This window comes from Vigna unguiculata, chromosome 3 (genome assembly GCF_004118075.2).
Source record: "Vigna unguiculata cultivar IT97K-499-35 chromosome 3, ASM411807v1, whole genome shotgun sequence".
NCBI lineage: Eukaryota > Viridiplantae > Streptophyta > Magnoliopsida > Fabales > Fabaceae > Vigna > Vigna unguiculata.
The window spans coordinates 49,175,785-49,238,022 of record NC_040281.1 but is presented as its reverse complement, the minus strand read 5'-3'; the positions used below and the strand labels follow the sequence as shown (position 1 = coordinate 49,238,022).

The window sequence follows — 62,238 nt, the reverse complement described above, 5'->3', positions numbered from 1 at the left end:
TTTATGAGAAAAATAGCATGTTTAATAGCATATGACCAAAATTTATTTGGAATTTCAGATTGAAACAAAAGAGCTCGGGCAACATTGAGAATATATTGGTGTTTGCGTTCTACTCTAGCATTTTGTTGAGGGGGTGTAAGGACAACTGGTTTGGTGAATAATCCCTTTAGAGGCATAAAAGTCCTTTAGGGAAAACTCGGGGCCATTATCAGAACGAATGAGTTTTATCTTAGAATCAAATTGTCTTTCAATTAAGGCAATAAAATTTTGAATATTACTTTGGACCTCTGATTTTGCTTTTAGTAAGACAACCCAAGTAAAACGATTGAAATCATCAACAATGGTAAGAAAATATTTGTGACCATGGATAGAAACTTGAGAGAATGGGCCCCATATATCCATATGAATAAGATCAAAAATTTTTGAGGCTCTATGAGTACTAACAGAGTATGATAATTGTTTTTGTTTAGCTAAGTGGCAAATATCACAAGGTCCATGAACATGCTTTGAGATAAAAGGATATTGATCATGTAAAACATTGAGTTTTTTGTTTGACAAATGTCCTAAACGAAAATGCCATATGTTGTTTGTGTTGATGGGAGAGACGGAAAGGTGGTTGACAGAAGGGACATAAGGTGGGAGACTTGAATTTGCTTGAGTGACTAGATGATAAAGACCTTGTTGAAGCTTAGCCAAATCAACCATCTTCATTGTGCTCAGTTCCTGTATCTGGCATAAAAGACCCGAAAAGGTTAATTTGTAATTGAGACCGGAAAGAAATTTTGAAATGGAAAAAAGATTAAAGTTAAAATCTGGAACATAAAGCACATTGTAAATTATGAAATTTGGAGCAAAACGAACCGTTCCAGCATAATGTGAAGTGATTGTGGACCCATTGGGGAGATGGATATGAATGGGTTTTATTTTGGAAAAAACTTGAAAATTTTTGAGAGAACAACTAATGTGATCAGTTGCTCCAGAGTCCACAATCCAAGATGAAGAATGATATAATGAGTTAGAAGAGAGGATATGAGATGTTTGTGATGTAACACTGCAAAAAGTAAAAGACGTGTTACCACTGGGACCAGAAAAGGTAGTTGGGCTTTTCTGAATGAGATTAGCACGAGTGGAAGAATGAGGCTCATCACTATTGACACCAATAGTGGCTTGTTGGAGTAGAGACATCAAATGCTGGTATTGGGCCTGAGTAAATTGAAGACTTGATCCATGTTGTTGCTCAAGAAGGTGGTGCGGCACAAAAGGGCGGTCATCAGTGACAGTGTTGTTAACAGAAGAAGAACCACTGTTGGGACTATAGAAACGTGGTCGACCCGGATATCGTGGATGACCGGAAGGGTATCCGTGTTTGCTATAACAAACGTCAACGGTGTGTCCTGTTCTCTTACAGTAAACACACACTTTTGAAGATTTGGCTTGCGGGGTTTGGCCACCACCGCCTCCTCTGCTTGGTCCACCACCTCCATTATTGCGAGGTGTACCATGAAAAGAACATGCATCAGTGGCATTTGCAGAAGAGGAAACAACATTATTAGCAAAATCATTGGGCGCATCGAGAGGATAAACAACAATAGCATGTTGGCGTTCATTTTGAATGACCATGGAAAATACTCTGTTAACGGAAGGTAGAGGATCCATTAATAAAATTTGGGAACGAATGACACTGAATCTGTCATCAAGGCCCTTGAGAAACCGAATGATAAAGTCCTCTTGATGGTAAACACGGGTTTGACAAGCACATGGTGGAAGAGGTCGAAAATTATCAAGCTCTTCCCAAGATGCCTTAAGAGAAGTAAAAAAATCTGTGACAGTGAGGGAGCCTTGCTTCAAGGCATAAATTTCCTCCTGGAGCTCTGCAATACGCAAAAGGTCACTTTGAGAAAACCGTTCTCGTAAGTCATTCCAGACATCAACAACATAATCTAAATAAATGATGCTTTGTGCAATCGAAGGAGAGACAGAATGGATGAGCCATGATATGAGCGGCATGTTGCAATGCTCCCATGGAGGATAGGTAGGATCATTAAGACTTGGAAGAGGAATAGACCCAATAAGGAACCCCATTTTGTTTTTGAAAGTGAGAGCCAAGCGAAAGAAACGAGACCAAGAGTGGTAGTTTCCACCGGAGAGGACAGGAGAAACTAAGACAGAGGAGAGATTCTCACTCGGGTGTATGTAGAAAGGACTTGATGGATTTTGGCTAGGGTCACTAAAATGTGGTGGATTTGAAACGTTATCACTGTGAGGGGACCCAGGTGCAGAAACAGAAGCGGCCATGGTAGCAGAAAAATGATATCAACAGAGCTCCAGGAGGGAGCTCTGATACCATAAAAGGGAAAAAGACAAAGATGTAAAGACAATATAGAAGGATGAAAAAGTCTGTATTCATTATCCCAATGTGGGCATAATATATACAACGTGGAAGCAAAGATAAAGCAAATAACAGAATATTGTTACAATCCGTAGACCATCTAGAAGCTACTGATATTTACAGTAAATATAATAGAAAAAGATGCTAAGGATATACTGAGGTGATTCAAGAAATGGATTGGGCTAAGAAAGCATTGGACTTCTTCTCTTTTATTATTGTAACAAAAACTAAGCATATATAGTTCTTAAATTAATGACACAATCCGTGTTGTTCAAAAGTTCCAAACTAAAGACTATACATTGTAACGCCCCATTTAATTTAATACAAAAAAAATTAAAGGAAACGTCACACAGAGATAAATCAACAATGCAGTCCTGGGGTTCATAACGTCACCCCTACAAAACCGGGCACACCACGATGCCAACTAAAAGTAGGATAACCGTTTACTTAAGAGTTTACAATCTAACAACTACGAATACAGGGGGCCATAGCCCTAAAGAAAACATGGAAAGAAGAAGCGTGAGATCTAGCCCAGAAGGCTAAGCTGCTGGATCACCGTTTCCCTGCTGACCACGAGAACTTCGCCCATCTGCTCCCATCAACCAAGTCGATGATCATCGCGAGAAAGAACAGCCACATACATCACAACCATGCAACAAAACGGGTAAGCTAGAGCCAATCAACATTTTCAACATGCAATCAAATATATTCTCATCATCTCATCCACATAGCAACCAAACATGTTATGACTCTTCATTCAATACACTACGACTCGACTCGACTCATCCGGATACGTATAACTCGGTCGGATTCAGCGGATGCTTGCACTTGTAGTGGATACCCCTGCTCGACCCTGAGCTGCTCGATCCTGAGCTATGTGTTACCAGTGTTACGATGAATCAAAATCTCTCCCACCACAAGGTTAGCCCTTGATGAGTTTCAGGCCTCCTGCTACTCCCACCACAAGAGTCAGTCCACTCTAAGTGAGACTAACTGGCTCCTCGGAGCGTCAGGATGCAACCTTACCTTGAATCCTTACCTAGTTATACAGATGGGGCACCACCATGAACACCCACTAGCAGGGGCCATGGAATTACGTCCCGACCACTGAAGCACGACCCCGGAGGTCTCACCTAGAGACCCCAAGGAATTACACGCTGACACAGACCAACGTTCATAAATCAGCAATAAGAGAATATTGAATTATATTTTTCAATTCCATATCAACCCTTGAAGTTTAATCCTCATATCAATCACATCTCAAATCCATACCTCCGATCATCACCACCCCCAATGAGTCTGGGGCCTAGTCTCATGTCAATATCATGTTCCTTTAATTTCAAACCACACATTCATTTCTCACGCTAAGCCTCATACCACCCATTCATCCCCAATTCATGAATTATGCCAAAAATATACTTCATGCTCCATTACATACATGTTCATCATCATACAATCATACTCAACCAACATGGATCACTCGGGAAGCATTAAACATCCAAATCACAGCACTGTCTCGCCCAGCATCTCGCTCAGGCTGAGGGGTGTCGCTCAGGCGAGACGTGCTCGCTCAGGCGAGCCTCCCCCCTCGCCTAGGCGAGAGCGCCAAAAACAAGGGCATGGGCAACACGGGATCTCGCTTAAGCGAGATCCCTCTCGCTTGGGCGAGTTGCCTGCTCGCTCAAAAATTGAGCGAGCCGCCTGGGCGACTTTTCGCGCAAAAAACTTAGGTGAGCTCCCTGTTTCATCCCGCCTAGGCGAGATGGACTCGCTTGGGCGAGATTAACAGGTCTCGCCACTGTTCTTCGCTGTACCGCCATGTTTTCCGGCCAAACAACACATACAAAGCGTTTCACACATCAAAACGACAGATTCCAACCATACAATGTAACAACCAACACAAAAACAGTTCTAAAGGAGTCGAAACTAGAACCCTAACTTCCCGTACCTGGAATAAGCTAGTAAACGACCCAACACGCCCCCAACACCGAACGCACGAGCACAGCAGCTCAAGGAGCGAATGACAGAACTGAAAAGGTAGCGAAACAGAAGCACGATATGGGTTACTTGGGACCCTAGCTGTGAAATGAACGAAAGGAACAATGGAGACGGAAAAAGGCTAGCACAGTACTTACATGGAGTAGAGCACCACTTCGAGCTAGTTTGAAGGTGGCGAAAGACCTAACCCTAGCAGAGCTCTTTGTGTAAGGGAGGAAGGGTTGACGGCTGCTGCGTTTCTGGGAGAATGAAAGTGAGAGTGGGATTAGGGCAGACCTTAGGACCTTATACGTTGGGCCGGCCTTAGGCCCACTAACTTTAGGGCAGAAAAGTTAACATATTTTAAATGGGCCTTACATACATCATGTGATACATTAATTAAAGACAAAACTACCCCTCTAAGTAACTATTTTAGGGATTTCTATTCGTATCTTGGGCCATTTGTATAACTTAGCATTCAATGTTATTGGAGAAATTACAATGGCATCCCTTATCTCCTTGGTTTATAAGTGGTCACTGTAGATTTGAGTCATAGATGAGAATCCTTTTATTTTAAGGAACATTGACCAAGTGTGCTCCTACAAGTGACTCTTAATGATCCACATGTCTTTTTCACATAACCCTCTTTGCAGTAAATGACATTTTTATGCTTTAGTTAGTGGAAAAGAGATTTTACTAATCCACTCTCTTCCAACCCGTGGGAGTTTGGCACACCAAACATTTATTCTTTTTCTCTGTTGTGTTTTTAAAATATGATCATTAATTTTAAAATTTTAAAATATAATAAAATTATGTTTAAAATATCAAAACAGTGTGTGTTTAACGTTCATCAGACCGACAATTCATAAAAGAAATCGGTAGATTTATCTCACTTATAATCCTTTCACCATTTTCACTCTCGATATCCAATATTCCTTAATTACTTGTGAGGGCCCTCTTGAAGATTCTCACCACTCAAATACGGTTGTGAATTATTCTATTATTATGTTGAGAACATGATTTGAAACTTCTAACATCAAACTAAGCACACGCATTGGCTTAACTAGGTGGGGACCTGTACCAGAAAGAGAAAAAAAGTAAAATAGGAATCCTGTGCCAAAATGCAAAATGAATCGTAAAACGTATGGATTAGGAAACAGATATGTTACCTTTGAGAACAGAAATGACAATTAGCATCACATTGGAGCAGAAAGGTTGGGAATAGACGACAATTATTTTGTAACGTAAATCTTGTCGTTTTATTCATCTTATCTAATGGCCAGATTTCAACCTCCAATCCCAATTCCTCTGCAGCATCGTGCAAAGCAAGCCACTTACTTAGGACCATGCCAGGCTTCTCATTTGTCCTATTTTTCCCACTTTCTTTGCTTTTCTTCATTCAATCTCTATCTTAAAGGATCCAAATCAATGATCCATAACTCAGATTCATGTTACCTTCACCTCCCTATACTGCTTTGGGACCAAACCCAACAAAAAAAAAAAGATCACTCTCACTCTCACTGTTCAAGCAAACTCTCGTGCCTCCTTGTTTGCATTTAGTTTATTAATAATTTTATCTGACTGATTCTTCCACAGCAATAGTACGAGCCTCTTCCTTTTACCCATCATCATACTTCCGACTTTTCAAAGAAGATTAAGTTTCCCATAATAAAACAAAAATATACTTATCCCTATTCCTCAGAAATTCAAGGGAGTTTAAAAATCTTCCCTGTTATCTCTGAAACCCCAAAAGCACCACAACACACAGAAATAAATAAACAAATGCACTCTACAGTTCTATTATATTCTAACTCCCTCTTTGGAATCATTGCTTTCACGTTTCACGCCAAGTCCTCAATACAAGCACAAAAGAATGCAAAATTGAAGCCCGTATTTAAAAAGAAAGAAAAAGAACCGATTTATTTATTTATTCCAACCAAAAGTGCAAGCTGGAAGGACAGAACAGAACCACAGCATTAAAACAGAACTGCTGCGGCGCTTTAGTACTTGAAAGGCCAGAGTTATTGGTCCACAACCACATCACAAATTTGCATTGAAACTATGTTTAAGATTAGTAGTACCATGAACCAAGTTGTGTACAATCCAATAAAATACACCTGTTAACTAGTAATTCACCATGTGTAAGTTATAACTAACTCTGTTCATACAAACAAAAGTGAAAAAAAAAAGGAAGAAGAACAAACACATAACTTATACTCAGGCCACCATTGTAGAATCAAAAGCATTTGATCTATGAATAAACATAAGGAAATATTCTCAGCCACTTTTATATAAAAAACAAAAAAAATCACTCTAGCAGCAGGAACTAAACATTAAACAATTAAAGATATGAAAATCAGGCATCAGAGACAACACTAAGGTCATCCTCTTCCGGCTGCGCCGGCATGTTGAGATCTATGAAAGTCTGTTTGAATTTAAGGGAATCGTTAACGGTTGAAGATGATGAAGGGATTAGGTGAGATCTCTTGTGTCCACCCAGAGCTTGACCAGAGCCGAAAACCTTGTAACAAAAGGGACATTCGAAAACCTTAATACTATTGTTGTTGTTGTTTTGATTCTGAGTTTGAGTTTGAGGTTGAGCTTCCTCTTGACGGCAACAAATGGTTCTGTGACTCCCCAGGGCTCGAGAGGATCGAAAGGCTTTGCCGCAAGTGTGACAGAGACACTTGCCGCGGAGTTTCTTGAGCTTGGACTCTGATCCCGTGCAGCGCCTCTTTGATCTCTGCGGTGGACCTGCATTGGTGACTACGTTCCACGTGTCGCGGGAGAGCATCATGAGGCTCATGGCGACGTCTTCCTCTGGGGAGGTGTCGGAGACTGAACTGACAGGTTCGGGTTCGGTGATGAGAGGCGTGGAGACGACGAAGCTGAGCTTGAGCATGGCGGATTTCCGGTTCCTCTTGGATCGCTGGCGAGTTGGGTTCTTTGACTCGGTCTCGCTCTCTCTGTCTTCAGGATCCGTTACTCTGAAGGTCTTCTTAGGATTCTCCCTGAGCGCGTAACTAAGAGAATCTTGTTCTTTGAGGTGTTCTTGTTCAGAGTCCGAGGAAGAGGAATAAGTGAAGGAGGAGTGAGTTAAAGTTTGAGGCTTTGGGGGAAGAGGGAGAGAAGCGAGATGAGCCTTCATGTGACCACCGAGGGCTCTGCCATTGCTGAAAGACCTTGAACAAAGCTTGCATTTGTGTCTATTGTCCATGAGGAGCAACCACCACTGCTACTTCTACTACTACTTCTACTTCTTCTTCTAACGTTGTTGTTATTGTTATCGGTTGTTGTTCTTGTTGTGGTGTCTCACACAAGAGTGTTTTTGGAGGAATTGGGAACTTAAAAGGAGTAGGTGACAAGCATTCCTCCACCAAAAGACACACCCCAAAACTATGATTTTTTTTTCTTTGGCCTACCATAAAATATGACTTGTGTGTGCGAGCTAAAATGTCAAAACACATTATAACAGTGGCATTAATTATCCAGCGCCCAAAATTAAGAAAGTGTGATCCTCAACAGAGAAAGAGCCATAAGTAACATGCAAACCTTGCTGCCCAATTCCATTAACCTTTTTCCATTTATTGCTTCCAGGGCTCTCCAAACCACAACTTTAAAACTGCTTTCGCAAACTCTTAACTCAATAAACCCACAGATTACCATTATTAATCATTTTCATTAATTTCATCCTACTGCTATGTAGTAAAACTGTGTATTTCAGACTTTATTTCCAAATTATTAAATAAGATAAATTTATCTTACATGGGAAAAAAAAAAAAACCTATGGGACCCTGAAATATATTCATTATTCATTGGAATGGAAGGTGTGATAATGGATCATTATTTGGTTGTGATGTGCAACTCACTAATGTGAATGATTGGTGGTTCTATTAAATTCTGATTGCAAGATGTAACCAAAATGTAACATTGAATACAATATGACGCTACTGAAACAAATTCCCAAATTTTCCTATCATGTGATATAACTTCTCTACATGTAAAAAATAAGATTGGATTCTCCCTTATATAATAACAATAATAAAATAAAAAAACTCCTTCAACTCCAATTTTTTCTAATTTAGTTTATTTAGAACCGAACTAATATGTATTTTAAAGGATAAAATGCGCTTACTATGATTACAATTAATTTTAATTTTTGAATATAAATATATAAACATTGGTTAAGAGAAATTTGATGAATGTGCTTAGGTTAAGTGAAGTTAACTTGTGTCTGAGACTTAAATCCAACAACCGGTAATTGGAAAGAAGAAGAAATGTGAGGACACTGATGATGATGATGCTCCTCAACAAACCCAGACTAATTGCGAGAGCAACAAACTCTTACTAATTCTTATTTTACAAAATCTTTCACATTACGAAAATAAACAAATAAAGTATCTACTTGGTCCAAATTTTCTCCTCCACTATATATACCACTAACTTCTTTCAGCCACCACTCGTACCAAGAATCACCATCAAAGCACAAATGCTTCATGCCACTCCAAACCTCGCCAAACTAAAGCAACAATGCACTGTTCTATTAATATTTTTATTTTTTTCATCTCTTTTATAAAGCCATGATTTTGAAAGGTTAATATACCAATTACTAGCATGTTGAAAATAAATTGACAGGTGCGCCTTGGCAATTTGTTGTTACCTAACATGTGGCAATCATATTTGGAAAATGTCATGCTGCTCAATAGTTACAACTTGGAGGCTAAATAGACTATGCACTAACTCCATTTTCATTTTAAACGAATAACTGAGAACTCATAAAACAAGTTATAATGGCTGCTCGATTTATCATATAAAATATAAAAAGAACTAAATATCTTTTATTTTTTTTAATTTTTCTTATCCATAGTGTTGATCGCTAGTAGTTAATAATGGAGAAAGTTGAATCAACAATCTTCTTCCACTTTCTTTCTTCAACTTTACCGTTAAATCATTCTTATATTTCTTATTAACGGTCTCGGGTGTAGGGGTTAAGCACCTACTATCAACACTCAAATTATCCCCAAGTCCTTCCGCTCTGTGTTCTCCTTAGCTACCTGATTCAATCCTCTGTTTAGTTCAGTCCTTTTCTCGCTCCGTTCAGTCAGTCGAGCGATCGAGATACCTGTCTAAAGGCTCCGATGCTTAAGTTAGTTCAAGGTCGATCGGCTAGTAGCAATAAATGTTGTAATAAATGCAAGTTAAAGATCCTTCCTTACCAACCTACCTTGAACCTCTATTTATAGTTTCCGGTATGGCCTGTGATTAGGGTTTCTTAATCATGGCCCAATTGCTTTTTAAACTTGATTACTGACTTGTATTATCTTAATTCACCCTGAACTTATTGATCGAGGTTTTGTTGTGGCCACCCGACTGATGGTCCGGCGGTGGGCCATACAGTACATTAACTAAATGATACATGTTTAATTTTTTTTCTTATTTTCAATGTATAAGTGAAATCAAACTAATTTGGGTACATTTTGATGAATATGTACGAGGGAGAAATTTAACCCACTTCAAATGGAAGGGAATAACATGGTTTCTGGTTTGTTCATCTTAGTCCTACATTTTGTAGTAAAAAATCACATTGATTAATACATGTATTGAAAAAAAATTTATATTCTATCTTCCGTTTATATCAAGCTAAGATAGTTTCCCATCTATTACGTTTAACGTGTTTGTTTGTTTTCATTTTATAGGTATCATGTTATCATTATATATGTACAAAAAATTACTCTAATGCTAAGATTATTAATGTGAATTTACTTTTGCAAATCTTCCCATTAATCTATATACATGGAATATTTTCTTCATTCATATCTTATCATTACATTGTAAAATCTTTTTCAGCAAAGAATAGTCTACATAATTAGCTGTGCTTGCATAAACCATCTTTCATGTAACTGTTTGGTTTTTATGTAATTGTAAAATCATTAAGTTCTTCAAACATGAGTAGTTACATTATTATAATAATAAATTATATAAACAAAAATATAATAAAATTATGTATTTAAGTGTTTAGTTGGTGAGTTTAATTGTTATAGATCGTCTGCTACAATCCATATACATTGATTTAAAATTTTAGTCTAAAAATATCACCAGTTAATTTTCTACTTCAATGTTAACAATATTTTTAAACATCAATTAAATAGATTTTTTTAGCAGTGACATTATCAATCAATTCTTTTTGTCAAATAATAAATAAAAAGTTAATAAGAAAAAGGGGAAAAACATTTAATATCGTCAAATTTCAATCATTTTCAACCATTTTAACTACCGCAGAAGTTTCCTTATTAACCATCATTTGGTGAGGTTTAAGGCATTTACAACCACTTTATGACAGAAGCTTCCAATTCTAAAATCAAGTCCTCATATTTAACTTCAAGTTACACCTACTTTGCAGTTGGATACAGTAAAAGTTGATATTGCAGTTGCTTGTAACATCAACTATTCGAATCTACTTCGTCAAAATAGATTAAAAAACTTCAAGCTACTGGTCACGCACATCATTGATTTTGTTTCAGTGTACCTTGCTTCGGTCAAGGATGCTTCAATTCATTTTTCTATGATGTTCTTTTTCTTGTCCTAGATTCTTCACATTAATACTCAAGTTTATGGTTGTTATGGTAAAAGAAAGTTAAAACAAATTTTAATCGTGGAAAGTTTAGTCATCAAATTTGTTCTACGCATCAAGCTCACTGCTCACGCAATGATGCAAACAAGGTCAATACGACACTACAAACAGTTAGAAGCATTCCAAATCCAGACATGTCACATTTATAGAAACCAAGACTAAATAACGTTCTAAAGACAAATTCTTATACCAAAATTCTTCAAAATCTGTGGCTATAATTGCCTCTTTACACTGTTCACTCGTTTTAACTCTCTTTACTTACTTCAACATTCAACAAAGCATGCAACTGCTACTGGAAAAGATATAATTGGAACTCTGCATACGCCTAAAGTGAAAAGGGAACGTATTTTAAATTTTAAACAGAACATGGCTTTTAACTTAAGCAATCTCACTAACTAAGCAATTTCTTTTTTTTTTTTCAAAGTTTCCATAGAACAAAACTAGTTGAGTTTAATTGTTACAGAAGGTCATGTCACATACCTTGATGAAGATGACGTTTAGACCAAATCTGAGCTTGAATGAGTGAAACTGCTATATAAAGATAGTTACGGAAAATTGTGAATAGATAACTAATTAATCAATGTGGAAAAAAATGTTGTGAAAAATTTAAAGAAGCATCTGACAAATGAGAAAAAAGTTGTAATTATTGTGCGTATTAAATGATTTGCGTAAAATCACTAAAAAGTAAAAGGTATAGGTAAGAGAGAACATCAAAGTCTGCTAGCATCCATGAGTAGTAGTTGGTTTAGCCCAGTATAAATTCTGTGACAGTGATAAATACCAGCCTTGTGTTTACCATATTAATTAACATGCAGGGATTTCAAATTACAAGAAGGTACTGCTTTAAATCACTCATGTCTTGTGACAGAAAATAAATAATTAGATGAAATTGCTACTGCATTCAAACTGAACACCAAATAGTAAATGCTGTCCGAACAACAAACATAAAGTGGTAAATCTTTTTTCTTTTTCTCTTTTTGTTGATTCTGCTTTTTGCAAGCAGAGTGGTGGTAGCAGCAGTGGGTAGAGTCTAGTTAGAAAACTATTTGCTTGCACTTGAGTTCTTGCAAATTTTGATCCTTGAGGAGTTTGACTTCAGTAGGGAATGAAATGAATGTAGGGTCGGGTCACATAAGAGGAAGACATGGTTAGAAAAATGAAAAATGTGGTGCACTTTGAGACTTGGTTTGCTCCAAAAAAGAACCAACCTAGCTTTAAGTCTTACCTATCAAATGTTTGTTTTTAGCTTCCAAGTCAAGCATATTATGACAGGCATGATGACAACGATGAGGCATTGCTTTTGCATTCGAACAAGAGATGAATCACGAGGGACCACACTTCGGTGCAACAGGAATAGACCAAACATGAGAGACATGTGTCAAGATTATGGAATGGCCTACAACACTGGACCTCTTCTTCCCTTTTGTTCCCCTTGTCTGCTGGAACTGCAACCAACCTATACAAACTCCTATGCCTACAAAACACAAAACCCAAAAATAAAACAACAACCACAACATCTTCAAAAATTACATTATTATTTTAATTCTAACTTAATTTTACAAAACTGACTCGTAAAGTGATATTTGTATTATTATAAACTTATCTTTAATCAATGCAGGTTCTCCAACACATTTCTCTCACGCCGAGATTCTAAACTATGATTCTGATACCATAAACTTTAAACCTAATTCAACTTACAAAATCGATTTTAGTAAAATTGAGTTAAACGGAAAGCTCGGTTCAACTTTAATATATACACTTTTGAATTAAACATTTGAACTATGCAATACTTATGTTGATAATCACTTTACCTATATAGTACAAGCATAGAGTGAGAGTGCAAAAAGGAAGAAACAGTGATAAAAATTCCTGGTTATGTACTTTAATCATTTATCATCTGACTAATTACCGTTTCGCACTTTTATCGGTGTTCACAGATGATGCTGAGATAATAAGAGGGTGGATTCTACGGTGGAATAGCCTCTCATATGCTCCACCATTCAACCATTGATCATCACCGTCAGATTCATTGCATTAAAAAAATTGATTATGAGTTAAAAGAGTATCCAAGATGGTGCTTTGGTGGGTGAATGGGAAATTGATGTTGCATGGAATGCACAACTTGCATTAGTATTTATTAATTTGATGCCATGTTACCGAATCCCGAGTAATTGCTTGATCAACGCCGGCAAATGCAATTAATAAATAAATGGTGGAGAAAAGAAATAGCTATGGGGTTTGTTGAATTGCATTAAACACAACAGAGATCCAACCTGTAAAAAATTCTTGGTTTTTCTAAAACGATAAACCAATGGTGGTGGTTTTGAGTTGAAAAGTTAGGCAGAACTCAGCACCTTATCTCTTGCGGCTGTTGTAAAAATTCAAAATTAAAATATGATGAAACTTTTAGAGTGGGGTGATAAGTCAAATCCAAATTTTCTGGATAGGTAAGTGGCATGGACACTTCATCCATGCGAGAGTTCAGAATAGACTTTCAAGAAACTTTTTTGACGAACAGGGAAATGATCATCCAAATTTTAAAAGTGATTTTTCGTTTTTTTTTTTTTTGACTGTATTTGAAAATCAATTAAAAAATGTTATCTCAAGTCGTAAAAGAAAGATGTCAAAATATTGTCTAGAAAAAAAAATAGTAATAATGGTAGAAAATGATGTGAGTTTAGAAAGTTCCTTGTGAGAATTTGATTGTGTGGCCTTCTGAAGAGGAATGAGAATAGATTAATGTTGTGTAACACAGCACATGGAGTGTCCGATTCTGAAAATTGTGTTTTCCGTAGCCTAACTTTTGTGACTTGTGATTGAACATTGAAGACACTACAAAAGAGAAGCACGTCTTAAAGGTATATTACAATGGGCAAAGCAAAATTCATGTTTAAATGCCCAGGTCATATTGGAAATCCAAAAAAAGAAAAATGAGAAATGACATCAATTGGCGAGAAAGTTGACACATTGTGGCCATTAACTCAGATCCGTTTTGGGTACTTTTTAATGGAACCAAAGTGATTCTCATAAGAATTGTTGAACATTTATGATGATATTATTGGGGGGTCTTTTAAAAAGATTTATTAGGAGATCAAAGAGGCGTAAGTTTAATATATAGCATTTTTTAATCTAACATCGTAAACTTGCTTACATTCAAAATAATAAAGAAAATATATCAATCGAATATGTACAAATTTATCCAAAATTATATTCATTTATATTTCAATATTATTTAATACTCTCTACTCTGACCTGAGTCAAAATCAATGCTATAACAAGTTTGGTTTTGAAGAAGTTAATTCAATACTGAGAAATATGTGGGAAAAACAGTTGACATGTCTATTTTTAATGTCAAATAGAATTGAACAATAGAGGGATTAAAAATGGATAACTCTCTTCGATATTTTTGAGAATGTTTACACAAATTTACACAGATTTACATGTAATTTTTACGCGAATCACTTCATATATAAGTTTTGTCATATATAATATAGGATTAAATATGTTTTTTTTCTTTCAACTTTTAATGAAAAAGGGAATTGGTCCATATTGAAAACCTTGAATCTTTATAAATATGTAAGTAAATTTAGTTCTTTTAATAAAATTTTATTAAGTTTGACATTTCAGATACATTTTATGATAGTATATTAGTTTTTTTATACGGTTTGACCCATGTTCAATTTAATGTTAGTTGAGACTTGAGCCTAACCTTGACACCACTCTCAACCCAATGTAGGACTTACCTGGAACTCTCGTCTGAACCGATTTTAACCATCGGCTCTGATACCACTTGTTAGGTTTTACAAGGAGGGGGTTTCACTAGGGAGAACAAACACCAATAAGACTTGAGCCTAACCACATAAGATATTGACACCACTCTCAACCCAAAACATTAAGGCAATGGGTTTATGGGTCTTTATTCTTATATAGTGCTCTACTTTCTCATTTCTAGCCAATGTGGGACTTAGAATCACACTTGGATTCCTAACATAAATTCACGTATTTCTAAAGATAATTGACTAAATTGATTCAATGTTTTTAAAAGAGACTAATTTCAATTTTCACTCAAAGTTAAAGGACAAAAACATATTTAACTCTATAATATATAATCATTTATAAAAATAAAGATAAGCTAAAAATTTAGATATATCCATTTCATGTAAAGAAATGGATACCTTGTATATTATTTTTTAACTATTTTTAACCAGAATTAAGTTTCGAATTTCACGTTTCTTTTAAAGCCAATAAAAATAGAGTATTTTGTTTATCAAATTTGCACATGGTTTATCCTCTAAATTAACAATTGTTTTAAAGGTTAAGGATTTTGCATGTGAAACTCTTATATCAACCAGACAATTACGTTCTAAAAACTTACCAATTATACAATAAAAAAAACCATATAATACCACAACACTAAAATAAACTTGAAAAAAAAACAGAAATAGGTAAAGTAATTTAAGTAAAAAAATCATAAAATATGGAAAAAAAAAATTAGGGATGAGAATAAGAGATTTGATGAAGTGGGTGATAGTTGTGTTTTCTCTTTGAACGAAGGAGAAAGCAATGATACTCTCGAAAAGTAAAAGGAATACACAAGAAGATACTTGTATTTATTGGCTGAGCTTAAAAACGGACTCTAGAATCTCTAATGTCTCGCCGCAAAAATAGTAAACCTTCAACATTTATTGGTGGCAAAAAAGTAGGAAACTTGCACCATTAAAATTTGCTACTTGTTTGATTAATATTCTGTGACTCTTTCATTTCACAAAAAAAGTGGCTTTACCACTTTTGATATCCACCACTTAAGTTATTTTAGTGAACTTTCGAAACCTCCCTTAGTAGTAGCTTCATGTTATTTATGTATATCTCAAAGGCCACAAAAAATATACACCATATATAAACTCGTTAGTATTCATTGATACCATCATGGCGTTTACTGTGTTCTCAATCTTTTTGCATGTCCATTTTCTTTCTTCTACACTTCTTTAACAAAATCATGTTAAATAAAAAGTGTTAATTCTTCAAAATGGTGGTCCCAAAAATGGCATCACAAGATCCTGTGCTGCTACACCGAGTTGCTTTAGTTGCATCCTATGCCATGTCTAGCTAGCTCAACAGTTAAAAGAGGTGAAAAATCTTAGTTGTCAATAGGCTTCTACCTTCTTTCAGAGTACTCGAGAAATTTAAAAAGCTGTTTTTTCACCAACATTGGTTCTGCCAAAAAGTTAAATTCTGGTAGAACACTTTGTTAGAGCTTACTTTGTCATGTGACATAAGATCATTGGTGTGAGTATTGTTTCATAGTACTATTTACCACTTCTGATATTTCAAAATGTATTATTACGCTTTAATCTAATTGCATCGCGTATTTGATTAGAACTTAGAAGTAAGATTTGTGAATAAAGTTCTATTTCATTTACTCTGTTTCTATGGATAAAATAAGTACATACTACATGATACTACTTTTGACATATGAAAAGAATGTTAACTTAAAAGAGGCTTCTCTGCATCATATTCACTCTCAAAGCAACCTTCTTTCCCTTTGGCCCAAAGCACAAAGTAGAGCCCAGTGAACATCAGGAACATACCTGCTAAGCTGCAATACAGTGTACTCAACAATAAGATACTGTACTTGAGAAATCATATGAAACATCGAAAAAAAAAAATGTACATAGGTAGCTAGAATATTATGAAAGTACCTTCCAATGTTGGTGGTGTGTCCTAGAGTAACAACTGAGAAAATGACTGAGCAGACTGTGCCAATAGGGCTGAACATGGACACCAACACTGGACCTTTTTTTTAAGTGCCCAACAATTCACAGTCAGGCATATTCCACTCACTACACCTGCCTGGGCATTACAATATAACAAAATGTTACTTATACAGTACATTTGTATACGAAACTAAAAAATGAACTTTAAACCTAATTCAATTTTATAAAACAGGCTTGTAAAGTGAGGTTTTTACTCACTTGTACATTGTAAATTGACCTGATCTCTATTTGATGTGAGATGTTTAACCCACTCCCCTCATATCGAGACATATACATCTCAAGTGTGAGATTAGATATTAATGTGTAGTTCGATGATAATGAATGAACTAGATCCAGCAAACAACAAATTTCACTAGGATAAACTAACTAGAGATTAGGCCAATTTATATAAGTAGGTGTAAATTTTACCTAGCCGATTTTTTTTGTAAGATTGAATTAGGCTTAATTTCAGTTTTTGAGAGAAACCTTAGTTGAAAGGCTCCAAAAGCTGCATTATACAATCACATGCTACCTCTTTTTCAATGTCTCTTCATGTTGGGGTTTTAAAATTGTCAAAACGAAATATAACAATGTTATCTGTATATTGAAATTACCAGAAGAGAATATCCAATCATGTCTGAGACACTCACACCAGGCCAACCAGTTTTGAATTGGTGATCTTCAATTAATTGAACTGCGATAGTCATGAATGTCCCAAAAAAGCAAGTTATTGAACACAAGGACATCGGTGCAGGAAAATCTTCTAGAGTAAAGGCCTACAAGAATCACAATTTTCGGTAATAGCATGTTTGAAAACATGACAAATAAGAAATGAAAATTGTTTGATGTAAAAGCATCACAATGTATGTTACCTGTAGGACAATGTTGCTTGACAATATGAGGATTGCGACCAAAAGATAGAGACAACCGATTAACTTGTGTCTGTCAAATGTTACATGTGTTGGTGGAGATGGTGATTGAATTGTTCCCACTTTAGTGGACTTAGGAGGTGCAGAGATGCTTTGCATCATGCTCAGTGTGAGAGCTCCTAAGACACAAAGCAATGTGCCAATTATTTTTACTCTACTGTATGTGCAGCTTAACTTCACTTTTTCCAACCTGCCTAACATCAAAATTTTCATTAATTAGCATTGAAATTATATAGATACTAGCGAAATCCTACACCTTTTTAATTAACTAAACATATACATATATAAGAGAAATACTGAAATTATAAAGTTCATGAAAAATAGATCATATTACCGAAAAATCCATGCCATGATGAAGATGAGACCTGGTGCAAGATTTGGCATGGCTGTTCCCATTGCTGGTGAGGTTAGATTGATTCCTTTAAGGAATAGAGACTGGAACAGTGTTACCCTGCATACCATGATACCAACCCTATATGAATAACTACCAAGAGAAAGAAAAAGGAATAAAGGAAAAGGTAAAAATAACATAATAGCCCTTTGGGTAAGGTAATTAGAAAATGGAGTAATGATATTGATTTGTCATTTTTTGTTAAATCCAAAACGCTAATGGTTCATGAGCTACACAACAATTTATGTCCTTTTACAGTCATCAAATTCCTTAAAATAGTACCCACCTTTCATTATAAAGGTAAGCCTTTGCAATCCGTAGGGAAAATTATAAGATAAGGGTTCCTAAAATAAAGGGATTAATTAGCTCAAACCACGGTGTTTTTGCACTTAATAGTTGGAAAATAAAGATTCTGGTGCATGACACAAGCAAGATTGTGTTAGAGAGATTCTAGGGTTCAGATTATCAGATATTCCCAAAAATCCATGATGATGTTTCTATCACCCTTCAACAATCCCCTAAAATAATTATCCTCCAATTAAATCTCTACCCATAACTGGGATTCAAAAGTCAAAACCCAGCATGCTCTATGCAACTTTTTTGTTGGATTAATATTCAAAAACAACTTCGCTCCCCGAATTTAAAAAGAAAATGGAATTAATTAAGAAAAAATGTATAGTTTTACACCAGAAAAGAAAACATGAATTCAAATTGAGATGAAAATTTAATATAGAAATTGAGAAGTTGGTCATAAGATTTGCGTACCCTCCTAGTGCAAGCAAGAAAAGCTGTGCAAGCAACTTGAAACCAACTTTGGTGGGCCATTTACACCTGCAAAAGGTGTTTATGATGAAATTGCATCCCAAAAGAAGAAAAATGCAGAGAGAGAAGGAGATGAACCTTTCGAAATAGAAGGCAAAGGGTAAGAGAATAAGGAACGTAGCAAAGGAAGTAAAAGTGACAATGGTAAGAGATTCGAGGCCCAAAGACATAAGATAACTGAGCAACAAAGCGTTTCCTGCGTAAACAAATTGCACCCCTATCAACCCTCCGATCACTGCAACATCTTCCACCAACCCTCCATTCACCATTCTCGTCGTAACTTTCCTCTCTGCAAATCAAATTCAAACTGACACCAAGAGAGGACATGTACGTTACCACCTATCCTCTCTTCATTCTCGTTTTCCAACTTCCTTTATTGCATGTTGGTTATGGTTGCAGACAACGACAGAAGCAAAAATAGAAATGTTGTTTTTTGTGGAAACTTGTTGCATGTGAAATCTGAGTTAGATTATAGAACTGAGCTGGCTACCCTCCACGTTCTTCTACCAACCTTTCTTTCTCTCTTGTCAACCCTTCTTCCCAGAATTTCTTTTGTCATCCCTCAGATAAGATATTTTCAGTTGATTTTTTTTTTTTTTTCAGACATAAATAGAGGGAGTTGTTTTACGTTCAAATGTTGATTGCTAAATCTAAATCTAGATTTTGTTTTCCTTGGATATAGGGGGGATTGTCCGTTCCTTTCTGTTCTTACAATATGTTATGAGAAAATAACTTTATTACATGACAACTGTTTTGTTTAATCAATGTTTCATTTAGTTGTTAGCAAAAGTATATATTTTTCATACTGAAATTTTATGTCAGCATATTATAATTATAACTAGAAAGTTTAGAATGTCTATTTAAGTTTATTTTTTATCATAAAATCACGATGTTACCTTCACTAAAAAAAAGAGAAAAATAATTAATATATATATATATATATATATATTAAAAATAAAATAAAATGACATTATACATATATAAAAAAATAAAATAATTTAAAAAATAAAAAGAATTGTGATATTTATTCTTTTTTTTACCTCATCTCTTTCGTATTTATGTGAATCTAAAAAATTATATTTTAGAAGTGATATTATTTTAAAATAATGAGACCGAATTATTTTAATAATAAAATATTTAATTATAAATAGAAATTTAATAAAATATTTTTTCTCTCTAAAAATTGCTTTCTAAAAATTCTTATTAATATTAGTCATACAATAATAATAATTATTATTATTATTATCTATAACAATATATAAAGATGATTCCCTCTCTTGTGTTCACATTTCTAAATTTCGCTTTTACCCTTTAAAATATAATTATTTATTAATTTTTTTAAAATTGTCCGTTACTTTTACAAGTTTTTTATAAAATCATTTATTTCTGTTTCTTCACTTTTTTTATATTTATTAACTGTTATTCTTTTATCTTTTCTGATATAGTTTACTTTATTTTTAATAAATATAATTTTATTTTATATATTAATTTAATAATACGTATATTTAAAAAATGCCTACACACGAGCGTGATATCGCGACTGTGTTTCCACTAGTTATTATTATTATTATTAGTAGAAACATATAATTTTTATATCATAAATTTACTAACCATACCAAAAAAAAAAAGACAAGCTAAAATATTTTATTTAATATAATACTTGATTACAAAGTTTAATTCAAAAATTTAATGTTATCATTAAACGTCACTAATCATTCATTATATTAATTTTATAGTTTAGTACAAATAAATTCATATTCAAGTCTTATTTTTTAACATTAATATTTATTATTAAAAATAATAATATATGATTTCATAGGTAAATATATTTTAATATATATTTATTTATTTATATTCGCATGTGATTTTATTGATAACTTTTAACATCGTTTACTATTATATATTTCATAGTGTACATACATTACTTTAACAATGTATATATTTATTTCGTTTTAATATAATATATAACTAACTTAAATTGTAAATTTTAATTATATAACTATATTATTTTATTACTTATCATTAATCAATTATTATTTTATAATTTAATACAAACAAATTTATATTTCAATATTATTTTTTATTTTTATTATTATTATTTGTATATTATTATTATTATACTATTATTAATAATATTTATATTCTTATTATTATTATAATTCATTTGTTGTTATTAGTATTGATATTACTCGTTGTAATTATTCCATTATTATATAAATCTTATGATTTAACACAGACAAAATCATATCCAAATATTAGTTTTTAATCTTATTATTATTATTATTATTTATATTGTTATTATTATTAGTATAATTCATTATTGTAATTAGTATTTATATTATTAATTTCTATAATTCATTTTTTTAGCTATCCATTAATGTCAACATCAATTTTGTGTTATATTTATTTTATGTAGAATTATATTACAAAATATAATAACGACATGTGCATACACTTTTTATTTTAATATATTATATAATTAAAAAAATTTAGTTATAAATTTTAATCATATAACCATCATATAACCATCATATTTGTAAGACCCATTTTATGTCTTAAAAATGTTTTGGACCTGGTGTTATTAAAAGATCTAGGGTCAGTCTACTTATTATCCCCAAGACCTCCTTTCAGCCACTAACTCCCTATTTTGTATTCTTTTTCCAAACAATTCACTTTCATTTTCTCCCTCATAAAATAGAAGTTTTGTTAGGGCTTGAACTATGACCTCCTCCGAGCTTATTGAATGCTCATCTCCCTTGTAAGTCGAACTAAACCTCTGTCCCATTTTCTGTTTTGTTTTTGTTTCGAAGTTTTGGCCTGATTATGTTTGTGCTCATGGCCTCACTGTTCCTTTCTTGATCTTGGTTGTCAGCTCCTTAAGTAGTAGTAGTGTTGTGTTACTCTCTTGTTGAAGCTTGTTTGGCAGAGTTAATCTCTGTTTAAGGTAAGGCAAGCTAGGACTTTAAAACTTTTTTTTTAAGTGTCTTGCATGTTTTTGGTTTTTAATCATGCTTAAAATGTTGGTTTGATGTTCGTGGTTGTGTTTTTAGTTTTGTTGTTTGGTATTTTTGGTTTTTGCATGTTGAAACTAGTGAAATATGTTATTTTAGCTTAAACTAGAATTTTTAGCTTAAGCGAAAACACTCTAGTTTAAGCGAGAATTTCTAGCTTAAGCGAGATCAGTCTAGCTTAAGCGAGAATAGGAGAATTCCACTTTGCTCTCTGTTCAAATTTTAGCTTAAGTAAGAATTTCTAACTTAAGCCAGACCAGTCTAGCTTAAGCGAGAATTGCTGTAGAATTTTAATTCCTTATTTTAACTTATGATTGACTGAGTTAATGTTCAAAATATGATGTATGAAGCTATGCATGAATGATGTGAAATTTTTTTTATACCTGTACTTGATGTGTGTAACATGAGATGACAATTATTATGAGATAACATGTGGAATGTTGATGATGAAAGAGTTTTGAGGGAAATTCTTGGTGATGGTGTGGGTAGTGTATGCCTTGATATAGGAGATGTCTAGATAAAGGAAGGTATTCTGAACTCTGATAATCATTCACACTCATATAGAGTAGAATGAATTGTGTGGTGGTGGAGTGGCAGGAGATCCTAGTCTTGGGAAGTGTTTGAGCCCAATGCATAATGGGATTAACCTTGTGTGTGGTTGGGTGATAATCCTTGTGTCTAGACTCTCCAGAATATAGAAACCAGCACATGTGCACACTTGCTTTAGAATTCTATATCAAGTGCATAATCCAGATAATTGAGTTTGAGGGTCTTGCTTTGTTTGTCTTCACATGCCTTGTGTGCTTACTAAAATGTCTATTTAAAGATATGTCTATATACATATATGATGAAATTTTTTTTTATTTCTAGCTTACACTTTCTCTCTGTGTTTGTGTTCTCTGTTTGACTTTTCTTTTTGATAAAGATATTATATATCTTCTGCTTTTATTTATATTGATAGAGATATCATATATTTGATTCTCTTTTATTATTATAAAATATTCTATTTTATTTTGTTTTTTACTTTTCCCTCTATATGATGGGACATTGTACTCTATATATTGAACAAAGGTTCTAATAAATCAAATAGCAAACTCTCTTGAGTTGGTTTTTACCTAAACTTTTCTTGTGCGTTTTTTGTACGCATCCTTTCTTCTTTCTCTCATGGCTTATATATTTCTAACATGGTATCAGATTTAAATCGCCTTCCGCATTTTTTTTCCTTTGCTGTTGATTTCCTGCCATGGCCAATACTCATAGTAAAAATTTTCGCAGTGGTTTCTCTAGTAATCGTGGACGAGGCCGCTTTCCTCGGTTTGGTGGCTGCAATCCTAGATATTGTGACCATTGTCACCGAACCAATCATACCTCTGATTCTGGTTGGATTAAGCTAGGTGTGCCTCAAGATTCTAACCTCCACACTAAAGTTCAACCTCCTCCTTTGAAGCCATCTACTCATGCTAGTATGGTTGATATTGTCTCCTCTACTGCCAATCTTCGTGTCGGAAAGGATGACAAAGATGAAGCTCAGTTTGATTTCTCTAGAGAGCAGTATGAAGCTCTTCTCGCCTTGATTCAGCAGTCTCCCAATGATTCTTCTTCCACAGCTACTGATGTTCATCAATGTACTACCAAATCCACATGTTTTGTTTTTCCCTTTTCTTCTTGGATTTTAGATAGTGGTGCTACTGACCATATTTGTCCTTTTAAATCTTTATTTCAAAATCTCAAACCTATTTCTCCTATTTCTATACAATTACCCAACCAAAACTCTATCATTGCTAAATTCTCGAGTACCATTGTCTTGGGCAATCTTATCCTTCACAACCTTCTTTTTGTCCCTAAATTTTCTATTCAACTCATCTCTATTCCAAAATTTCTTAATTCTACTAATTGTCTTATGGTTTTCTCCCAAAATACTTGTCTTATTGTGCAAACAGATACCTTCCAAACAATTGGAGCAGCTAGAAAACATCAAGGCCTGTTTTATCTCTTAGATAGTTCTCAAGATAAACGTAACTTGAGTATATCTAACACAAATATTTCTTTACCACATTCTACTCTCATTAATAATGTTACTCCTTGTAACTTGTGGCATATGAAACTTGGTCATCCATTTGATAAAATTTTACAGTTTCTTATTTCCGATCATTCTGATATTTTTTTCTCCTTCTATTATTGCTTGTGATGCTTGTGCTTTTGCGAAACAAAGACGTCTGAAATATTCTTCCAACACGAGTAAATCTCTTCAATTTTTTGAACTTATCCATGTTGATATTTGGGGCCCGATTTCTATCTCTTTCTTTGATGGATACAAGTATTTTTTTTGACTATAGTTGATGATTATAACAGATTTACTTAGATTCTTTTTCTTAAAAATAAAACAGAAGTCAGATCTCTTCTTCAAGACTTTATTATTTTGACAGAAAATCAATTTTCCTGCAAGCTTAAGAAAATATGTTTTGATAATGGCAAAGAGTTTCTTCTTAATGATTTTTATAATAGCAAGGGTATTTTTCATGAAACTTCTCGTGCTGCAACTCCTCAACAAAATGGGATTGTTGAGAGGAAGCATCAACATCTCCTTAATGTGTGTCGTGCTCTTCTTTTTCAAGTAAAAATACTCAACATTTTCTGGTCCTATTCCCTTGAATTGGTTGTTCATCTAATTAATAGGTTACCTACTCCTTTTCTTAGTAATCAATCTCCTTATGAATTGGTCTATTCTACTAAACCCGACTTTTCTAATCTAAAAGTTTTTTGTTGTCTGGCTTACACTAGTTCTACCAATACTGGAAGAACTAAATTGGATTCTCGAAGCTTAAAATGTGTTTTCCTTGGTTATAAATCTGGAACAAAGGGATATGTTTTGTATGATCTTCACTCCAAGTCTATTTTTTTGACTAGAAATGTTATCTTTCATGAAAATATTTTTCCTTACTCATTCTCTTTACCTTCTGATAACTCTATTGCTTCAATTGATGATTCTCATAATTGTGATATTAGCATGTATGATTTTCCAGCTTTACCTGTTTCACATGCCACTGACCTTACTACGGACCCTATTACTATACTAGTATTGTTTCTGATAATGCTGAAGTTACTGATCTTGATCTTATAACATCTCATAGAGTGAAGAACAGGCATCGATACTTAGATCAATATTATTGTGGTGTTGCTTCCACTTCATGCTCTACTTTTTCCACACCTTATCCAATGCATTCTTTTGTTTTTTATGATAATTGTTCTTCTGACTATACTACTTTTTGTCATAATATTTCTGCCCAAGCTGAACCTTTCTCCTTTAAAGAAGTTGTTCAACATGACTGCTAGAAACATGTTATGGATGCTGAGTTATATGCTCTTGACAGAAACCAGACTTGGACTTTAGTTCCTCATCCTTCTGACATCAAGCCAATTGGTTGCCGCTGGGTTTACAAACTCAAACATAAACCAGATGGCACAGTCGATAGGTTTAAAGCACGATTGGTGGCTAAGGGTTTTACTCAAACTGAGGGGATTGATTATTTTGAAATTTTCTCTCCTATTGTTAAACTTACTACTGTCTACATCCTTTTAGCCTTGGCCTCTGCTAGTGATTGGTTTATTCATCAATTGGATATTGACAATGCTTTCCTCCATGGAGACTTACGTGAAGAGATCTATATGAAGTCTCCACTTGGTCTTTCACTTCCCCAGCCAAATCTTGTTTGTAAGCTTAACAAGTCTCTATATGGTTTGAAACAAGCCAGTCGTAATTGGAATCAAAATTAACTTCAAAGCTACTTCTTTTTTGTTACACACAAAGCTCTGCTGATCACTCTCTCTTTGTGAAGAGAAGAAATTTGCCTCTGATTTTACTGCTTTATTGGTTTATGTCGATGATGTGGTTCTCATTGGCAATAGCATTGCTGAAATTATTGTTGTAAAAGCTCATCTTCATTCTAGATTTCATATTAAAGATCTTGGCCCTATCAAGTATTTTTTGGGTCTTGAAGTTTCTCGTTCTCTTGATGGATTAGTTTTGAATCAAAGAAAATATTGTTTGGACCTCATTTCAGAGACAGGGATGCTTGGATGTAAACCTACACCAACACCATTTGATCCTTCTATCAAACTTCATGTCGACGAGGGAGCTCTTCTACCAAATCCTTCTTCCTTTCGGCGTCTGATTGGACGATTACTTTACTTGACTAACACCAGGCCTGATATTAGTTTTGTTGTCCAACAACTCAGCCAGTTTGTTTCTTCTCTGCGTGAACCACATATGCAACAGGCTTTACGGATCATTCGGTACTTGAAAAATGCTCCTGGATATGGCCTTTTGTATAAATCCAACACGTCTTTTCAAATTCAGGCGTTTTCTGATTCTGATTGGGCAACATGTGCCACTACCCGACGCTTTATTTCTGGATATTGTGTTTTCTTAGGCACCTCTTTAGTTGCTTGGAAGTCTAAGAAACAAACCACTGCTTCACGGTCTTCTTCTGAGGTTGAGTATCGCACCTTGGCATTCCTGGCATGTGAACTACAATGGATTCAATACCTTTTTCAGGATTTGCATTTTTCTATTCCCACTCCCTACACTGCCTTTTGTGACAACAATTCTGCTATTCACATTGCCAAGAATCCCACTTTTCATGAGAGAACCAAGCACATAGAACTTGATTGCCACATTATTCGACGAAAGCTTGTTGATGGTCTTTCCGGGTTGCTACTTCAAAGTTAGGCCTTTACAATCTTCATGCCCACCTTGAGAAGGGTGATAAAGATATTATATATCTCCTGCTTTTATTTATATTGATAGAGATATCATATATTTGATTCTCTTTATTATTATAAAATATTCTATTTTATTTTGTTTTTTACTTTTCCCTCTATATGATGGAACATTGTACTCTATATATTGAACAAATGTTCTAATAAATCAAATAGCAAACTCTCTTGAGTTGGTTTTTGTCCAAACTTTTTTTATGCGTTTTTTGTACGCATCTTTTTTTCTTTTTCTCATGACTTATATATTTCTAACACTTTTTTTGCAATGATCACTAAAGACTTTGTGTGAGCAGACATGAAAATTCCTAAAGATGGTTCATATGTAGTAATGTTGCTGTCTATAATAAAATTCTCCTCATTAGACAACCCATAAAAAATGTGTTACTTATAGAGATGATAATACGAGCCAGTTCGCATAACCCACGGTCTGGGTAGTACTTATGAAACATAAATATAAAGGTTATACTGAAAATGCTTATATCTGATATATTTTACCATTCAGAAGGGTACTGAGATTTCTCTCAACAGTTTCAAACATGAACATCAAATGCTTAGGAACATAAAGGGTATACTGAAATCTCCCGGGAGGAAGCATTTGCAACTTACCTAGAGCAATATAACCTCTGTATTAACCAATTTTATCAGACACACATGTATTTAGCAATTTTATACCTCTATTTCCACTCCAAGTTTGGTTTCTCATCTTTTATGCGTCCATGGAGAGCTTGAAATAGATTATCATTTGGCATGTACTCAAACAGTAAAAGGTTGGATCCTCCTTTAAGTAAAGAAGCATAGAGTTATGCCTAATTTAATTACAAAAATAATTAAATTCAGATGTTATTGATCCTCTCATCTATTACATTAACTAATTTTGACCCTTATTACTTTACTTTTACTTTTGATGTAGTGGTACAAGGGAAACTGAGAAAATGTTGTAATATCAATTGATGTATTTTTTTATGTCACAACTTAATTTCAAATTCATTTTTTATTTTTATAATTATTTTTTTAAAGTTATAAAGAATCAAATTTCAATGATTGGCAACGTAAAATTATTTATACATTCCTAGTAAACTCTAAACTCATAAATATTTGCTTTAATAATTTAATTTTGATTAAATTAAAATATAAAATAATAATTTCAAATACTTATTTACTAGAAAATTAATTGCGACAACATTTATGATAAAATCATGTTGTTAAAGAAAAATAATTAGGAAAATGATATTATGACTTTCAATTTTTAACTCTCATCCTTTGTTCTTTAATGTGATTTTTTGTGTGTCATTGATTAATGTACTACTATTTTTTTCTTCGAAAGAATCATAGATGGTCTTGTTCCTTAATGTAATTTAGTGTGTCATTGACTAATGTACTACTGTTTTTTTTCTTCGAAAGAATAATCGATGGTCCACACTAAGTTACGTGAGATAATAAAGATAAGAGTTAAAAAGTGGGAGATAGTAACATTTTCCAAATAATTAATGTAATATAAATAGTAAGAAATAAATAAAATATAATATATATAGTGAAAAAAGAAAATATTTTAAAAATTAAGAATTATGATATTTATGTTTATCTTTTTAACTTTTATCTCGTTTCTTCTGTATTCATCTCTAATAAAATAATTTTAAGTTTTACTTTATTACTTATTCATTTTAACATTATCAACTTGTTTTTTAATCTTATTTTACTCATTTTTCTTTTATCAAACAGATCACAGAAGTTTATTACCCTTCTTCCCGTACAAAATGGATGCTGAGTCCATTAAGTAGGTGGTAGATTCACCCACACTTGAATGTGACAAGTGCATTAAGAAATTGTCGTTTGTTGATTATTTTACGGACCAGTTTATATATAGACATTGAATTTTAACACGATATATTTAAGTAAGAAAGACTCGTACAAGAGACTTGACATATTTTCAACATTAAATTTTAAATTTTAAAATTTTATTTTTTTATATATTATTCAACTTTTTTTATTTATATAAATGTGAATTGAGTTTTCTTTATGGATAATGGTTTTATCATAATTCATGAATTGATCACATAAGAGATCTTACACTACTTCAGGTATAAAACTTTAAGATATTTGTGGGTATTGTTTTTCTTATATAACACTCAATTTTTTTCATTTCTACTCAGTAAGACTTTTAATTTATATTTAGATTTTTAACAATAATATATTTAAACTAAGAGTACTTTTAATAATTAACATTCATTTGCCACAGGAGGATAAAGTAAGTCAATGTGTCCCGTTTTATTTTGTCCTATATTAGGCTTGCAAAAAATGGATATGATCAACTCTGCAAACTAATTTTGTTAACTTGTCTCGTATAAAGTTTTGACCCACAAGTTTGAAAATCGGTTTGTGACTCGCACAAAAAATTATTTACTTTATAATTTTTTTTTCATTTGTATAATAAAAAGGTGTAGGATTTTAATAATTTTATTTTTATTTAATTAAATTAGTTGAAATAATAAATTCTATAAACTCATTCCTTAAAATAAACAATATTCACAATTTTATAATTTCTAATTTTTAAATACAAGTCTCTTAAAAATAGAACTAACTTTAAATGGACTACTAAAAAAAATTTCCTATTAGCAACCGACTTTAGTGACTAAACATTGTAAATCATTATAAAATAAATAAAAATATTGATTACTAAAATAGTCACTATTGTAATAAAAAATTATAATTAATCTTTAAAATTTAGCTACTAAAATTTTAACTAAAAAATTAATTTATAAATTCATCACTAAATATTAGCTTGTAAAATTTAGACTAAAATAGTTTCAAAATTAAATTCTAATTAATTAGTGACCAATTTAGTGATCAATTATATTTTTTTATTCAAAATATTAATTGTTTTAGTAACTAATATTTTTTATTTTTTAAATTAATTTCTAAATTAATCATAGTGACTAACATTTTTTGTTACTAAAATTGATTATTATTTAAAAGTTTTGTCGAAATAAAAAAAAAAACACGGATAAGTAAATTACTGAACCAAAGAAAAAAGCCGAATGAGAAGTAGATTTGAACAAACACATGACATTATATTGGTACTACTAAATTTTGGGAATTTAAGTCAACACACTAAAATACTCCTCCCTAATTTATCATATGCTACAAGATAATATGAGTACGAGCTTTTATTTCCTTCACATAAGTATTATATCACTTTCATCTTGCACATAAACAAATAATATATTATGTACTTCTATCTTTAATGACAAAGGAAACATTGAAAACAATAAACTCAGCTATGAAAAGATGACGCGAAGGGAGAAAACGAAAATCAATCAATAATTTAAAAATGAAGAAAAAAGTCTTACCTCGAGCAGGTGTTTACACACGGTAGAAAACTTTGTGAGGCAATTCCCGCTACCTTATCTCCATTCCTGGACTCCAGTAATTTCAAAGTCAAAGAATTATTGCATCGTAACTCTGTGTTGGCTCCGGTCCTGGAAAATGATTCCTGAGACAACAGATTTTGGGAGAGCGCAGAGCCGTTGGAAAAAGATAGTTAATGCACTAAAATGTCCGGAAGACATAAGCATGATGGTTGCTGAAGTCTCCAAGCCTAAGATACAGAGGGTTCCAGATTGCATGGGAGGACGTTTAGAGTTCCAAAATCTATACTTGCCCAACCTTATCTCAATTGGTCCAATACATTTTTTAAAACCCTACGTTGAGGAAGGAGAGTTGCACAAGGTTGTGTGGACGGCAACGTATCTCAAAAACACCGGCCAAACCTACCATGATTTACTAGAAAAAACTGGCAATTCATTTCACCAACAGTTAGCGAGCATGTTCGCAGAAGAGTGCTGGAAATACGACGAGAGCCAGGATCTGCGACGGTCCATGCGAGTGGAAGAAATGTTAGTGGTGGATGGGTGTTCGGTGCTTCACGTGTTGGAGAAATCCGTGGATTCGGATTATCCAGAAAAAGACCTGAAGATTAGCATTGGGCAGCTGACGCAGGCGCATCACGATATGGTCCTCTTGGAGAACCAAATCCCTTACCAATTGCTGAAGCTGTTATGCAATGACAAAGCGAGGTTAAAGAGATGCATGCACAATTTCCTATTAGTGAATGGTATCGGGCAGGAATCAGACGGGAGAGTGTCAGAGGAGCACTTCATAACAATAGAAGAAGATGAGCAAGACAAAGAGGAACCGGTTCATCTTCTAGACTATTTGCGAAGGGCGGTATTGGGAAGGGGGCGAGTCCAAAGCTGTAGGGAAATAAAGATGGCGAATAGATGCCTGCACCTCAGAAAGTATAGGATTGGGAGCGTTCGGGAGCTAAAGGTGGCAGGGATTCGAATAACTAAATCTTCAAATTCTTTCTACCCAAGTTTCATGGATGGAGATCTACAACTTCCTCCTGTAGTGGTGGATGGTTCAATGGCTCTTATTTCCATGAACCTTGTAGCGTACGAGATGTGCCTAGGGTTTCGGAACGATTTGGAGATCACCTCACTTCTTGTCCTTCTCTGCTCTCTCATTCAACAACCAGAGGATGTGAAGGAGCTAAGGCGTATGGGAGTGCTTCGTAACCGACTTTCCAGTGATAAAGAGGTGGCGGACGTCTTCAACAAGTTGGATGTGTTGCAGTTGCCGGAGACTGCTGCCTTTGCTCATTTGAGACAGCAGATTCAAGTTCATCTTAAGGCCAAACGTGGTAGGATCAGAGTGTTGCGTTGGATGGGAGAGGCGTACCATACCTACTTCCGATCTCCCTGGACCGTCACCGCCTTGTTAGCTACCATGCTAGGCCTTTCCCTCACCTTAATCCAGACCTTCTATGCTGTCCGCTGTAAAGGTTCCTGACCATCCATATTATTATTATCCACCCAAATCACTCATTTACAAACTATTTCATACGTTTCCAAACTTATGTTCAAATCCTACATAGTTTCTAATTCCGCTATTTCCAACTTAGCTATTTGCTATTTAGTTTCTAATTTCCAAATTTCTAAGATTCAATCTTATCCGTTCAATAAAAATTGTCTTTTTGAAAATTCTGAGTGCTTTGGCCAACTTAAGTTTTTCAAACCCATACGCATTTTGTCTCTTCATTCATTGTGGTATTCATGACTGAGGCTTACCAATGTGGCCTAACAAATCTCTGTCCAGTAACCATTCTTTACAAAATATAATTTACCTTTTCTTTTGGAATATGACTTTTTTAAGACATTTGTTTGGTTTCGTTTCTAAAAGACAACTTAAACTAATGATATTATAGAGGTTATTGTTAATAAAATTGGCCGGAGTATTACGAGTTTTTTTTCTACAGCTTCTTAACTTGGCCCCAATCTTGATCTACTGGAATTCGGATCCACACTGACGGATGCAGGGTGACTGTGGCTGTGGATAAGAGGTTTTACTGGCAGTAGGCAATGATTTTATAAAAAGGGTTTATTTGGACAAGTCAACACCGACTTTCAAAATAGAAAATGAAAAATTGGCATTTATTCTAATTTACAAAAAACTAGTAACTTTTTTTTCCAAATTTTCTTTCTTAAAAATCCTTTATAAAAAATCATACTTAGAATGTGTTTTGGGGTTTATTAATTGCAATAATGGTAAGAACTGAAGAACTCGGGCTTAATAACACGAGTGGAGAAAGCAAGTGAATGAATGTAAAAATCAACGCGAGAATCATTTATTCAGCAAATATCCATTTTCTCTGACTGAAAGAATCACAGTGTATACAGCCGCTTACTGCGTATTAGTGTTAATCATCTAGATATCCTCACAAACACAAGGCTTTCTTCATTCTCGCTTGTAGCAGGTCTCACCTTGGCACTGATAAACCAAGCTCTAAAATAAAATAAAGACACGGTTAGTAACATGCTTGAGTAAAAAACTCTAAATAAATCAAAGGTCCATAAGAGCAGTGGCAATGATGTCAAGGTCAATAAGGGCTAAAATCGTTAATGAAATTAATAAGCGCTGTTCATATGGCATTAACACAATTTGCTTTGGTCTTGACAATGTCTAAACAAACATAAGTTTTAAGCACAAATTGTTAGCCATGCTAATAGAGAAGATGGTTCTCCAAACAATTCGGACAGCAAAGACAAAAGACCACACCTTACAAAAACAGCATGAATGTCTCACGTCCCATCAATTCCATCTGATGAAAGTAGCAGTTATGTTATCGTGTTATATTTATTTACTATAAAGGGAAAAGTCAAAATATCATAAGCTTTTTAAGACAAATATTTGCATTCAAGAGTCTGGTTGGCTATCATAACAGTCCTTTAATTATCCATTGCACCATGCCCAATTCACTGCCTAATTTCAATTTCCCTATCATAAGGCCTTTCATTTGTTTTTCAAATATCTCCCACCACTGCAACCACTGATGAAAACTTAATCCAACAACTCATTGTTAACACAAAAACATGTTAAACAAGTCTACTCATTCTCACCAACTGTTGTATACTTAAATTTTAGGACATGCATTGATTACAACGAGATTAGTTAGGGAGTGGTATTTCCAGCTCAAGTGCTAATGCGCTGGAGTCCTGGCTGTGGGTAACTTTCTTCCAAAATTTCATGAATCTCAATAACACCCAACAGGAAACATTTGAGTACTCATATGTTTAATTGTTGAAATTCGTCGCGCTCATCACCCTAGCAATGAAGGTTACATAGAGTACAACAGATCGAGGTAGTGATTGAAATCATTAACAAAAGCTTTATATGTAAATGTAATGCAGTGAGACATCAAATCAAAATATATCATTAATAGAATGCTCATCCAATTTGCGGCTTTAGCATAGAGGGGGAAATTCTTTAGGATTTTCTAAAAGAAATCACCATAAAACAAAAATGATCGATTGATTATATAGACAAGTGGGCATCATTATTTCCTTTGCTAAGGAAACATTAAGAGAGAGGAGGAGTATGAGAAATGAAAACGGTCAATGAATATAGACTTTATAGTATTATACAAGATCTGTTCACCAATTTCATCCACTAACTTCTTTCTCCCTCCCATTTTCATTTCCCACACAAAAAGGAAAACGAGGGCACTATCAAACTTCAAATATGTGCAGAAGCCGCCAACATATTTTGTTTTAAAAATAGCAGAAATCGAAGCTCTATTCTAATATTGGTTGAAGAGATTACACTATGTTAAACAAACACTAATTTTTTCATACTTGATAATGAAGCAGTACGCCATAATTGGCTTGTCCCGCAAAATCCAAATTACTATGTGCCTGCAGGAACCAAATTTTACAGTTAGTTAACGACAAAACTCCTGGTTAAAGGACTATTACTTCTTACTCAGCCTCCAATTGTTTTCCATAAACCCATCTACTAACCCGTAACACCCCAACTCTATAAACTATAAGTTACTAAGCTACACAACGCCGTCTGACGGACTAAAAAAATTTACATTCTTCATTAGACACGGCATGTTGAAATTATGCTATCGTCAGAACAAATTTTCTAGCTTAGTATCTATAACGGCTGGCTTAATTATCTATAGCTTCCTAATTCTAAAGGTTCCCTGCACCCTCTTTTTTGGCTAAAATATCTATATTGCATTTTTTTTTGGTTCATTCCCTATACATCATTTAGTATCAACTATCCACATTTGATGCAACAGTATCATGAAGAGGCCAAATGTTGCTAAAATTTAACAAGCAGTAGCAAAAAGACTACAGCCTTTTGATTAAGTTTGGAAACTGAAACTCTCCAATTAAACTCCAATGAAATACTTTCAATTACATAAGAGAAATACCAGAGCATGGGTCCTAATTAAACAAAGAAACAGAATAAACGTATTAGGTTTTGTAATGTTTGTTGTAGTTTGCTCAAAACGATTTATTCAGAAACGGAAAGAGAAAGAAAATCCAAAGAATAACACAATCGGAGAAGCAAAGAAGCTACTCACACTTTGCGTATAATTTTGAAAAAGAAAGTATTAGAGGCCGGGAGAGGTGCAGCAGAGAGTACCCTGAGAAAGCGCTCGGCAGCTTCTGGAAGTTACGCTCAAGCAAGAAGTCATTCTAGCCGCCGCCACCGCACTGTGCAGCGGCAACAGCGACTGTGCGCATCTCAGTTCCGGCGAGATCCTGCCACAGACCAACCACAAAAAAGACACGAATTATTTCAGAGGTTTTTGTGATTAGGAACAGAACGAAAGTCGTAGATGGAAGGGAAACCTGGTCAACAAGGACTGTCGAAGAGGAACGGAGGTTAAAGTTGGTTTGGAAGAAGCGCGAACATTGGACTTAATGACGGATTTTGCAGACGAAATTAACGTTCGTTGCGCGATTCTGCTGCAAGCGGAAGCCATTGACGATAGATCAGATCGGAAGAGGACACAGAACAGCGCAAAAAGGGTTTAGGGTTTTGCTTCTTATTTTTTTTTTACGAGATTATTTTAATTTTCTCTATTTTCTTCTAAATTAAAAGTATTGGGCCTTTTGATAGGCTGGGCCTGACCTCTCCCACACTTTATTTCCCTTTTATTTTATTTTCGGTGTGCGAATTATTGATTTTGTAAATGTAGATAATTGATTAGTTGTTAATTCATCGTTTATTTTTAGATTTTTTTTTTATTTTTAACAACAAGACGCATCTTTATTTTATTGTATTCTATACATTTCATTACTTGATTAATTAGTAAAAAATATTTTTACATAAAGTATAAAAAAACGCTAAAAAAAAGTTAAATATTTGTATTAATATAAGGGTTGAGTATAGCTCTCAATTAGTTATGACTAACAGAATATTTTCTAATTTATTAAATGTTGTAGGATAAAATGTTAAAAATGACTTAAAAGTTTACATTTTAAACTTTCTTATATTCTAGAAAAATAGATATGGAAATAGAATAATTAACTTAGATGTTGACAATAGGTTGGATTTTTTTTAAGCAATATGAGTTGCAAAGCTTTGTGTGTAGCCAAAAGAAGTAAATCTGAAGTTAATTTTTTTTTTCAATTACGACTGGCTTGTTTTAAATCATATAGAGACTTGTTAAGCTCACAAACAAGATTTGGCTAGGGAAGAGAAAGACCGGATGGAGGCTTCATATAGATCTCTTTGTGTAAATCTCCATGGAGGAAAGCATTGTCAACATCCAACCATCCAACTGATGAATAAACCAATCACTAGAAGTAGCCAAGGCTAAAAAAATGCATACAATAGTAGGTTTGACAACAAGAGAGAAGGTTTCGAAATAATCAAGCCTCTTTAAGTAAAAATCTTAGACGCCAACTGTGCTTTAAACCTATCAATAGTGCCATTTGAGTTTGTAAACCCAGCGACAACTAATTGGCTTGATGCCAAAAGAAGGAGAAACTAAAGTTCGAGTCTGGTTTTTGTCAAAAGCATTTAATCCAATACCCATAGTGTGTTTCCAAGAGTCATGTTGAGACACTTCTTTGAAGGATAAAGGTTCATTTTGGGCATAAATATTATGACAAAAGGCAGTATAGTTTGGAGAACAATTATCATGAGAAACAAATAAATGCATTGGATAAGGTGTGGAAAAAGTAGAGCATGAAGTGAAAGCAACACTACAATAATATTGATCTAAGTATCAAAGCCTAGTCTTGTTTTCACTGTATGAGAAGTTCTAAGATCAGGATCAATAACTTCATCATTATCAAAAACAAGACTAGGAGCAGGGTCTATAGTAAGGTCAATGACATGTTCAACAGGTAAAGTTAGAAAATCATACATGTTAATATCATAGGAATGAGAATCATCATTTGAATCAATATAGTTATCAGATGGCGAAGAAAATGTTTAAGAAAAAATATTTTCAAGAAAGATAACATTCTTAGTCACAAAAATAAGCTTGGAGTGAAGATCATACAAAATATATCCTTTTGTTCTGGATTTATAACCAAGGAAAAACACATTTTCAGTTTCGGGAATCCAATTTAGTTCTTCCAATACTGGTAGAGCTGGCATAAGCCAAACAACTAAAAACTTTTAGATTAGAAAAATCGGGTTTAATAGAATAGACAAATTCATAACGAGATTGATTATCAAGAAAAGGACTGGGTAACCTATTAAGAAGATGAACAACCAGTTTAAGTGAATAGGACCAGAAAATGTTTGTTGTTTCTTCTTGAAAAAAAAGATCATGACACACATTGAAAAGAGAAGATGTTGATGCTTCCTCTCAACAATTTCGTTTTGTTAAGGGGTTGCGACACATAAAGTTTCATGAAAATACCCTTACTATTATAGAAATCATTAAAAAGAAACTATTTGTCATTATCCGAACATATTTTCTTAAGTTTGCAAGAAAACTGATTTTTTGTTTGAGTAATAAATCTTGAAAAAAAGGGTTTGACTTGAGTTTTATTTCTAAGAAGAAACTTTTTGCCATTATCTAAAAGTATTTTCTTAAGCTTGCAAGAAAACTAATTTTCTATTAAAGTAATAAAATCTTGAAAGAAGAGGTCTAACTTCAATTCTATTTTTAAGAAAAAGAATCCAAGTAAATATGCAGTAGTCATCAACTATAGTTAAGTTAAGAAATACTTGTATCCATTAATGAAAGAGACTAAAATCGGGTCCCAAATATCAACATGGATGAGTTAAAAAAATTTAAGAGATTTACTAGTGCTTGAAGAATATTTCAGATGTTTTTGTTGGGCAAAAACACAAACATCACGAACAATAATAGAAGGACAAAAAATATCATTATGATAAAAAAAAAAGCATGTTATTAGATGGATGACCAATTTCATATGTCACAAGTTACAAGGACTAGCATTATTAATAAGAGCAGAATGTGGTAAGAAAATATTTGTGTCATATATACTCAATTGTCTTGAGAATTATCTAAGAGATAAAATAGGCCTTGATATGTTTCCTCACCGCTGCTCCAATCGTCTGGAAGGTATTGGGCTTCACAATAAGACAAGTATTTTGGGAGAAAACCATAAAACAATTAGTAAAATTAAGCAATTTAGGAATAGAAATGAGTTGAACAGAAAATTCAATAATAAAAAGGGTGTTATGAACAGTGGTAGATCTTTAGGTAATATTTTAGGGGTGCATGTTGGTTGAATTACTGTTTGGTCCATTTTTTCATCTAAAAATATCATGTTGATCCTCTGTAAGGCCCATTAAAAATCTTTTAGCTTTTCTGCCCTAATTTAGTGGGCTGCCCTTGTAAGTGGGCCTAAGGCCGACCCAACGTATAAAATCCTTAGGTCTGCCCTAATTTCCACTCTCACTCTCACTCTCACAGAAACGCAGCAGCTGTCACCTTTCCCTTCCACGCTAGAGCTCTGCTAGGGTTTGGGGACCACCGTGAGCACGCCAGTTCGAACTCGTTTCCCCTTCTTACGTAAGTACTCCTTCCGTTAGTGTCTGTTTTCCCCACTGTTACTCTAGTAGCTAATGTTTTCGCTGTTGGTCATGGTTTCCAGCTCTGGGAGTCACCTCTTGAGGACTGTGTTCCGCTGTTTAGGGTCAAGCTCGTGTCGAGTCTTTTGCTAGCTTATTCCCAGGTAAGGGAAGCTAGAACCCTCCTGTTGGCTTGGTCTGAGTTGCTATTTTATGTGGTTGGTGATTTCTTTGTGGTTGCCTGTTAATATGGATGCATGATGCGATGGGATTATTGTTTGTGGTATGTATTCACATCTGTTGCAGGGAAAACAATGGCGGGCTCTGATAAACTCGCCCAAGCGAGCTAGTCTCGCCTAAGCGAGATTAACAGAGGCTCGCCTAAGCCTTTTCTCCACGAATGGTCGCCCAGGCGACCTGCTGTGGCTTTTGAGCGAGCAGGCAACTCGCCCAGGCGAGAGGGATCTCGCTTAAGCGAGATCCCGCGTTGCCCACACACTTGTTCTTGTGCCCTCGCCTAGGCGGAGGGGGTGGCTCGCCTGAGCGAGACCCCTCAGCTCGAGCGAACTTCTGGGCGAGTCTGTGCTGTATTTGAATGTCTACCAGCCCCTGAATGATCTGTTTTGGTTGAGTATGATTGTATGATGATTAACCTGTATATAACGGAGCATGAAGTATATTTTTGGGTATGATTCATGAATTGTGGATGAATGGGTTGGTATGAGACTTAGCATGTGAAATGAATATGAGGTTTGAAATTAAAGGAACATGGTATTGACATGAGATGAGACACTAGACCCATGGGATGGCGAGGATCAAAGGTATGGATTCAAAATGTGATGCGTATGAGGAATAAATTTCATGGATGGGTATGGAATTGTAAACATGCTTTTGATGTTCTCCTAATATTGTTTTATGAATGTTGGTCCGTGTCAGTGTGTAATTCCTCGGGGTCTCTAGGTGAGACCTCCGGGGCTACGCTTCAGTGGTCGGGACGTAATCCCATGGCCTCTGTTAGTGGGTGTCCATGGTGGTGCCCCATCTGTATAACTAGGTAAGGATTCAAGGTAAGGTTGCATTCTGACACTCTGAGGAGCTAGTTAGTCTCACCTAGAGCGGACTGACTCCTGTAGTGAGAGTAGTAGGAGGCCTGAAATCCAGTAAGGGCTAACCTTGTGGTGAGGGAGACTTGATTTATCGTAACACTTGAAACACTTAGCTCAGGATCGAGCAGCTCAGGGTCGAGCAGAGGTATCCACCACAAGTGCAAGCATCCGCTGAATCCGACCAAGTTATACGTATCCGGATGAGTCGAGTCGAGTCGTAGTGTATTGAATGAAGAGTCATGACATGCTTGATTGCTATATGGATATGGGATGATGATAATGTAATTGACTGTATGATAAGAATGTGTTGGCTCTAGCTTACCCTGTTTGTTGTATGGTTGCCTTGTATGTGGTTCTTCTTTCTTGCGATGATCATCGACTTGGTTGATGGGAGCAGATGGGCGAGATTCTCGTGGTCAGCAAGGGAATGGCGATTCAGCAGCTTAGCCATCTGGGCTGGAGTCATTTTATTCATGTTTGCTTTAGGGCTACGGCCCCTGTATTACCTTATGATTTCTTACTCTACACTCTTTGTTAGATTGGTATCTGCTTTATGTCGGCATCGTGGTGTGCCAGGTTGTAGGGGTTGCGTTAAGGACCCCAAGACTACGCTGCTATACTTTATCACGTGACGTTTTCTTTAATTTTGTTTAATAATTAAAAGGGACGTTACATCCTCTAGTGTTTTTTAGTTTCAATTTAGCCTCGATTTTATAACAATCAATGCAATTTTATCTTTTTCGTTAAATTTTTTGAAGTAGAGCAAGAATTTTTCGTCAAAGTTGACACTACGATTATGCTAATTACATCAACAAAGCAAATCACTCTTATTCACAACTTCAATTTTGATGGAAAATTCTTGATTTTATTCAATAAATTTAACGAAAAAATGACAAAATTACATAATCTTTCAAAAGTCTGACCAAATTGAGATTAAAAAAAACTAGAGGACCAACTTAATATTTTTTTAACGAAAAAATGAACCAAAAGAGTAATCCTAAAATTTTTATGTAAACTAGTCAAAATATTGTATTATTTTTATGATAATAAAAAATAATAAAATTACAATTATTGTTATTATTATAATTATAAAATTAGATATAAATAATTTTTATAATTTTAGTATAACTAATTTTCATTTATAATGATTAAATTTAAAAAAATAAAAAATGATTAAATTAAACAAAAAACCATTTAAAAGGTAATATTAATAAAATAATTATTTTTATTTAAAAAGTGTTTAAAGATAAAATTGAAAAAAAAAATATATGAAAAAAAAACTTTTCCTTATATATAAATATAAATGTGTAAAAGTTTATTAGAATAAAATATATTAAAAATATTAAATTTGAAAAAAATCATTTAAAATCATATATTAAATTATATAAATGTAAAAAAAAAAAAAAATTGGGGGGCCATGGCCCCCCTTGGTCCAAACGACTGTCCGCCACTGGTTATGAAGGATAAGATTGCCCAAGACAATGATATCTGAGAATTTAGCAATTACAAAGTTTTTGTTGTTGGTAACTATACAGGAATAGGAGAAATAAGTTTGAAATTTGAAATAAAGATTTAAAAGGACAAATATAGTCATTAACACCACTATCTAAAATCAAAGAAGGAAAGGAAAAAACAAAACATGTGGGTTTGGTAGTACATTGATGAACAACAGTTGTGGGAGAAGAATCATTTTGAGATTGTTGGATAAATGCGAGAAGAGTTTCATACTGCTCTCTAGAGAAACCAAATTGAGCTTCAGCTTTACTATCCTTCCCAACACAAAGATTCATGAGAGATGAGACAGTATCAACCATACTAGCAGAGGAGTGGGAAGGAGAAGGGTCGACTTTGGTGTTTTAGTGATAGCCTTGAGGCAGACCATACTTAATCCAACAGCAACCAGAGACAGATACGAATATTTTTGTCATCTTAATATAATGTACGATTTATATATTTAAATATAATAGCTTAACTGTGAATTTTAATTATAAAACGGTTTCAATGCTAGAAAACAATTATTTATTACAATATTTAAAGTATATAGGAAACACGTTTATCATAAGTAATTCCCGTGCTACAATACTAATTTTCATTTTAATTATAAACGAATAGAGTGAAGATTGTCATGCCATGATCATGAAGCTTATCTCGAAAAAAATCTCTAATATTGATAATAGCCCTTGAATAAATTCAAATACACTTGCGTTAAGTTACTAATATTCCCGTTTTGGTGATTAAAAGCTTTGAAACATGACATGTATTGAAATGTGTCTACGTAAATCTCAAATTGGAATAACTCATGAGCTTGTATTTGTAAAATATTCGTTCAGTAAACATTTATTTAAGTATGCATTTTCATCTTGAGATTAAATGTCATATTACAATATAAAATATTAGGTGTCATATAATTACAATATAAAATATTATGAGTGTTAAAAATTTATAGAGAAGATAAAAAATAAGAGATATAAGATATATATGATAGGTGGAAAAATATACTAAAGGATAAATTTGTTATTTCATATTATATATATATATATATATATATATATATATATATATATATATATATATATTATTTATGTATAAAATAAAATATAACAAAATATAAAGTCAAATGACTTTACCTAAATTTTTGTGAAAATAAAGTCACAAAATTATTAATTCGAAAAATTTATCCTTTTAAGTGTAGATTTATATTGAATATAAACTTAAATGAGTGTGAACTTAAATAAATATTTACTCTATACTCATCAAATTGAGTGTAAGTGCATTGACTACAGAATATTTATTTGAGAAACTATGCCAACTAAATAAAAAAATGCTTAAAAATAATTATATTATCAGTAAATATAATTTCAAAAACTTGTTTTATAGTATATAGTAAAAAATATTTTTTGCTTGTATATTTTTAGATGGCTTAATTACTCTATTTTTTTATCAAGAAGTGATATATTAGTCTTCCAATTTTACTTTTTCGTCTCATTTTGGTCCTAATTTTATTAATCTGATTTAATTTGATCGTGATTTTTTTAAAAGTGCTTCGACTTGGTGTTAGATTTTCCACAAACATTGTTAAATTCAGTGTTACGTGTCAATTTGTTACTTTTTATAAATTTTGTTTTTAAATTTTCATTTTGTTTTACATGTGTCATTTCACATTTATACCATGTGCCACAGTCAATATGACATGACAATAGCAGTGTGGTGTGACAATGTCACATAGTTAGAGTCTCAATTTGGTCTCTACATTTCGTTTTTAGATTCAATTTATTTCCAATTTATGTAAAAAGGAAACAATATTGTTCATCTCTAAATTGAGTCTTAATTTATTTTTTTATAAATTTAATTTCAATATTCTTACTAAAATTGACATTTTATTAAATATTTTCAAAATGTTTTTAAACTAACATTAATATATATATATATATATATATATATATATATATTTAAATAATGTTAGTTAGAATTTGAGTGTGATTATTAAATCTGATGTGAAAGAGAGCACAAATCATATAACAGAAAAAAAATGAACAAATTGAAATTAATAAGTTGAATAGTATAATTTTTTAAAATTCAAGTATTAACTCTATATCAATTCACTTATGTAAGTTGTCATAAATATTTCATATAAATTTTAAAGTTAATTTAAAAATATTTAAATAAATATTTAATAAAAATGTTAATTTTAATAAAAACACTCGCATAAGATTTATACAAAAAATAAATTGTCTCAAAAAAAAATATTGCTCAACTTTTATAAAAAAATTGAACGATAATAAATCTAAAAAGCTGAGACTGTCTATATGACATTGTCACATCACAATGTTATTGTTTGGTCACATCAACTAAGAAGTGACACGTGTAAAAATATAAAAATTCAAAATAAATTTTAAAATTAAAATATTAAAAAAAGTTTAAATAAAAAAATCACGAATTAAACTTATTATTTACTTTAATACTTTTGTAAAAAACTAATGATAAAAGATAAAATTGAATCACTTTTAAAAAATTTGAACAACTCAAATTGAATCAAATTACAAAAGTCATGACCACATTGAATTTAAAAATCTGACTTGAGAAAAACGATGACCAATTAAGTAATTAAATTTATATTAATTTTTTTAAATATGAATAATTAAAAGTAGTCTTAGGCCACAATATAAATTATCTATGTAATTTATTTATTTATTTAAAAAATTCTTCTCCCTCAAATTTAATTATAATATAATTTAAATATTTAATTTCTTTTAAACGTCGCACGCGCGAAAATTGTAGCAATCATTAAACTGATCAAATTCAAGATATTAGGACAGATCAAACAAATATAAAACATTACTTACATAATTTCTAAAAAAACATTATATATATATAAATCAAGAAAGGAGATTCATCATTTTCAGTATCCTCATTTGTTTTTCACATAATAGTATTTATTGAAGATTTGAATATTTATAAACAATTAAAAATGGTAATCAATATTAAATTGTGTTTAAAGCTCAATCTGTTCGAAATTAATCAGGAAGTATTATTTAATACACTGAAATTTGTTATAAATTTAATACAGTGAAATTAATTAAGGAAGGATCATAAAATTTTAGGAATTTCACTTTTAACTTTTAATCATCGACAAAAGAAGGGTTTAAATATCATAGACTTATAGTATAAAACAGTTTTAGTAATACTATATCATGTAAGCATGAGCTACATAGCATGTGCCATTTCTTTAGTGTGTAGTGTGTCATATGATATATTATGCAAATTATTGACATTTACCTGGTTTTTGACATGCGAATTGTACCTATGCATCATGGAGACACACACACTAGAATCTATAATGGTGTTTTCCTTTTTTTCCTCTGTCTTAACTAATAAAACCACTTCAGACATTATTTCTCCCCTCATCTTTCTAATAATAACCGAATCTAGGTAAACCAACACAACCCAAACTAAATCACTCATAAAATCTAAACATCACACACATTTTCATTTTGGGAAAGCAAACAAAGAAAGAATCTTTCTTCATCTTTTTTTCTTCATCTTCTTCTTCTTCATCTTCTTATTCCCATACACACTCTCCCATTCACATTTCTGCAAAACCCTAAATCAGGGTTTTTCGTTGCCTCGGCTCTTCTATTACTCGGAATGAGGAACCGGTGTTGGTTTTGGTGACGGAAATGGAAAACGGTGTGTGGACGGGTCGGTGGTTTTGGACCAACCTGGCTCTGTTGCACCGTAATGGCAAGCACGTGTCTTGGTCGATGGTTTGTGGGGTAATGCTATTCGGGTTGGGCCTGATTTCCCTATTGACGGGCCACGTCGCTTCTGATCTCGAATGGTACTCTCACCGACTCCACCGCCGCACTCTCTCCACACTGGTTCGTAACAACATTACATAATTCCATGTTTGATGATGCTACTGATAGTGATGATGCTAACCGTGTTTTAATTGAATGTTTGTAGGATGGAGGCGAGGATGAGCCAATTGATATTTGGAAATCGCAGTATTCTAAATACTATTATGGATGCAAAGAGAGGGGGCGGCATTTTGGTCGTGAGTGAAGTCTTCTTGCTTTCTTGAGTTATGTTGCTGTTGTCTTCTTGTTGTTGTTTTGATGTGGTGGTTGCTTATTATGGATGAAGGTTTATGAAGCCTAACGGCAATTTTGGAATTTTTGGATTTGAGATTGTCGTGATTTTCCTTCTCGATAGGTGGGGGATTAGATACTCCTTGTCTTTGCTGCTTTGTTGGGTTGTATGATGTGATATCCGTAGCTTAATTAGAGATTGTTGCAATTTTTACGTGATCTTCAAACTTCAGAGTCCTTTTTTACCTTGTTGTCTCTGACACTAAACCTCGGGAGAAAAGAAGGAAATATGTTTCATTTGGGATATTTTAGCAAGATTAGGACAGTACATGATACTTTAGGCCAAGAAGGAAGGAGAATTTTACTGGGTGCAGTGTGTGAGCTTTCCAGTGATTTGACGGATTTCCATCACGCTAGCCAATGTCTTGTATGCTTCTGGTGTTTACCTTGTGTTGTTCTAGTGTTCAGTAGCCTCTTTTACTCTAGAATAATAGGTTTGTACCAGTAGAAGCGATTCTAGTTTGACAGTTCTAGGCTAGCATTTTAAGCATGGTGTTTTACTGCTTTTGTATATGGTATAGTTTTACTTCCATGTTACATATGACAGCTGAATGGTTTACAAAACTTTAAATGATTTCCCCTTTTTATTTAAAACAGTTTACTAAGTCATCGTCTTCATTTATGTGCTTTGGGTACAAATCTAAGGGTTGTTGTCTTATGCTTTCGTTTTTCTTTTAAGCAAATGCTTATGCATTCCTTGTGATTTGGCTGAACCATCTGATTTTTCTACATGACACTTTCTATCTTTTTTGGTTATTGGATAATATAGCTGCTGTACGTGAGCGCAAGTCCAATGGCTACTTGCTGATTGCTACAAGTGGAGGACTTAACCAACAAAGAACTGGGGTAAGTAGGACTTAAGTTTTATGATATGGAATATCTTTGTTGAAACATCAGAAGAATTTTCTGTAAGATCTGATGCTCACTGGTGGTGATTAGCTCTACCTGTATGAATGGAAAATATTAGGCCATTTGGTGGTCTCTCCTATTCATTAAATCATGAAAACGAGGCACAGATTCTCTTTGTTTTGTCATGATCATAGTTTGTCTTTCTTTTTTTTCTCAATTAAAGTGATTCGTAAGCCCTTGTGGAAATGACAATGGTATTCTTGCCTCCAGATAACAGACGCAGTTGTGGTTGCAAGAATTCTTAATGCCACACTAGTTATTCCTGAGTTGGATCATCAATCTTTTTGGAAGGATGACAGGTAAACTGCACATCTAACAAGCATTCAATATTCTGATTACAGTGAAAAACAATTTTTTCTTTTAATAACAACATGTTTGGTTGAATACAGTGACTTTGCCAATATTTTTGATGTGAATTGGTTCATTACGTATCTTGCAAAAGATATTACAATTATTAAAAGAGTTCCTGATAAGATCATGCGGTCTATGGAAAAGCCCCCTTATACAATGCGTGTCCCAAGGAAATCAGAACCTGAATATTATCTTGATCAAGTTTTGCCAATACTCTTGAGAAGACGGGTAATGGCACTTTTTATTATGATTTGTATATGTTTGAAGTTTCTTAATTGTCTCCCTTGAAAATGTGTTGATTCTGTAAACGACTTGCATACTGAATTGTTAGTTTTGCTTAATATCAGTGTTGATCATTCCCTTTAACTTGGGCTGTGGTTGTAACTGACTTCTTGGATTTTTTCAGGTTCTACAATTGACTAAATTTGACTATAGACTTGCAAATAATCTTGATGATGAGCTGCAAAAATTACGCTGCCGTGTTAATTATCATGCTTTGAGGTTTACAAAACCTATACGACAACTTGGTCAAAGAGTTGTAATGAAAATGCGTAAGATGGCAAGCCGTTATGTAGCAGTCCATTTGAGGTTTGCCCAATGAAACTGATGTGTAAATTTCAAATTCAACTTCCATCTAAAGCATCGTTGTTTGCTCTGGCATGCAATCACTTAAATTTTGTAGATCTTAGAACCGGTTTTCTTTTCTTTGATCTCTTGCTCTCCCAATCATTCATTTTCCACTCTTATCTTTTTTAATATTTTGAGCTGTTTTAATCTGGTTGATTTAACTTTCCCCTTTTCACAATTCTTATACGATTTTCTGAAATTGGTTGGTTTGCGCTGAACAATTTTAAATTGTCAAATCTCCAACACAGTTTAATAATAGCAATGTGGCAGGTTTGAACTGTGGCCATTGCCTTCATAAAAGGTTAAGGATCTCATTCATAATTATTCATTGCAGGTTTGAGCCAGATATGCTAGCATTTTCAGGTTGCTATTTTGGTGGGGGTGAGAGAGAAAGACATGAGCTCGGTGAAATCAGGAAAAGGTGGACAACATTGCCTGTAAGACTAATCCTGACTTCTAATAACAAAATCTTATCACAATGGCAAGATGACAAGTTAATGGCAATTTTTCTTTTCTCTCCTGTGCTGAAGTATCGAAGCACTTAGAACTAGTTATTTCTTTGCTGATATTGATGAACCCCTTGTGGTATTACAGGATTTGAGCCCTGATGGAGAGAGAAAGCGTGGGAAATGCCCTCTTACTCCTCATGAAGTAGGTTTAATGCTGCGAGCGCTGGGTTTTACAAATGACACATACCTATATGTTGCATCAGGAGAGATATATGGTGGCGATGAAACCATGCAGCCTCTCAAAGATCTCTTCCCTAACATTTATACAAAGGATATGCTTGCTGAAGAAGAGCTGAAACCTTTTCATCCATTCTCTTCCCGCCTTGCTGCTATTGACTACATCGTTTGTGATGAAAGTAATGTGTTTGTCACTAACAATAATGGTAACATGGCCAAAATCCTAGCTGGACGTAGGTAAGAACACATGGTGTCACCCTTTTGTTCTTCCTTTATGTTCCAAAAGTAATACGATGAACATGTTTGTTGCATATGTGCGAATCAGGAGGTATATGGGTCACAAAAGAACCATCAGACCAAATGCAAAGAAGCTTAGTGCACTATTCACATCAAGGCACGAGATGGACTGGTATACATTTGCGAGTAAGGTTAAAGCATGCCAAAGAGGATTCATGGGAGAGCCAGATGAGATGAGAGCTGGACGAGGAGAGTTTCACGAATACCCAAGCACATGTGTGTGTGAGAAACCGTTTATGAATGATCTGAGCCAAGATGGAACCCGTCCGCCTAGACTCGCAGCCAACATCGTTACAATGAAAGCAGACAATGTAATGGTTGCCGGCCAAGAACGAGTTAAATAAACATGAGTAAATTTGGTACAGCCTCCTTAATCGGATAGAGAAGACCTCGTTAATGGCAAGAAATTATCTTCGGCTACTCCTCCATTTTGAAGTCTGATTTGGCAACTATCAAATTAGTGGTAATTTATTTAGTCATTGGCCATGATCAAAATCTCCTCTTTATTTATATTGTGAATGGCTCAATTCAGATTCATGTATAGGGCTAAACGTAAGAGACATTAACGCGTTGCAAATGTTAATAATAGATGTCTTATAGGTAATTTTATTTTGCAACATAATTAGTTTTTCCCTCATCAGGCATTCTGAAATTTCTCGAAAATTTTTCTTTGGTAAGCTTATGATCAATGTTATTGTATAGATTCACCTATGATTCTGCCTACCATCTCTGAATAAGTACTCATTTATCCGTTTCATTTTTCCAAATTATCGTTCTTGCAGATAAGATTGAAAAAAGAGATAACAAACTACCACAGGAGACGAACGCAAGTTGATATTCAAAGAGGAACATCACTTTACCATTTGATCATATCAACAAACCTTTCTATAAACAAGTCAACATGGATAAATTCCATATACAGCCTACAGGATCAAATTAAATCATTCTGTAAACAACATAAAATCAATATTAACATCTACTGGACTAGTCTGCCTAAAACAAAGGAAACAAGAATTTCCCATCCTATGTTCCCTATTATAAATAAATATACACATCTATGCTGAGTGTATCGTTCTTTCAACTAAACCGCACATAGCAACTTCTCGTTTAACCTTGGTTACCTGTGGCAGTAAAAAAGTTGAAATGTTAATATATTCATAAGGTACTCAAAAGCAGTCGACGCACTTGAAGAATTATACATGTACACAAATTCTCACCCCCTAGAAACATTCCGATTCTGGTTTTTGTGACCCTTTTCATGTGAAGCAGAAGGAATCTTTGAGATAATCAAAGAGCTCTGCAATCCTTCTAATAGCTGCCAACGCAAAGTCAAAACCATCAGACTCAACAAAAGACAACAATATAAAAAAAGTTTTTTACAGGTCAGATAATAAAAATGGCTTTATTGTAGACGCATAATAGAACAACCAATTTCAGTTAATGTCAGGCATGATCTTACTCTGGAAGTTGGCTGTATTCTGCGATTGGATCTACGAGGCTCAGCGATATCAGATGTTGACTTCACAGGATTTCCATTGAAGGCTTTTTCCTCATCAATCTTAGCCAACCTTCCACCACCAGCAGGTGCAAGTTTTCCTTTACTTGCCCTTGATGTTGATGTCTTTTTAGTGGGATGAGAATCAGTTAAAGATTCAAGGGACGAATACAAGATTGGTCCAACCCCAGCTCCAATGTTCCCAGAATAGGACGCTCTTTCCACCTGATTTTCACTCTGAGATACATTCTTAAAATTACTTGAAGAATCCTTGATCCTTTCTGCACGATTTGTCATATCATTAGTACGAGAGGTTGATAAAGTGTTTTCTTTCGGTGGGATCACTCTACCCGAAACACTCTGCTGTTTTCCAGACTTAAAAGCAGGCCTGGAGCCAGCTCCATGTTTTTCCTTGGTATCATTTTTTGAGGTATTTTTCAACCCACGTGATCCACCGGTACCTTGAGGTATCAGGAAATTTGAAAGTTTAACCGAATCATTTCCATCGTTGATCTTACTTGTCCCATCAGCAACGTAATGCTTGCTTACTTCCATAAATTTCCTTTTCTTCCCAGGTTTAGGAATACCAAAAATCCCTCTTGATCCTTCTTTCGGAAGACCAGTCCTTACCATTCTGTGTGCATCAGATTTATTTTCATTCTTGCTGTTCTTCCCAATATTGAACACTTTTTCGTTTTCAGTCAAGTCCAGTAACCTCAACTCGCCAGGATTTGCTGACTCCACGGCAGTAGTTCCTTTCAGAATCCTGTCCTTACCCTTTACCTCTACTGCAGGACTACCTAACTTGACTCGTTTTTCATGAGGTGTATCACCCTGCATACCAAACATACAACTCAGTGCAGGCATGCATAAAATTAAAGCATCAGAAAGGTTGCAAACGAAGTACCTCATGTGTAGAACTGTCATTTGCACCAGCTTTGGGAGCCTCAACCCATTTCCCATCCTTCCAAATAAAAGACTGACGTAGATGCCAAGCTCTGAAAAGTGATGTTTTTCCACTAACTGCAGCAAATCAATTAGACAGTGTTTCAAAGGGGCCGAATATACACAATTGTAAGCACAATATCCATTAAAGTTTAATCAAATAATGCACATACCTGGGAAGTGAACAGTTATTGTTTTATCGTTCTTGTTCTGACCAGTGATAACACCCTCCTGCCAGCTGATAAAAAACAATAAAATGAGATAGCTACAGTAAAATATAGGAGTATATATAGAACTATGGCCCTGTTTAGATAAGCTGAGATGATACATTGATTTTAACTTATGGAATAAGCTTAATTTGTTTTATTTTATTTTCTTCGCCTAAAAGTGTAACGAAGTTTATCTAACCAGAACCTATGCCTGAAATATTAATTAAAAGTGCTTCAGCTTTACAAAATTGCAACAATAAAAGAAATTATGCTTCCGTTCAAAACACTAAGGCTTTGCAACTTTGAAGCTTCTACAAGACAGGCTAATATCAGGATGAGTTGAATCTGATCTTTTCCTGCACACTTAATCCTTAAAAAACCCAATGAGTCTATTTATTGGTATTATATCCCAAAAGCACTCGCTAGAATGGTGCAATACTGATTATTCTGTGAAATAAATCCATTTTCTTTTGCAAATGTCTTGATCGCATCTTAACTACAATTAATAAAGTTATAGAAACTTTACATTCTCAACAATCAAACATATCAGATTACAATCAATGGTCGACAGAATTATTAGTTAAAAAAATGTGATGTTTCATTTATGTTGAAAAAGTAATAGGAACTAAATCTTCCTCTAATTCTGTTGATTAGTGTCAAACAAATAAACTTTAAAGGCACTAGAAAGTGTAAAACTATACCTGTCTTCTACCCATGCATCAACCCTATCCCCAACAGACCAATTATAATCTACCATAGCTGCCCTCTGTCTCTTCCTTGTCCCTTCGTTACGCAAACCAGTTATATTACTAGCAATGCGTATTCTGGGAGGCTTGTATTCTTCACCTTCAAGTGAAACCCATTCCTTCAAAGGCCCTGCACCTGTAAAACAATATTTTTCTCAATTTTCCGACCTAAATTGAGAATGTGTATTAAAGCTATGGCAGACACCACAAAAATATCAAGGTCCATTGGCTCTTGCGAGTAGTACAAAAGTTGAAAAAGAAACTTATAGTTTGTCTCACATGTCAAGTAATTAAGGTATTTTGTTCTCAAAAACTAACCTTCATCATCTACAGGAAAATCGTAGCTTACATAAGCTTTACCATCCTTCACACTTAATACTTTGGCTTTGTACCATGCTGCCTTAAATCCTTCTCCATCTTTGAAAACCTGAAACATATGATTGCTTCAGATAACCAGGAAAAGATATAATTCAAAACCAGTCCCAAAATTGGAAACGTTGCATCTAATTTTAATTAACTATGACATAATAATCGCCAAAGATGTTATGGTCACAATGAAATCAAATGGCTATTATCTAGTTACTCTAATCAAATTCACTATTGATGAAATCAACCTCTACAAGTGAGCCCTCCTTTATGCTATCTTCCTCCACATCTTCTGGTCTATTGCCAGCTGTGGAAGCAACCTGCATTTCAATCTCAGATTCAGGAAGCACGTCAATGGGATTGACTAGGTTTGGTCCTTTTGAACTCTTTTCATTGACATTAATAGAAGAAATGCCACCAATGCCTTTCATATGGTCCTGAGATATCTCACTCTGCGCTGTATGAAAAGGTGACTTCTCTCTTGCAGCAGTCTTCTTCCCCTTTTCATCAGATGAAATATCTCTATTACGTATCTGGGAAGCTTCAGGTCTGTCTCCAATATTGCCAGCGCTAAACAGACCACTGGTCATGTCTTTTAACAAGCCAACTTGCTGACTTGATTCTCGGGCTGCATTCCAACAACCCTCTGGACCCGCTTCTATCAAGTCATTTAATGCCAAAGGATCACCCATAGTTACAATCTTTCCAGCCTGGGATACAGCTTCTGCTGCCAGCTCAGCAGCCTTCACAATAGCATCCATATTTTCAGCTCGTATTCTAGCAGCTGAAGCAGCTTCCACTCTCTTCCTTGCAGCCTCCTTCGCAGCTCCGATGATAGAACTAGAGCTATTGGTTCCAATAGTACCCTTCAAGATGGACGCAGGGGTTGCTTTTACGTTATTCATACCCTCTGAACAAGAAATTTGGCAAGAACTCTCATAACCAGATGAAACTAATGCTTCATCAGCCATTAATTTTGCATGCAGTGCAGCATTTGATGCAACATTGGCGGCAGCAGCAGCTGCCTTTGCAACAGCAGCAGCAGCAGCAACTGCTACTGCAGCAGATGCTAATTTGGCCTCAATATCTGACACCAGTCCAGAATTTTTTTGTTTATCCAACTGTTTCCATATCTCCAGGCTATGATTCACAGCAGCCACAGAAAGAGCAGAAGCTTCCTCAGCATTCTCTCTAGCCTCCTTAATTTTTGTAAGAGACTCATCTGACAAAATCCTCATCTTAACATTCCACTCACCTGTGAGGTGTTCAGCAAGAGATAGAGGAGTTACAGATACAACTGATTTTTCAACAGTAGTTATGGGCACACTCCCAACAGGGGTTGCAGTGGCAACAGAAGTAGATATATGGCTGCTTACAACAGGAGTTGGTACTAGTTGAGACTGCAAATGCATGGCTTTCAGCCCAAGATCCTCGGACACCATACTTTTTTTTCTTTTTATGGGTTTTGGATCTGAAGAATGCTGAGCATTCAATACCATCACGTTGTTTGTATCATGCAAAGGGGTAGTTGCCATAAAGAGACTTTGTACGCCTGCACTAGAAGCTGGCAGACCAAGAGGAGCATTTTTAATACTTGGAGGAACAGAAGATCCTTTGACAGAATTGAACTGAATTGTATCTGTGAGAGGTAATGCAGAAATATGTGAAGTGTTGTTATCAGAGGCAGGAATTGGAGTCCATGATCCACGAAGGGGGGATTGGGATAACCAAGATGTGTTGTGTCCGAGAAAGTTTCTGAAAGGTGGGGTTTGGTATTGCGAAGAAGCAAGTGCCTGTGAATAATCCACAACAGAACCTCTTGCAAGGGCATTTTGAAGGGAATCACAGGAAGGAGTTTGTAAACTCCAAAGGGGCGATGAAAGGGGTACTAATGGGTTGCCAATTGTCGGAGTAGCCTTGTTGCCGGTTACGCCAAGAGGTGAAGAGATACCTTGAAGTGCATTTTGCTTAACCGCTACATCAGTGGTTCTTGCACCTGCAGATCTCAAATCTATATAGTTATACAATAAAATTACAGAAAAAAATTAAACAAGTTAATGTATTTATGTATGTATGCATATAGGATACCGGATCTTGATTGCAGAGGTGTTTCCGGGTTAATGGGATGAGATTTTTTACCATGCTGCCTCTCCATGCAGGAAGACCAGGCATTCTGCCAAATACTCCTTCCACCATCTAAAAAGCACAATGATACTCAATACTTTGTACAAACAAATAAGAGAAATGAGCATGAAAAAGGAACATGATTTAGAAAAAGACCTGGCCCCCCAAAAGCTGATATCATATAGGCCTCATCAGGTACCATGCCTTGACTGCAGCAACATCAATCAATATGAGAAATAACAGGCATTGTTGACTATTACAGAAGAGAGTACAGACATATCAAGCCACCTAAACAGATTATTATCTCATGAAGTTACTTTGCTTTAATGTAGTATATTGTTTGAACGAGCATAAAATAGGTGTTAGGCTCAACAAATCAATTAAATCTGAAATCCCTAAAAGAAAATCAGATCCCATTTTTAATTAACCATGGGAGTTTAGGAGAGACAGGTACAGAATACTTGTGGGGAATGGATGAAGAAATACAATTCATAGGCATGCATGCACATCACGTTCCATGTAGCCTCCACGACAACGAAGAAACTAAAATATATATAGCTAAGATTTAAACTCACATCAACGCTCCATAGACAAAGATCTGTGCACGCAATTGTATTTGCTGAATATCCATGAAAGGCTGTTGAAACAGAACAGGTGGAGAAGCAGAAGAGTTCAAATCTGGAAGGCTAGAAGTGGAAGCATTTAAAATAGCAAATTGCTTTGTACTGACATAATCAACATGCCCGTACTGCTGCACCTCATTCAATTGCATCACTTGGAAACCAGGTGATGGGCTCAAAGACAAGCTAGTTGATCGATCCACTCTTTCTGAATGTTTTCCTGGACTTTTTCCTTTATTTCCTTTCCTAGAAGTTTCCTTTCCAGCTGTCTTATTAGAGGATCGCCTAGGTTTGCGTTCAGGTGTTCCTTGAGAAACAGTGAGTGCCATGACACCATCAGATATTTGTGGACTCCCACGGGACATATTTCCAGCCACTTTGGTTTTGGAAGTACCTACTACAGAAGCCAGTTCCTCTCCAACCTTCAATAATAAGAACAGAAGAAAAAAGGAAAAAAAAATTAGTGCATTGGAATTTGGAATAAAAAACGAAGAATTTATTGTATAATGAATTTTTCAAGATATAAATATTACAGAGAATAGATTTCGGGTAGTAGAGCTTTTAGACTTAGATCATGAACCACAACAGGGATTACCATCGAATCTTGGTTGGCTGCAGCTCGTTGCCTCTTGCCAGAATTTGTTCCTTTGGAGGTCTTTCCTGAAACACTTTTTTTGGGCAAATTTGCCACAGGAGCTAAGCTTATCTCGTCATTAGATGCATCATTCCCCTTAGGATCATGACCCATCGACGTGTTCAATGCATCCTTATTTACGCATTCAGAAATTGAAGGGTTTAGATGACCGGAAGCCTTAACTCGATTCACATCTTTTTCAGTTTCAGGTTGGCTTCGAAAAGTAACAGAGGTACCACGAGCATTATCAGTATGGTTGGCAGGACTGCTTCCCGTTTCATGCAATTTGGTGCAAGAATCAGGCAAAGAAGAAGATTTGGAACCTTCATTTCCAGATAAATCTTCACCTACAAAATTAATTATTCATAGGTGCAGAAGCCAAAAGAACTTCAGTAAAATGTTAAACAGGAAGGGATGCATGTTACAACTATAAAACAACTAACACATAATTTGCATATGTTATAGTCAACATTCTATCATCATATGATTGGATAACTTTAGAACAGGACAGGAGAAACAGGTACACAATTACCAAACATTTACAACGTTCACCAGAAGTTCACTACTGGCTTTGCTGTGCAAGGAAACTGCGAGCAAAAAAGAAATACAGGGCAGGCCCAATAAACATTTTAAAGGTAGACAACTAACAAGGAATAAGAATGCCACCATATGCAACAAGCAGAGACCATCACTCTCAAAGGCACACACGACAAAATAAAGAGATGAGGTGATGCGGAGAGAAATATGGTCATTGTAAGCATGGTAAGTCAACATTTTGACAACACAAAAAAATACTTGTGACTTGTTGTAACGTGAGTATATGCTATAGAAATGACATGAGAGTCCCAGAACAGTCATCTCTTAGGTTCAACCCTCTCTAGTACATTTTTTCATCTCATTCTTTTCAAATGGGAGATTTGCTCCTGATTTTGCTTTGGAAGGATGTCTTACTATGGACCTTCTTTCGTGACCCCTTCTTCTCATATATGAACAGGGTCCCAAGCTCCCAGTTCATAACAGGCATCATCCATGACCTTGGTCTAAAAAGTATTTGAAACCTAGCCAGAGCCCTTTTGATTGCCCATTAATCAATATTGCCATTATTGTTTGTTGCATCAGGATCATATATTTTACACTCGGCACATTCTAAATTGTATAGGTTTCAAACTTCAATTCTTAATTTTTCCTATTAACAACTCTCCCCCAAAAAAATTAAAAAAGAAAGCTTAGGTAATAGAAGAATTATATATGCGGGTAAAACAACTCAACGGCCTTTTTTACTTTTTTGTTTCCCTACTATTAGTAAGAAAAAAGGAGTATTCAAGAATGTATCCAAATAACTAAACCAATCCAAAGAAATAGACAACCAAAAAGAACTGCATTAATTCATCTGGTGCGGCTCAATTTTTACTTCTCATGTTCAAACTTCAAACTAAACAGAATCAAACCAAACCACAAGGACACTATATTAAATTAGCTTTCCGACTTAATATTAAATAAACCCAAACCTAATAAGTCTATGAACAATCGATTATGAATATGTAATTTTATCTTTAGAAACTTGAGATTATTTCGACAAGTGATTTATAATTTTTGGTTAAGTTGTGATTTAGGATGAAACTTGATACTTTGAATAAGTCTTTAATAATTACAATGTATTCAACTTGTTATTGAATAAGAGCTAATCGCTAAATGAAAAATTAACTGCAAGAAATATTGATGCATGTATCATTTCAGGCCTTTACTCTTACTAATGAAGTTTCATTTGTCCATTTGATCAAGAGAGTGTGTTATTACCTTACGAAAATAGACAAAAACTGAAATGAAATAATTTGATCCAAACCAAAAAAAATTAGATTGACTTGGTTTGAATTTGATACACTAAACCAAACTTTTTTAATAATTGGAACAAATTATTTTTTCACTAACATATTAAAATTGAACCACAAACACCCCTCAAAAGTGGAAACAAGAGGGCAAGTATTTCGTTTTCACTTTTAGTCGAAAAACAGTCCTTAGTTCAATCAAAAGCATTTTCTATAAATTAACAAATGTTTTAGGGTGGTAATAATATAACCATTTTCAACAAGTCTTCCATTTTCACTTTTAGTGGCAAAACAGTCCTTGTTTGCTTTTCTCCACTAATTTAACTTTCACTTTTCCTTGCCTTCATCATTTCTGCTCAATCAATCACACATGTATATCACGAGTAAATGTATTACTTTCTAGTTTCTTAGGGAGAAAAAAACTGACAAGTCATATAAGCCAATGTTGAATTTAAGATCAGTTATCAAACCAGAAATTCAATCCACAATGAAGCCAAAAAAAGGCTACACTGTAACTTTAATTCTAGATATACTGCAGAGGCTTCCCTTACTCCAGATATTTTTTTATTTGGTGCAGAAAAATTCTCCCAAAGAGATGAAATGATTAAGAATCACTTGTAGTTTAGAATTAGTTCGACATCTAAGAAGCCACAAAATGACTATTTTAAAATAAAATTGTCAAGCATTCTTCAACAACACAACACTGAGTTTTTTTGGCTAAAACTTTATTAAGTGCACCAAAAAATAATAAGAGGAAAAATACAGCAGGAACAACGTTTCTCATTGTGTGAAATAATAAATAAACTGAAGAATAATGAGATACTCATGATATCATATTTCATGAATGTAGATAATAACAATGCTTTGCTTTAGGTTACATGATGTAATCAACAGTCAAGACCGGCGAGAACATAAGCATAGATCATTCAATTAGAAAAAAGTAGATAAATGATCATAATCGTTGTTGTATGCTATATTATTTTTTCCATTGTTCTATTAGGATGATCACATGAATCTCATGCAACAGGATTTTAAAGAATACCTGTTATTTTTGAGGATGACTTGTCATGGAACTCTTGTATTGCCTCCTTGTCATCTTTGGTAAAAGATAGGGAAACTTCATCACCCTGCTTCTCTATCGATTCATGGAGAACTAGACCCACACCAGCCTCTTTTGCGCATTCCTGATCAGCCTTATCACTTGGCGCCTCTTGAGGTTTATCCATCTTTCCAGAAGCAGTTGTCACACAACTGCTTATTGTCTCGTTCAACGGTTGTCTTGATGTATCAGAAAAATGTAATTTTTCAGTTCCAGTATCAAGACAAGAAGCAGTTTCCTGTTCAGAAGACCCAACAGGAAGAGCTGAACTTGCTTCATATGCTATTTTAGCTTCAGAGCTTACGTCATTAACTATTTTAGCTTCAGAGCTTACGTCATTAACTATTTTAGCTTCAGAGCTACATTCATTGGCTCTTTTACCTTCAGAGCATAATTCAATGCATATTTTAGCTTCAGCGCTTGCTTCATTGGTTACAGTGGCTTCAGTGCTTGCTTCATTGGTTACTGTGGCTTCAGCGCTTGCTTCATTGGCTAAGGTAGTTTCAGCGCTTGCTTCATTGGCTATGGTAGCTTCTGTGTAGTCCTTTTCATTAATAGAAGCAGACCCAACAAGCATCCCTCCTTGAACTTCAAAGTGATCTGTAACTCCATGTGTGGATATAACTCTGTTAGGTAGTGTAACATCTGCCATTTCACAGGATGTTAAACTAATATTTTCTAATATATATTGTGAGTCTGAAAAATAAGACAAAAGAAAAACATGTAGTTAAACCATATAATGGCTTTGGTCATATCCTTGTGTTTAATCAACTCTATTTTATTAGTATACCTGAATTATTGACAGGCTCAACATCTGATACTGTGGCAGTAGTCAACTTAGTTTCCATGTTATCTGTACTAAGAGATGATGAACTAACTCCACAATCAACATGATGCGGTTGGTCAACATTGCAATTCATTACGCTGGAATCAGTAGTGGCATTTTTATTTGCCAGGTCAACACCAGAAATATCTCGACAAAAGTTTCCATGGTCACCCTGCTTGTCAGGCTCATTGTTTTCACATACTTGTGTTTCCTGAACCAAAATACATGATGTTGTAGAATTCACTGAACTTAAACTTGCGAAACCACCTGCTTTGATATCATCATCACTTTTATTAATAGTAGAAGTGTTATCATTCCCAACCGCAAAAATAGATGCCTCTGACTTACTGAATGAAAGCTCCACGTCCATCTGGTTACCAATGTTTGCTAACTCATTTTCCTTAGAATCACTGCTTTTGCTATGTGTAGGGGCAACAGTATTATTCTTCTGAAAATTAGGATAAGTACTATGGTCAGATTTGCTGACCCCAATTATTTGCCCCTCAGAACTGGAATCATCTTTAATTGCAACAATTGGTGAATCACATGTATTTACAGCAGATAGATTATCCACAATTGTATCTTCGTTTGCATTGGCTGGAGACAAATCTCTGAAACATGCATCTTCATTGCAACTTCCTGTGTTCTGCAAGCGAGAAATATCATCAGATACCATGCCCAAGGAGCCCCCTAAACTACTATCAGAAGTGTCGAGGCCTTCAACTACATTGCCACTTTCCAATGCTTCTTCCATAGGAATTGAACAAAGAGGTTTATCAGAATGATGTTTTTCACCCCCAACTGCATTTAAATTCGAAGTTCGAATGTCAACATCAGAATCTTTGTTAATCGCCAAAGAATCCAAATCTTGTTCATTAGATTGCATCTGTAAAGAACTTTGATCCTCGTGATCCATGTCAACTACATGATTCTGCACATTTTGAATCTTTAATACGTCACAAGTAGAAGAGATATTTTGTATAGAAGTTACAGTAATACTATTCTTTGGCCAGGACGCAGCTGAGTCCTCTTGAGTTTTTTCTTCAAGAGAACCATCAGCCACAATTTCAACTTTTTGTTGATTTGCATCATCACTGTTGTCATCGGTAATGGGAATCCCCCTAGCCACAGGCAAGTCAACATTTCCCAGTAAATCATGTGGTTGCAGATTACCTAAACCCCCATCAATGGACAGTTCACCTTGGGAAACTACAGCCAGAGACTGCTCTCTTTCTTCTTCCTTTAATCCAACCAAGTTTTCATGTATAAACCCTGGTGGCTGTAAATCAGTAACGTTATCTTTATATTCATTTGTATCGTCAGGCTTTGGATCAGGCTCCATTTGCTTAGCTAAGCATGCCAGTTCATCAAAGGCATCAGACTCCTGTATATCAGTTTCTCTAGGGATAAATTCCTCCTGTCCAACAGATTTTAATAGCATTTCAACAGATTCTGAAGAAGTGGCCTCAGACCAAACATTATTGTGCCTAGAAATAGAGCAAGATTCAGCAGCAGTTGAACCAAACTCTATTCCACTACTCCCACGAGAGTAGGCGTCAATCCACTGGTTATCTTCGTTACTTTCAATACCAAGGAAAACTTCAGTTTCAACCAAACTGTCAAATCTTAAATGCCCTTGAAGGCTTTCGTCCAGATCAAACTTAGGAAGAGCATAAGGCCTTAAAACAGGAGGAAATTTTGTGCTCCCTTCACCAGGTATATGGAGATTCTGGCTTTGAAAATCATTGTCATCATAATCCATGGATGTATCCCTGAAACAAATAAGCATATTAGAATAAGAGAAATAATTCAAATAACTATAAATACACGCTTAAATTTGATATACTAACATTCATAAAAAAATATGCACATACAGACAAAAGAATGCTTCCCTAAGCAGCTTCCATTAAAATAGAGCAGAACAGCCAGATTAGCACAACATTAAATACTAGAAATGGGACTTTTGGTTATGGATGCTCAATGGGTTCCCTGATCTAGATCTAGAAACTAAAGTGAACTTTGTCCAACCAGATCTAATACAGAAACCCCAAAAGTAACTGCTTATGTCCACCACCCATGTTTCTGAGGTGCCAAAACTGAGATGCACCACATCAATATACTAAAAACAGAGACACATGCATCTGGGAGCTGCAAACTCCGCCCAACTAGCCCCACTCCAGCTGCTATTGATTACTTAGGAACAACCACTCCCATGAAGCAGGTATCATATAGCCTCAATTTACCCAACAGCAGAAAACAACTTCATCATGAAACATTTGGCAATTTCATAAGTTAACATATCATGCCAATTCAAGAATTCCCTAAAATATCATAATTAAAGAAAAAAAAAAGTCTTACTAAAAAATTATCTAGTCACTAATCTGGATTAAATGATTAATATTTATGAATATATATTCCACACAACTAATACACTTAGAAAGCCACTGAACATTGAGGGTAGGGGAGCAGTGGCAAACGGCTTAATGACTGTCAAGTGGTCGGGAATGTTGTTTAAGAGTATAAAATGTGGCAAAAGGGTGTGGATGATAAAAACAGCTAATTGAAGACATCCATGTGGTTTCCATTCATTCACCACAGAAATTGGTTAACACAAGCATCACGCAGTAAGACTAAGGAAGCTTCTTCTTCGTAGTGCCGTAGTAACACTCAAGTTAGCCTCTATTCATAAATCTACTGAATAAAAATAGCACCGTTATACGTCGTGAGACTTTCACGTGAAATCATTCATGAATGGCTTGTATAATTAGCTTTCTCACAAAAATTGTTTCATGGCCTATATCATCCACTTTGCCAATTGTGTGATCAGTTTAGACTTTAACACACAGCAGCAACCGTTCCAACGAACTGACAAACAGTACTTCTTAACAATATATCCTTAAAAACCTTCCCAATTAATTTACTGAGATTGGCCACCTTGTTTGAGGAATTAAAAGCAGTCAGTCTCCACGTCAATTAAATTAGTCAAACCCAATCAGAAATTAAAAAATTCCACTTCGCCCCATAAAGAAAATCCAAACAAAAACAAACCTATATCTTTACTGGAAAAAAAAAAAAGAGCAATATACACCATCCAAGCCTAATAAGAAATAGTTAGAACCCTACATCACAAGAAGAAAAAAACAAAAAAAGCAGGACATGAAAAGTACCAGAAGAAGAAAGTCTAAAGACGCTACCTCCCTCCATTCGGCGAGGAAATCCAGCCCCTCTGATCTCACCTATTCCTCAATCGTACAATCATTTACTGCATCAACAATTCACGCTATGTCACTATAACCTTAATCAAATGAACGAACTTCGAAAATAGAAAGACTAAGAACACAGACAAGGTCCACGATGCCTCGCTGAAAGTCAGAGACTCACCGGTGAGTGCGAGTTCCGACGGATCGAATTAGGGTTCCGGCGAACGACGGAAAGATAGAGAGAGTAGTGAGAGAAAAAGCAGAAACGACACCAACACGCGAAGTGTGTGACACTTTCCCAGCAGATTTTTTATTTTTGTTTTTCTTTTCTTTTCCTTTCTTATATTCTTTCCCATTAGCATTAAATTTTACAGAGGAAGTGTGCATTGTCAATTTGTCTTTGTGTATAGTATTGAATACTAATTTTATTATGACTTTTTTTTTAAGATTAAGATTTTCTTTAATATATAAATTTTTCATTAAATGAATT

General features: G+C 34.5%; 6 protein-coding genes across 20 annotated transcripts; 2 read left to right on the top strand and 4 right to left on the bottom strand.

Annotated features, from left to right (window-relative positions):
* Positions 1-6,390: 6,390 nt before the first annotated feature.
* Positions 6,391-7,899, bottom strand: LOC114176802 (zinc finger protein ZAT1-like). Its single transcript, XM_028061965.1, has one exon. It carries the CDS (start codon positions 7,581-7,583, stop codon positions 6,723-6,725), a length of 861 nt encoding a protein of 286 aa, XP_027917766.1. The 5' UTR covers positions 7,584-7,899; the 3' UTR covers positions 6,391-6,722.
* An 8,496-nt stretch (positions 7,900-16,395) lies between these two features.
* On the bottom strand, positions 16,396-19,490 carry LOC114179511 (WAT1-related protein At5g47470-like). Its single transcript, XM_028065870.1, is given in 8 exon segments — positions 16,396-16,593; positions 16,697-16,796; positions 16,799-16,847; positions 17,365-17,526; positions 17,623-17,869; positions 18,014-18,130; positions 18,836-18,901; positions 18,971-19,490. Coding segments are annotated over 8 exon segments (1,044 nt in total). The 5' UTR covers positions 19,162-19,490; the 3' UTR covers positions 16,396-16,481.
* Positions 19,491-30,162: 10,672 nt separating this feature from the next.
* On the top strand, positions 30,163-31,527 carry LOC114175507 (UPF0481 protein At3g47200-like). The gene has a single exon (XM_028060264.1). The coding sequence runs from the start codon at positions 30,163-30,165 to the stop codon at positions 31,525-31,527; it is 1,365 nt and encodes a 454-aa protein (XP_027916065.1).
* An 807-nt stretch (positions 31,528-32,334) lies between these two features.
* Positions 32,335-35,097, bottom strand: LOC114175815. 7 transcript variants are annotated; one of them, XR_003602925.1, is made up of 5 exons: positions 34,881-35,097; positions 34,610-34,790; positions 33,870-33,929; positions 32,794-32,836; positions 32,335-32,520 (listed from the first exon to the last, which is right to left on the bottom strand). XR_003602925.1 is itself a non-coding variant. In XM_028060628.1 (3 exons), exons 1-2 carry the CDS (start codon positions 35,012-35,014, stop codon positions 34,640-34,642), a joined length of 285 nt encoding a protein of 94 aa, XP_027916429.1. In that variant the 5' UTR covers positions 35,015-35,097; the 3' UTR covers positions 32,335-32,520; positions 34,610-34,639. The 7 variants fall into 7 exon arrangements, 4 of the variants coding, with proteins under 4 accessions (XP_027916429.1, XP_027916431.1, XP_027916430.1 ...); XR_003602924.1 differs by lacking the exon at positions 32,794-32,836; XR_003602926.1 differs by lacking the exon at positions 32,794-32,836 and having other exon boundaries at positions 34,672-34,790.
* Positions 35,098-43,998: 8,901 nt separating this feature from the next.
* LOC114179402 (O-fucosyltransferase 29-like) lies at positions 43,999-48,267 on the top strand. Its single transcript, XM_028065737.1, has 9 exons — positions 43,999-44,518; positions 44,604-44,694; positions 45,558-45,634; positions 45,908-45,996; positions 46,087-46,276; positions 46,455-46,636; positions 47,010-47,112; positions 47,270-47,598; positions 47,687-48,267. Exons 1-9 carry the CDS (start codon positions 44,318-44,320, stop codon positions 48,000-48,002), a joined length of 1,578 nt encoding a protein of 525 aa, XP_027921538.1. The 5' UTR covers positions 43,999-44,317; the 3' UTR covers positions 48,003-48,267.
* A 222-nt stretch (positions 48,268-48,489) lies between these two features.
* On the bottom strand, positions 48,490-60,319 carry LOC114179400. 9 transcript variants are annotated; one of them, XM_028065731.1, is made up of 15 exons: positions 58,513-60,319; positions 57,666-58,418; positions 54,759-55,144; positions 54,274-54,585; positions 54,119-54,180; positions 53,700-53,752; positions 53,508-53,615; positions 51,668-53,430; positions 51,372-51,480; positions 51,009-51,189; positions 50,272-50,336; positions 50,061-50,176; positions 49,118-49,987; positions 48,876-48,973; positions 48,490-48,779 (listed from the first exon to the last, which is right to left on the bottom strand). In XM_028065731.1, exons 1-15 carry the CDS (start codon positions 60,308-60,310, stop codon positions 48,776-48,778), a joined length of 6,678 nt encoding a protein of 2,225 aa, XP_027921532.1. In that variant the 5' UTR covers positions 60,311-60,319; the 3' UTR covers positions 48,490-48,775. The 9 variants fall into 9 exon arrangements, with proteins under 9 accessions (XP_027921532.1, XP_027921536.1, XP_027921535.1 ...); XM_028065735.1 differs by having other exon boundaries at positions 51,668-53,415; positions 53,559-53,615; XM_028065734.1 differs by having other exon boundaries at positions 54,301-54,585.
* Positions 60,320-62,238: the final 1,919 nt, after the last annotated feature.

Bases quoted from the DNA above. Each gene is read 5' to 3' on its own strand.
- LOC114176802 (XM_028061965.1), bottom strand. From the start codon at position 7,583: ATGGACAATAGACACAAATGCAAGCTTTGTTCAAGGTCTTTCAGCAAT.
- LOC114175507 (XM_028060264.1), top strand. From the start codon at position 30,163: ATGATTCCTGAGACAACAGATTTTGGGAGAGCGCAGAGCCGTTGGAAA.
- LOC114175815 (XM_028060628.1), bottom strand. From the start codon at position 35,014: ATGGCTTCCGCTTGCAGCAGAATCGCGCAACGAACGTTAATTTCGTCT. The intron at 34,791-34,880 runs GTTTCCCTTCCA...GGTCTGTGGCAG, and splicing joins CGACAGTCCTTGTTGACCAG to GATCTCGCCGGAACTGAGAT.
- LOC114179402 (XM_028065737.1), top strand. From the start codon at position 44,318: ATGGAAAACGGTGTGTGGACGGGTCGGTGGTTTTGGACCAACCTGGCT. The intron at 44,695-45,557 runs GTGAGTGAAGTC...TGGATAATATAG, and splicing joins GAGGGGGCGGCATTTTGGTC to CTGCTGTACGTGAGCGCAAG. The intron at 45,635-45,907 runs GTAAGTAGGACT...TCTTGCCTCCAG, and splicing joins TTAACCAACAAAGAACTGGG to ATAACAGACGCAGTTGTGGT.
- LOC114179400 (XM_028065727.1), bottom strand. From the start codon at position 60,310: ATGGATTATGATGACAATGATTTTCAAAGCCAGAATCTCCATATACCT. The intron at 53,753-54,118 runs GTGAGTTTAAAT...ATGTTGCTGCAG, and splicing joins TTTGTCTATGGAGCGTTGAT to TCAAGGCATGGTACCTGATG. The intron at 48,974-49,117 runs GTAAGATCATGC...TTGCGTTGGCAG, and splicing joins GAATACAGCCAACTTCCAGA to CTATTAGAAGGATTGCAGAG.